The sequence below is a fragment of the Eulemur rufifrons genome, chromosome 9, assembly GCF_041146395.1.
Source record: "Eulemur rufifrons isolate Redbay chromosome 9, OSU_ERuf_1, whole genome shotgun sequence".
Classification (NCBI taxonomy): Eukaryota; Metazoa; Chordata; class Mammalia; order Primates; family Lemuridae; genus Eulemur; species Eulemur rufifrons.
Window position 1 is genome coordinate 16,362,504 of NC_090991.1, and position 60,948 is coordinate 16,423,451.

General features: G+C 37.3%; 1 protein-coding gene across 2 annotated transcripts; it reads right to left on the reverse strand.

Annotated features, from left to right (window-relative positions):
- Nucleotides 1-14,197: 14,197 nt before the first annotated feature.
- Nucleotides 14,198-60,733, reverse strand: GOSR1 (golgi SNAP receptor complex member 1). Of its 2 annotated transcripts, none has more exons than XM_069483518.1 (9): nucleotides 60,697-60,733; nucleotides 58,029-58,143; nucleotides 54,511-54,598; nucleotides 54,072-54,179; nucleotides 50,695-50,786; nucleotides 48,571-48,645; nucleotides 25,850-25,879; nucleotides 19,040-19,122; nucleotides 14,198-15,000 (listed from the first exon to the last, which is right to left on the reverse strand). In XM_069483518.1, exons 1-9 carry the CDS (start codon nucleotides 60,725-60,727, stop codon nucleotides 14,876-14,878), a joined length of 747 nt encoding a protein of 248 aa, XP_069339619.1. In that variant the 5' UTR covers nucleotides 60,728-60,733; the 3' UTR covers nucleotides 14,198-14,875. The 2 variants fall into 2 exon arrangements, with proteins under 2 accessions (XP_069339619.1, XP_069339618.1); XM_069483517.1 differs by having other exon boundaries at nucleotides 58,023-58,143.
- Nucleotides 60,734-60,948: the final 215 nt, after the last annotated feature.

Sequence of the window (60,948 nt, forward strand, 5' to 3'; positions counted from 1 at the left end):
CAGTGACCGGAGGATGACACGCGTGGGTGGCGTGTGGGGGGTGTTACCGCGGCAGTGGATACTGGGCTGGTGGGGGAGGTCTGAGGAACAGGGCAGACGCTGCCTAAGAACCTGTCCCGTGGGGCTGGCTCAGGTGTTGGGGAAGCTCACTTGGACCTTGATGGTGTGGTGTCTTTCTGCAAAGTCACCTTGGGAGGTGGTTCCCCCCCTGCACATTTCCTCAGTTTGCCGAGATTGATGACATTTGCACAGCAAAAGGGTCACCCAGTTGTCAGTGGCAGCAATGTCGCCCAGGCAGCCACTTACCTCCCAGGACAAAATAAAGCTGATATAAGGAAAGCTGCCTTACAGTAACTGGAAAAGTAAGAAACAAAATGAAGATGGGAAAGAAGGTCCTCGCTGGGGGAACAAAGGGGTTTCTGCCCCTGTCCTGCCCCTGTCCTGCTCCCCGCTTCCCAGTCTGACCCAGGCACCGCTTCCTTGAGGCTGATTAGGGCGCTGCACAGCTTACTGATGCCATTTGGCAGAAGTGTACACGGGGCGTTGTTTGGGTACTAAAGCAACATCTGCAGAGCTGTTCTTAGGCACAGCAGCTGCCTCCTTAGGGAAGGTGACCTCAGTGCCTTCCTTCCATCTAGCTTGGTGACGACTTGCAAGATCTTGCCCTTAGTGTGCACAGTTCACCCATCAGGATGGAGGGGCCACCTTTGATCTTCCTGGGCTTGGGGCAGCCACGGTAGCTATCGCCCAGGACACCTGCAGCTCGTGATCCACAGGTGAGCCCTGGACTGTGCACCAGGGTTACAGGTGTTTGGGGGCTCACCAGGGACATTTACAGAATGCTGTTTTTGGCCAAGACTGGGCACCCGTAAAATAGAGGTCTGGAGAGAAGGCAGCTCCAGCAGTACAGACAGGGGCTGGACTCAAAAATGGGGTGAGTTTCCTGCAGGACACTTGAGATAGCTTTTCCAGAAAAAACATTTGTGAATGCTGCTTGTCAAAACACAAACAAACAGCAGGTGTCCACTACAGCCGCTGCTCTGCGTCTGCATCTTGTCCAGAGCTGTGACATTGACCCTGCAGTGCCTGAAGCTCAGGGCTGCTGAAAGGATGCAGAGTCTCGGGAGGCCCTGGGAAGGACGAAAGGTCGGACGGGTCCACAGGGAGGAATCGGAGAGGTGCAGACTCAGTGGAGGACCCCAACATCCACGTGGATAGATCAGCCAATAACCTGCCCTCTCAGTTCCTCCACCTTCCCACCTCAGGGTCCTTTACCTCCGTTCCAGCTCAGTCACTGCCACTCCCGAAGCTGACCATCAGGAGCCCGACTGGCACGTGTGGTAGCGCAGCTCGACACTCCACCCTTGACCTCAGCCCTCCATTCTCCCAGCGTCTGGCCTCAATTTCTCATTGTTTCCCTTCCTGAAATGTCTCCTGAGAGAGATCACATGTAGTCTTGACGGACATGCCCACCCCTGCCAGCTCTCCTTGTTGCCCCACCCCCTCCTCAGGAGGCACTCCACATCTTTTATTTTTGAAAGCTTTTTACTACAAACATATTTAAATAGACACAAGAGCAGAGAGAACAACCTAACTCCCCACGTACCCACCACTCAGTCTTCACAATCACCACGCATGATGAACCCCATCCTTTACACCATGATTACAGCGTAAAAGTCCATCAGACTCCTCCCATCTATCTCTTCGAGGAACTGCTACGTGCCCTATGTCAACGCTCCCATATTCCTTGGGTATTTACGACACTTACCCACAACACGTGGACGCAGCCTCAGTGACTGAAACACACGGAGCTTTGCTGGCTTTGGGGTCAGCTCTGCTCTGCCTTGTAGTCAGCCCCGAGGACCCCTCTGCTTCCCTCCCTCCCGCTCCCTGCAGGCCGCGACCTGCACAGCACAGACTCAGGCACGTGGTGCAGCCCGTCACTCACAAGGTAGCATAACGGGAAAGTGATACACAAGTAGAAAACTGTCCATGGTGATAAATACTTAAGATTGCTACATAGTGTTTTCAGACATTTAGAGGAAAACAATTCTTTCCCTCACACATTTAACATGAGTTACTGTGTTTGCAGTTAAAAGTGATAGATCCCATATACTCGTTTATCTCCTCTCCTCCCTGCATGCCATTAAAACTAAAGAATGATGAAAAGATGCTCAGCATCAGTGACCGTCAGGGAAATATTAGCACACGTCAAAACCACTACAAGACACCATGTCACACCCACTAGGATGGCAGAATGAGAAAGTCAGATGAGAGTTCGAGAGAGTGTGGAGAGGCTGGACACCTCACGCACTGCTGGCGGGAATGTAAAATGGCTGTTTTGCAAAACAGTCTGGCGGGTCCTCAAATCATTCAGTGGGCTTGGCCTATGACCCAGCAATTCCCCTCCTGGGTATATTCCCGAGAGAAATGAACACGTGTCCACACAGAAACTCGCACGCAGAGGTTCATGGCAGCATTATTCACAATAGCCAAACTCTGGAAACGACCCACAGGCCCACCCGCTGATGATGGATGAACAACCTGCGCTATGTCCACACAAGGTAACACTGCTCAGCCATAAGAAGCGGTAACCTGTTAGCACATGCCACACAGGGATGAGCCCGAAAACATTACGCTAAGTGAAGAAGGAGGAAGCAAAGGACCACGTGTGGATCCTTCTGATGAAATGTTCACAACAGGGAATCGACAGTGACAGACAGTGGATCAGAGACTGCTCGGGGCTGGGGAATGGGGGGCGGAAGGAGAGACAGGTATAGGGTACGGGGTTTCTTTTACAAGTCAAAAAAATGCTGTAAAACTGACTTTGGTGACAGATGTACAACTCTGTTATATAGTAAACATCATTGAACTATACACTCTAAATGGGTGAATTGTATGGTATGTCAACTATGTTTCCATACACATGTAAAAAAAACCTAAAGGGTTTAAAGAGAATGAGTGCTTGCGGATGACAAGAACAGGAGTGGATAGAACAGAAGATGGAACACGTTTTTGCAACATGGAAATCCAGGGAACTGACTCAGCATAACAGATAAAGCACCTGCAACCCAGTCCACACCGCAAAACCCCACAACACAAAGGACACGTTGGCACTGAAGAAGAGCTGAGGGTTACATGCTGTAAACATGGATCTTTGACATTTTTGTCTCTTTTTGTTTTACACTGTGTAAGTTTTTTAAAAAAAAATTGTGGGGGGTTGCTCCCTTTCAGTACTTTGTGAAACCCCGCTGAAATGTCAGCACGCTTCATACGGGCAAAGAGGCTCGCAGGGCAAAGCTTCTCAGCCTCCTCTCTTACCTTCCTCCTCCCGAGCGCTGCCATGGCCACCTGGGCTCAGTGATGCTCCTGCGAAGGATGTTGGAGCCCGGGAGCTCCCACTGCCCTCAATTCCAGGTTCCAAGCAGGGTCCTGGTCCCTGGAGGCAAAGGACACACTACATCCCAGAGGACAACACCAGCGTCCTGGACGTCGACGGCCTGGACTGCCAGGGAGCTGGGGGCACAGAGATCAGGAGGAGAAGGTGGAGAGGGAGCAGGAAGGAAGAGGAGCAGGAGGAAGAGGAGGAGGGAGAGAAAGGGTAAGAGAAGCAGAAGAGCAGGAAGACTATAGCCTGCCACCGGGAACCTGCAGGAACACTGCCACCCTCTCTGGGAGGCACAGGGTTGTCCCAAGGGCTCCTGCTTCCTTCTGGATCTTGTCACCTACTTCCTGTACCCCGAGAGGCCGAGGCAGAGAACCACCGCCCCTGCCAGTCCTCGCACCTCAAATATGATTTTGGAGCTGAAATGAAACCACACATGTTAAATGACTAACACCATGCCTGGGCAGAGGAGGTGCCAGTAAATGGGGACTGTTGCTGTGGTTTTTTTACTTTTTAATTTTTAAAAAAAATTGTAATTATTATGGGAACATAATATTTGTATATCTTTATAGGGTATATTTGATGTTTTGATATAGGCATACAGTGGGAATTAATCAAATCAGGGTAACTGGGGTTGTCCATCACCTCAGGCACTTACCATTTCTTTGTGTTAGGAACATTCAGATTCCACTCAGTTATTTTAAAGTATACCCTAATTCACTGGGTTTTTTTTTTTTTTTTTTTTTGAGGAAGAGTCCTACTCTGTCACCCGGGCTAGAGTGCCGTGGCGTCAGCCTAGCTCACAGCAACCTCAAACTCCTGGGCTCAAGTGATCCTTCTGCCTCAGCCTCCCAAGTAGCTGGGACTACAGGCATGCACCACCATGCCTGGATAATTTTTTCTATACATTTTTAGTTGTCCAGATAATTTCTTTCTATTTTTTAGTAGAGACGGGGTCTTGCTCTTGCTCAGGCTGGTCTCGAACTCCTGAGCTCAAATGATCCTCCCGCCGCGGCCTCCCAGAGTGCTAGGATTACAGGTGTGAGCCACCACGCCCGGCCCCTAATTCACTGTTGATTATAGTCACTCTGTTGTACTGTCAAATACTGTTGATTCTAACTATCTAACTATATTTTTGCACCCACTAACCATCTCCACTCTAGGGGACTGTTATCAGTAAGTATTCTCGAGGCAATGAGCGGAGAGCTGCAGTCGATGTGGCAGTTGCTTGATAAACATTTCCTAAAAAGACAATCAGAGGTCTTAGAGCAAATCTCTTAGAAGTTGCATGATTCAGGCAAGTCACCTCTTCTCTCCAAGCCTCAGTTGTAAAATGTAGATGATTCCCACTGCAAAGGGAACAAATGTGCCAGAAGAACTTATAGACTATAAAATGCCATAAAACATTATAGTTACAGTTAAAGGTGGGAGGCACGAACACAAAACACACGCCATAAAAACACAACACAAATCGCTATATCCAATTCCACGTATGAGCACAGCAAGTAGAAACCATTCAGTTTTTCCCCACCCAACTTTGTTGATGTATAATTGACAAAAATAAGGAAGTTGAAGGGGCCCATTCAGTCTTTTTTTTTTTTTTTTTTTTAAGTTTTTTTTTGAGACAGAGTCTTGCTCTATCAGCGAGGCTGGAGTGCAGTGGTGTCATCACAGCTCACTGCAGCCTCAGACTCCTGGGCTCAAGCGATCCTCCTGTCTCAGCCTCCTGGGTAGCTGGGACTACAGGCACGGGCCACCATGCCTGGCTAATTTTTCTATTTTTAGTTGTTTGGCTAATTTCTTTCTATTTTTAGTAGAGATGGGGTCTGGCTCTTGCTCAGGCTGGTCTTGAATTCCGGAGCTCAAGCAATCCTCCTGCCTCAGCCTCCCAAAGTGGTAGGATTACAGGCGTGAGCCACTGTGCGCGGCCCCTTCTTGGGATTGATATGGGCACTGGACAGGGACACGGGAGTGACTCTCTTTTCTTCACAAAACTAGACTCAGGGGGCTGAGGTGGGAGGATCACTTGAGGCCAGGAGCTCCAGACCATCCTGGGTAACATAGCAAGGCCCCATCTCTTAAGAAAACTTTGAAAATTAGCTGGGCGTGGTGGCACATGCCTGTAGTCCCAGCTACTTGGGAGGCTGAGAAGAGAGGATCGCTTGAGCCCAGGAGTTTGAGGCTGCAGTGATTGCACCATTGCACTTCAGCCTGGGTGACAGAGCCAGAGTTCATCTCTAAAAAAAGAAACAAAAAACAAAATTATAAGGATGTCAGTGGCCATCTTTTCATATTGTGACAAGAACATGCCTGAATATGAAGCTAATACAGAGGGGGCAGAGGTGAAATATGGAGAGAGATAAATTTTAATGACACAGTGTGAGCTCCTGGATCCAGCCATACCTGAAGCCACAGCCAACCCTAGACTGTTGGCTTTATAAGTCAACCACTCCCCTTTGTCTTTAAGCCAGTCTTGATTGTGTTTTCTGTTTATTGGCATAAAGGAGTCCTCACTGATACAGCCTAGGTGTGAGAAAGACACTTAAAACTTCTAACCCAAGATGGTTTGAGATGGTATCACTTCTGTGCTCATGGGAACACTAATCCCCATCCGCTTCCTATGTTTATATCTTAAGCACAGACTCCCACTTGGTTCAAGGCTACAAGTCGGCCCTTTCCTATCTGGTCCAGGCCCCTGTAATTTGTTTTGTTGTTTGTTTGAATTTTATCTATTGGTCAATCACTGAAGCCACATTTCTTCTGGGAAGCTCACCCTTCAATAAGGTGAGGTCTATGCCACCACCCAGGACAGCATCTTCATGAAACTCTTGCAGCAGATTGAGCACTTCTAGGTGCCAGGTGCTACGCTAAATGCTTCATGGAATTATTGCATTTGAGTCTCACAACACTAAGGTAGGTATTTTCATTCCTATTTTCAGATGAGGCAACTAAGGCTCAGAGAGGTTAAGCAATTTGCCTGAGGTCACATAGCTAGCATGCAGTGGGAAAGAAGGAAATCCGGCTCTGCTGTCCAAGCTCATAATCTTAACCACTATCCCAGAATGACACCTCATAGCAGCAAGATGACCACAGACCAACACCCCCGCCCCTCATCACCCATGGAAGACGTTGCTAAGTGACCAAGGCGCTCTGGGTCCAGCGAGCCTTCAGACGGCTCCACACCACACCCCCAGCCACCGTGGTTGATCCAGAGGGCACAAGAGATGCCAGCCCAGCAGCTGCCCCCTGCTGTCTTCACCTTTGCGTTGATACCCCAGGGCACCAGCAAGGTCCTGTGGCTGAGCACTAGCATACTTCCTGTCCCCTCCTCTTCAAAGTTCAGAGAAAGATGCCCACTTGCACTTAGCTTTCAACTTTCCAATAAGCATTCTGTGTGATGTTTGTATTGGCAAAGGCAGGGACCTCATCTTAGACTTCCACTCTGTCCCTCTGAGACCCCACGCTGGCAGTGGAGGCTACCCGAGACCACCCTTGTCCTTTGGACCTGTCAGTCTGCATCTTTGTGCCTGAGGGTGCATTTCCCCTACCCCTGAGCTAGCCTTCTAGGCCCACACAGGGCAGCAGCTAGAAACGCCAGGAAACTAACACACACCCAGGACCAGCGTCAGCCAGTGCCTTTGGGGAGTGTGGATACCCCAGCTCCGCACCCTCAGGTGGGATAATCCTAGCAGTGGGATTCCCAGTGCTTCCCTGCGGGATTCAGCTCCAGGTGCCCAGTATGAAAGCTGGCTTAATAGTGTTCCCTGATTGGCTGTCTTCCCTCCCTTCTATCGCCCCCCACTGACCTTTCACTCACCTCCCTAACAATCTATCTGCACAGGAACCCTTCTCAGGGCCTGCTTCTGGGAGAATGCAAAGGTAGATAACACACAGCCCTCACTCAGTAAATATGTGTGGGAGGAAGGAGCATAAACTTAGGGTAAGCGGTACGCGAAGTGTACTGAGACCAGTGCACTGAGACCCCCCCAGCTGAGACCATTGGCAGGACCCTGGCCCAGGACTCTGTGGTTCTGAGGAGGAGGGTAAATCCCAGGCACTCCTCCGAGCTCTGTGGAGATGAGACAACAGGATGGCTTTGGGTCCTAAGCTTACGAACACAAGCAAATCGGTGTTAAAACTTTGTGGCATGCGCCTGCATTCCTTCCTCTGTTCATTCAACATCCGCCTAAAATCTACTGTGTGCCCCGTGCTGAGGATACCACCGCTGGGCTGAGTTCTGACGGAGTTAACATCTCATGCTTTTACTGTCCCATCCCACAAAGGAGACGCCAACCTTCTGTTTCTAAGAGTAGCGGCTCCTCCTGGGAGCTGTAGGGGAGCTTCCCGGGAGACTGGGGATGGGGGAAGGAGGGGCCCCTGGTGCCAGCTCATCCCTTGCTCCCTGCCAGTGTCTGCTCCCTCATGGCGCAGCCCCTCGGGGGAACAGCTGTGGGATGGGGTGCCCAAGGGTGGCACAGAAGCAGAGGAACTGGTGGCTTCAAGGGACTATGTGGCTCAGATGGTGAGCACCTCAGTGGGGTCTAGTGTGGATTTGAGTGTTTGCCCCACATGTTCTGGAATGTGAAAGACTCTCAAGAGCTTTGCACAACCCAAGAGGCAAAGGGCAGGTTCAAGTATGACCAAGACTGGTTTTATTTTGGTAGCCCAGTAGGGATAGGGGCTCTGAGACAGGCCTGACTGTATTTAGAAGAGGAGTCACGTGACACTTTCTGCATAAAGTTCATACACATGATTTGAAGCTGAACAGAATGCTGCCCCGGCTCTCCAGGGACTTGCCGTCTGACGGAAAACTTCCCCTGCCCTACATTATTTCTTGAGAATATTCTGAAGAATTTTGATTGCTTCCCGGCCTTTTGGCTAAGCTTGAGTGAGGAATTCTGTACCATTGTGACCCTTTATTCGATGTGATCTCTGTAACTTCATAAAGCAGCCAGAGTCCATTTGGCAGATGGGAAAACAACTCAGAGTGGCCTAGTGACTTGTTCATGGCCTAAGAGTATCAGATCCAGCTGGAATATGAGACTTCTGACCCAAGCCTCGTTCTTTCCTCTGCACCAGGCAGCCCTGCTTATAGTTCACGACGGATGAGGACACTTTGGTTAGGCAAAGGGAGCTGACTGCCGTTCTACCAGGAGGACGCTGTGATTTGGAGCAAAGTGCTTCATCTCTTGGGCTTGTTTCCTTAGCTGTAAAAGGAGAGCACTACCTCAGTAAGGGAACAGAGTTTCGTTCGCGCGTGTGTGTAGGTGTGTAGCAAGCAGAGTGCTGGGCATACGTCTCGCGGGTTAACTCCCTACAACACATCGCCACGGACATCAGAGACCTTCAGGGAAGTTCCTGAAGTGGTGACAGGTTGCAAGCTGTTTAGGGAAGATACACGAGGCAGCTCTGTGCAGGATGGGTCAACAGGGACTAGACAGAAGGCGGGCACAAGCGCAGAGGTGGCTGCTACACAGGTCACGAACCACCAGCCACAGCGTGTAGGACATGCAATGCAGGATGGGAGGGGAAATACAGAGGACTGAGGGCTCCAGAGAGAGACACTCAAAGTGCCATATTCATTTAGTAATAACTTGTCACTGTCAGGGAGATGATTGGGTTTAAGGCAAACCTTTTTGGCACTGAGTTACAATTAGCTACCAACCATATGTGCCTGCTGCCCCCCAAACTGTAAAGCAGTATCAGTGAAAGACTAGATGTTTGAAAATATCTAAAAGAAATATACTAGGTAAGAGAAAGTGGCTCCTTCTGAAAAGGTTTCTCTCTCAAAGGAGGGAAATGAATACCCATCAGGATAACAGATAGAAAAACAATTTTAGGAGGTTGAGAAGAGCATCACCACGTGATCTCTGGTATTCCTCTAAGCAGAAAGTTAGACTTTCCAGCACCCAATCATCTTAGCTTTTAAGTGTCTTCAGACGTTTAATAATAAAAAAAGAGCTTTGCAAGCTGAGCAGCTCTGCCGAGGTGGGAAATCTTAGCCAAGCTGAGCAGAAATCATCAGGCTAAAGTGCATTCTTTTCTGTTCCAATCCAGCCATGCAAATCTCGGTCTTCAGAAGGAGGAAGATGCTTGTTTTTCTGCTGGCTTTTGCTTTAGAGAAATAGGAGACAATGTCCTGGAAGCAAACATCTTCAGTGAGATTCTCCAGCCACCTGTTTGTTTATTTCTAGGCATGACTGTTACCAGAGGATGGTGTGTCTGGGCAGAGCCTCAGGTCCTCTGCGGTAAAAGGGCAGATCAAACAGGAGTGGCAGCTGTCAAAGCCATTCCACTTGGAAAGGAGAGGTACCGGTGCCTTAGCTGGGGTGGCACTAACTGAGGATCTGCGGTGAGGTGCTCTGTCAGACTTGGCCCTGGCACTCTCTAGGAAGAACTCTGAAGTTCTAAACCAGAGGGTGTGAAGACTTGGGCAGGAAGTTTGGTCCAAATTAAAGCCACTTAACATGTTCTACAATTTCAATGCATTAGTCCATTAGTCCTCAGAAAGGAATAGAACTTACAAACCAGAGTCCTCTTTATCAAGCACTTGGCTAATAGCATTCCTTGAAAATAATCAAGCCACAAAGCTTTAAATGATTCCAAATGTATCATCTTTTAAATTGGGTGAAATCAGTGATTTTCATCTTATAGCTTCTCTCCTAATCATGCAACATGAGTTAAAATATATTTTGTGGAACTAGCACAATATTTGGCATCAAAGAGCCCTCAGGATTCAAGTGCTTACTTTACCATTCACTCTACAATTTTAAGCAAGTTTCTTAATCCCTCTGGTCTTATTTCCTTATTCGTGAAATGGGAAGGCTACCTCACCGAGTGGTGTTGGGTTTCACGTATGTCTACGTGAGGATGTGCACACATGCGTGGCTGGGCACACGGCAAGTAGCCAGAAAAAGGTCAGGATCCTCAAGGAAGAGGTGGCACCTTAGAAGCCATGTTGGTGGCAGGGATGGAAAAGCTGGGGTGCTAAGATAAGGAGAACAGCATGGTCAGATAAAAAAAGATGAAGAGCGAGTGACTGCTTCTGGGCACAGGGTTTCTTTGTGGGTGATGAAAATGTTCTGAAGTTAGACAGTACGAAAGCCCATATTTTAAAAGGGTGAATTTTATGGTACTTGAATTATATTTCAACTACACTGTTATTTTTTAAAAGGATGCAGAAAACATGAATAAGAATATCTGAGAGGTAATGGGAAATGAGGTATTTCCATTCTCTGGTGGGGTGGAGAATCAAGTTCTGATTTATAGTATAAAAAAATCATTATTTAGGCAGGATGATAATCTGTTTTTCTGGCTAAATTCTACAATTTTAGATTTCCATCATACCTCCTGAAGTTTCATGTTGGTAAGAGATTCTCCTTCACCTATTGGGGTAAAATATTAGTGGCTTGTTCACAAGATGTTTTTTGAACTACATGGAACAGCTTTTCTGCACCTGTATTGTTTCATCCTAGGTTTTAGGACATCATAAAAAAATACTCGTCAACACCAAAGATTTCTAATCACTAGTCCCAAACTACCCTGATGGTTATTGTTTCAATACAAACCATGGCACAACCATTTAGATTTCTAATTTATTATTAAATTACATAACAAAGCTTCTTCTATACAGTCAGAAAATGCACATTTGGATGAGAACAAAAATTAAGTACAAAGACAACAAAATTGGTTCCAAGAAGCTATTTTAAAAGCAAAAAATTAGAAAGTGCATTTCGAAAAGAATCGTTTTTTTAAAAATCTGTATTGGCATTTTTCATGAGGAAACATCTTCCATCATAATAAAGTGTGACTGAAATTGATTTCCCTTCCTCTGTAAGAGCCAACAGGGCAGGAATGGATGCAAATATTGTGACACTAAAGCGAGATCTTAGGTACAGAGAAAATGAGAAAGACCCTTCAAGACCATGGCTCAGCTTCGTTTCAGTTTCTTATCCAATAAACATCTTTAAAATTCACTTGTTCCTCCCTCATTTTCTTTTTGCCTATAAAACTTAAGGGTATGTAGGTTTATAAAGGAATAAACAAGATTAGTTTATTCAGGCCATGGTGAAAAGTTCAGCATTTTTTTTTTTTTGGAGACCAGGCTAAACAACCCCTAACCTAATAAGAGAATGGAACATAATCATTATAATTTTCTGAGTAGAATCCATTTGTTCTTTATATTGGCCACAAAATTCAGTGTAATACTAGACATGGTCATTTATCCCCAACAGCTTAATATTGCAAGTTAGAAAATTCAGTCAACCAATTTCCAAAAATCATATCTCGCTAATGATCAAACACGAGGTATTAAAAACTAAAAGGCTAGTCCAGTTCTTTAAAGTCATTGTCATCAGGTTGAGATCATTAACATTCAAACAGAAAATTAATGGTGGGAATGCAACTCCAAGGTGCCTCAATTCCAACAGAGGCCAAGAGTCACTGCATCAAGAGGCTCAATAAGTATGCTTCTCCTCAGATGTATTCACAACCAGTATGAAAGAACTCAAGTAAACATTATTTGGCTCCAGGTATAAAAAGTGCCCCCATGATGTCTCTTCTCATCACCTGTCTCCATTCTCAGGCGTTTACTCCCATGCCCAGTCTGAATACCAGGCAGCATGGAAAAAAGCAGAGGAATAATGGAGAAGGAAAGCCCCTTTTTAACACAAGAAAAATAAAAGTGAGCAATGCATGTTACAGAGAGTCCTTCAGCATCATCAATGATAATGAAAAGAACGTAGAGATTGCCAGGGTGGATACACTAGAGCACCTGGACATGTGAGCTTGAACTTGAGTAATAGATTTGTTAAATATTTTTACTAAAGTCATCAGTACACATTAAAACAAAATCTCAGAAATACACTTTTTGGAATTTTCTGCCCTTTTTGTTGCCATGGTTTTTCACATTTTTTAGTGGAGTTTTGAGCAGTTACTAAAAAGATCCAAAAAGAAAAGATTCACTACTTAAGACAATGACTGAGGGAGCATAACTTCCCCTACAAGGCAACATTTATTTGGAACCAGTAGAAAATTCCTTCTGACGTCCCGGCGCTGACGGGAATAAGTAACTAAGTGTTAGCTCCTGAGCCTGGCAACTATCTGTAAAGAGGACAGCAACAAAGAGAGAAAACCAAGATGGCTAAACAAAAAGTTAAATGGCATGAAACTGAAAGAGTCCAAATCAGCTATCACGGCATCCAAACTGAGCCCCTTCCTGTAAACAGCACCCCTCTACCTCCTTGCTCAAGCTTGCTTTCTGCCAGCGAAGGAACCACAGAGGAAAGGAAGAGCACTGTCCTCGCTGGCTCCATTTGGCCCAGGGTCACCTCACTATGGGCTACAGCACTGGGAGGTTAGTCAGACCTATCTGACACCAACATCTACTCCATGCTTTTTCAACTTCCTCGGAAGAACTGGTTTCTTTATTTTCATAAGGAAAATAACCGACATAATTCTACTACTTCATCTAAGCATAACCCTAATGGAAAGGCTCACCAGCCATCAGAGTGGTCTGCTTGCTTAGCTGTGGCAAGCTAGATTAGCTTTGTGTCCTAGTCTTATTCTCACACAATTAGTTTTAATGAATGCACCAAATAATCAGACCAGTAAAAAAGACTGGTAGAATAATTAAATAAATAACTTTATTTATGATACTTCAGATTTTATAAATGCCAACTATATAACTTCCAAAGTCCCATATATTCTAGCCGAGACACAACCACCAATCAAGGCCCTTTGAAAAATCAAAGATAATAAAGTATCAGGGGAGAGTTTTGTTCTCCCAACAGAGAATTTAATAAATGAACTTACTTCCCTGATCCTTTAAGATTCATACTGGGAAAACTTGACTTTCTTTTAAGGGCATCCCCAGTCAATGAACTGATCAATCAACCCATACTTAGAAAAATAAACCCCACAGTTAAGAAAAATATATCAAATGCCCTTCATACCTAGAATGTAATGAAACTTTGACACCAGAATGAAAAACTTCTCAGTCTCTGTACCAGACTGGGTGTTATTCTACCCCGTTAGCCTGTATGTCAAGTTCACCTGAACAACTGCATCTATACACCATGATGTAGTCAAGAACTACATGCTAATATTCTTATTCCTTGTGGCACAGTTTAAAGCCAATACTATATATATAGTAGTAAATTCCAATGGTGAAGAGCAGTCTTCTTTTTCGCTGAGAAGTGTAGATGTTGGAAGTCTTCAAACTATGTGGTAGTTCAGTAAAACAAGTAATGAATTTACAGAAACTGAGAAATGGTTAAACTTGAAAAGAATTCTGGTGGGTGGTTTAAAATTTTGTCACTGTCCAGGGATGGTAACAGAAGACAGGTGCAGACAGAGACAGATTCTGCTACCTGCACCTTCAGCAGTGAAACCACTCTCCGGATGTTTGGAAAAGCTTAACAGATTTGGAATGAACATATTTTCACAGAACACAGAATTCCTGGTACATCAGGCAATAGTTCTTAAACTTTTTTAGAAGTTATGGAGCACTTACGAATGGAATTGTCTGGATAGTGACCCCTCAATGCCTTTTTACATCTGGCTTGTTTCAACGAAATCTTTCATTGAAAACTGAGCAGTCCCCTCACTCAGTCACCAGTGTTAATCTTGACATGATGCTGAACGGCTGAGGGCATTGGCAGACATTGGCTATTAGTTTCCTTTGTCATGGTAGAACTGAGATTTCATTTCCTTGTAGTAGTGAGTATTAATCCAATGGGAGAAATAAACAAAAAAATCAAAACAATGACTGGCTCCTTAAAAAACAGCCTATCATTCTTGATGTTTTTCCAGCAATATAGTTAACCATAATGTGCTCACAATTAAAAAAAAAAAAAAAAAGACAAAAGCTACTTTGCAGTGTTCTCCATTTCAGACAACCTCAAACATGCTGAAGTTGGCCTATCAGCATCTCAAAGAATCTATGAAAAAACGGAATCTTCCTTGAACACCAAAGGAGTTGAGGACACAAAGTAGAAATCTATAGCACAGATTATCAAGAAAGGACTTGTGATTTCTCATCATGAATGTAAAATAAGAACACAAGAATTATTTTTGCTCATAACCCAATATGGTGGCCAGAAGTAAAGCAGTCTTTGGATATAGAGAAACCTGGTTTTCAGGAGTCCATAAGACCCGGCTTATCATCAGGCTTCCACACTACCACTGAAACACAGAAACTCTGTTTTTGATTGGTTTACTTACCTCCTAGGGAGACAAAAGCAACTGAAAACCTTTTTTTTTTTTTTTTTTTAAACTAAAATCAGAAAAATGTGTGTTAGAAAAGATAGCACAGGAAAACTGTGGCTTCAGCTCAACCCGACCATGTCACAGAGTCCATCACTATCAGTCTGGAATTCATCCTGCTGGTCGGGCTAATTATCAGGACAGTCAACTTCTCCCTCCTACGTTTCCTTATTTCAGATCAGGGTGTGAACATGGTGGCTGTCAAGAGTCCCCGGAGACGTCCCATCAATGGAAAGCGTACAGCAGCAGCAGGATGGTACAGATGCCAATAACACCGCCAAGGATGAGCGAGTCTCGCCGTTTCCTCAGGTTGATCCTCTGGATCAGGCTGTTCACAGCAGGAAAACGATCTTTGGGAAATCTTTATTAAGGTCATATTTGGAAGAAGCCTCTTTAGTGAAAAATCACAGGAATCACAAAAATAGCGATCAGTGGTGTCCAGAAACAGTGAGTGAGGAGAAGACAGAGAGGGGAAGAAAATCGCCCTGAGGGAGTATTTAGCAGACACACGTGCCAAAACTGGGAATACCTGCTGCTCAAGGTCCCAGTCTTGTGTGTAGTACAAAAATGAGAATGAAAAGAAAAAAAATTAATAGAGAGAGAAGGAGAAGAAAATAATAACGATAGCTCCCACATATAGAGGGATTACTGCCAGGCTTCAGGTCAGGATGGGAGCCAGTGTGGTCAGCTTGGTCAGGAACAGAACTCTGCAGGCAGGGCGGCACAGGCACAGCCACCACCGACCCCGTTCCACTGCCCTCCCTCCCTTTCCTTTTTCTCCTTTTTTCTGTCTCTCCCCTCCTTCCCTCAGGAGAATGGGGAGTTTTGCCTGAGGGTTTTGAAGAGATACTTGATCCTCTCCCCACAGGGTAATACTTGCCCTACCTCCCAGCCTCCCATTCAGGCAATTGGTGGGAATCAACCCTAGGCTCTGTATAATCAGACGCTAGGAAATTGTGCAACTTTCAAAATTGACTTTTTGCAGCAGTAGGCAGGATATATTAGGAAAGTAGACTCAACTGCTCTAACTGTCCTACTTGGGGACTATAAAAAGGAAAGACAGGAAATTTTTTTTTTGAGACAGAGTCTCACTCTGTTGCCCGGGCTAGAGTGCTGTGGCATCAGCCTAGCTCACAGCAACCTCAAACTCCTGGGCTCAAGTGATCTTCTTGCCTCAGCCTCCCGAGTAGCTGGGACTACAGGCATGTGCCACCATGCCCGGCTAATTTTTTCTATATATTTTTAGTTGTCCAGCCAATTTCTTTCTATTTTTAGTAGAGACGGGGGTCTCGTTCTTGCTTAGGCTGGTCTTGAACTCCTGGCCTCAAACAATCCTCCCACCTTGGCCTCCCAGAGTGCTAGGATTACAGGCGTGAGCCACCTCGCCCGGCAAGACAGGAAATTTTTGATTTTAGGGGTCACAACTGTATTTTACTTAGTATTTCAAAATATCTTCATACTCTTGGTTTGTATGCTGCAGACCAAAGTACCTATGCTGTTTTATATTTCTGGCAATGGTTTCTGACATGTGCATCCTCTTTGTTAATAGAGGTATTAGATCAAGTTCAGGAAAACCAAAGACAAAAACCACCTGGGATCCTAGAGAGCTGGAATAATCCCCACGCCTCGTGAATTCTCATTGCATTTTCCCATAACAAAATTACTCTCACTAGGGACTATATTCATTTGTGTATTCCTGTATAATCTACGTATTATATTAGAAACATGTTGTCTTCTAATCTTGCATTTCTCTCTCTGACTAGAATAGAGCTTTACACATTGTGTTAATGTGTTTTTTGAATGTTTGAATTAATCAATGAAAAAGAGGACAATTTGCAGAAACAGTTTTAAAAATACAGACTAGGACACATGTATTGAAGTAATGGACAAAAATTTTTAACGTAAAAATCTCATGTAGAGAAAATGCTTAATCTTTTCTTGCTTAGTAAATGGATAAACAAATCTGAGAGTATGCAAATTTTGGGCATAGGCTATGGTGGACATATTTTTGTCCAGTTTCCCTTTAGGGAATCACCCTTCTCCCCTTCTATAATAATTTATTAATTCCATGTAATAGGGTAAGGCTGACCTCGGCCTCTGCCATCAGGTATACACACAAACTCAGGATTTGTCAGTAAGCATGTTCCCTCCCCTTAGCCAGTGACTGGGTTAGGAATGGGTAGTGACTCAAGCCGGGGCCACTACAATCCTCTTTGGGACCCTTGAGACAGCTGTTAGAAAAGACATCCTTTTTCCACAGGGATTTCTGAGCTGGTGGTTAGCCATCTCTATCACCATGAGGAGAAAGTGGGCCTGGGAATGAGGTGAACACAGAGGAAAGCTAAGAGAAGAGATGGGAAAGGAAGGGGGAAAAGAGAGAGAAAAGGCAGATTCTTGATGACAAAATCTGAGCCCCTGAATCCAGCCATGCGGTAAGCCAAATTCTATCCCTGGATTTTACAGTTACAGTAACAAATTAATTCCTTCCTTTTCTCCCTTAGGTCAGTCTGATTTAGCTTTCTGTTACTACCTCTCTATGGAGTCCTGGCTAATTCACTCATTTTGTTTGACTTTTTGTGAACACACTTTCTTCTGGAGTAATTGTAAAATTCCTGAGTAGCTAATTTGTACCAGGCACTGTGCTGGGTTCTGGGATGCTGCTATGCCTTAAGAGAAGGAAGGGGCTAGTATGGGAGAAATATGTACACAGCAGGGAGGAGGGCACAAAAAAGAATGGTGACAAATTCTAATGGATAATTGACAAAGGCCTCAGTCAGTATTTTCCACTTCCGTTTCAAGGTTTCAAAGGTTTTGCTAAATACACTCTTTTATATTCACTAAGTAGCCTTTGCTCTTGCTGGTAAGCAAGTTCATATTAATAGATTAAGAAAGAATGAAAAAAAAAACTTTTTTTAAAATAAATCACACAAAAAAACCTGTTTTTAATAAGTCACACACACACACAAAAAAAGGCAGAACGATTCCAAGGAAAAAGCAATGGGAACTTAAAATTTAAATCTCTAATTTGCTATTGACTAGTTGTGGACTTGGGCCAAGCCACTTCTCTGGGCCCAATTCTCCATCTGCAAAATGATAATGATGTTTACATTCTGGTTTTTTTGTGGTAATGATGAGATAATATATATAATGTAGTCTGTAAACTTTATAGCCCTATCTAAAATATAAGTAATTTTGGATGTGTGTGGTTTTATACTTAGGGTGACAGGCAAAAATAAAATTCACAACAGACTGGAAAGTATCAATAAATGTCAGGATATTCTTTTCCTTAGGCAAATAGATATCAAACTAAAAGTTACCTTAAATTATCCAGGACCACAAGACACTCAACTTTTGAAGAAAAAAAAAAAAATTTTTTTTTTTTTTTTTTTTGAGACAGTCTCACTCTGTTGCCCGGACTAGAGTGCCGTGGCATCAGCCTAGCTCACAGCACCTCAAACTGTTGGGCTCAAGCGATCCTCCTGCCTCAGCCTTCCGAGTAGCTGGGACTACAGGCATGCGCCACCATGCCCGGCTAATTTTTTCTATATATATTTTTAGTTGTCCAGATAATTTCTTTCTATTTTTAATAGAGATGGGGGTCTCGCTTTTGCTCAGGCTGGTCTCAAACTCCTGAGCTCAAATGATCCACCCGCCTCGGCCTCCCAGAGTGCTAGGATTACAGGTGTGAGGCACTGTGCCCCGCCAACTTTTGAAAATTATAGGACCTTCCTCCCTTAGTTGGAGAAGAAAGTTTTTTTCCCTAAAAGGCTTGTCTTCTCAGAGAATAAATAAAATGCTTCAGAATGACAGGCATATCAATTTCCCTGGTAGGTTTCTTGGAAGCATTAGTAATCCTAATTTAAATTGGGAAAATAAAAAATTAAAAAGTAGAGGCCACAACAAACAAATAGAGAATTTATCCTAGAATTCAGCCTGTGCATAGTCACAATACTCTATCAGCAACTGCAACTCATCCACATACATGGCTGTCTCCTTCCTTCCCCCTTCCAAGCATCTGCCACTGATTTACTCTCCAAACTGAAAAAATAAAAGAGCATGTAACTTGTGATATTTAGGTAAAAACAATGTATACTGTGGAGTTCTAACATGAATTCAAGAACTTTTAAAAATGTAAAATAATTTTGTGAAATAGTTTTGTGAATTCACATTTATAATTTTTTTTATAAATCTACTAGTATTAAACCTCTGATGTGCAATCTTTAAGAAATGGAACTAAACAGCATGAGCTTTCACAAAGTAGGAATGCATGGTATATTCATACTATGTAATTACTGATGGGCTCCAGTGATGATGGCAAATCGCCAAAAAAAAAAAAAAAAAGCCGTCTCCCTTCCTAAAACACAGATTTCAAACATTCAAAAAGGATACTGGCCAAAGTATTCATTTTGCTATGAATTGACTTCAACATTCCTCTCTGTGAAGTCATATTTTCTTTTGTTGCCATAGCAATGCTGCAAGGAGGAAAGAGACATGACAATTAAATTGGCATTTAAGATTATCTGCATAGATCTATCATACCTTTAAAAATGAACAGAAAACTACAATGAGCAACATCATCTTAAAAAGCACTGGGCAGGAAAATAAGAGGAAAAAATCCCTTCCCAAGCCACTTTCCCAATATCCTTTTTCTGAATGACCCCACTACTATTCTCTGCTGTCTTTTTGAAGAAGGCAGTGAGCTATGTCCTATGTTTTCTTCAAAATAACAAATGAAATAAGACATTGAAAAATCACATATTATAAAAGCTTCTAAAAATGATTTTAAAAGGGACTAACTACTATAATAAAGTATTCTTAATCAGGAAAAAACGGTTGAGAGGGAAGAAGGGAATTACAATAATAAAAATAGAAGTGTAAAATATCATAAAATATTCATATACAACCAGCCCTCAATTTAGGAAAAGATTATGTCCTCAAATCTACTTGAGAACCATCTAGGCAGATTTGGGGACATAGATGCAAAGATTTAAACAAAGGTCACGGATTCATTAAACACGACGGACAGAAGGGAAAAAGCCATTCTTTGTAGAATATAACCTCTTCCACGTGACTACTTCGATGTCTTGTTTTTAAAAATCTGAGTAAATATCTTTTTGCTATCAATTCCAGGATTATTCGTTTTCCATAGTCTTATCTCTCTGGACATTAGCATCCTGGAGGGCAGGGTCAGCATCCACTTTGATATGCAATATACAGAGGAGTGCTTTAAATATTGACATTAGAAAAAGCAATAGGAAATGGAATGCTGTTGAGTAATTCTGAAAATAACGAAAACATTTTTTTAAAAAAAAGCAATAGAGATTGAGATTCTGGGAAGATGGTATGGTGGTCAGAGTACAAATTCCTGACCTCATCTTTGGCCCATTATTTTCTTCCATGGAATAATATAAGAACAAAAGCAGACATGCTGCAGAGAGTCCATGTCAGGCCCCAAGTTGCCTTGAGATCTCCAGGAAAGAAAGCCAGGTAGAGGGGCTATACTCTCTCAAGTGAGGAGAGAACCAGGAAACTGATGGCAGGCAGGGAAGCCTAGATTTTTCTTCAAGCTTAGAGCAAAGACCTAGGGTTTCAATGATTCCTGAGGGGCCCAGATAGTGGAAGACTATGGATCTGCATGTACAGGGTCTGCATGATGGACTGAACTGCTCCCAGTCCCTGCAGCTGGGAAAAGACTGCTACACATACCCAGGGAGACTTATAAGCACAGAGCTTATAGTCTAGCAGCTGGTGTGATCCCAGCCCCTAAAGGGAAAAGCCACTGCGTAGGAGTTTCTGATAGCCTGACCTATCTGGGACCCGAGTGAACACATTTCTGGATGGGAAAGGCCTCAAGAGTAAACTACCATGTACCTTACTGAGGGGAAATTCTAGAGTGCTAGAGGAAGTATTCTAAGCAAATGACAAATGAATCAAAACTTGAATTTCAAGATTTGAAAGTCAAAACAGAAACAAAAGTATGTAAGGAGATATATACAGAAATATACAAGTACTGAGTATCCCTAATCCAAAAATTAGAAATCCAAAACACTTCTGTCTCAAACATTTCAGATATGAGATATTTAATCTGTAAAAGGATATTTACTGAAGCATTTTTTGGAATGGTAAAAAAACCAATAAAGAACTCCCCTCCCCCCCCAAAAAAAACCCCTGGAAACTATATTTGAATGGTATAATAGATTATGGTATAACCATATTATAAAATAGCATTTGGTTATTAAGAAGAATGAGTTAATACTATTTCTAATATCCTGAAGGGATGTTTATGATATATTGAGTGATTAAAGTAAGCCATGGAATGTGTAGAATATGAATTCCCTTATATTTTCAGAAACAAACATCTTTGTGTATGTTTGCATGACAGTGAGAAAGGTATCAGAGACACAACTGTCAGTTAACATAAATTAGGGGATAAATGATGGAAGGCACCCACCAGGAGATTAACTTTTTCTTTATATATTTTAGTATTAAGTTGTTATAATAAGAACACTATACTTTTATAATATATCAATGTTTAATAAAGTAAATTGAAAAAAATTAGAAAAATTCTACTTGAGTGATTAAGAAATGTTAATAACATTAGCTGCTCCACACACAAAAGAATTAATACGGACATGCTAGAATTTGGATCACTTTCAATTGAAGTTACAAGCAGTTATCTCTGCAAATTTAGAAAATGACAAGTCCTAGAGATTATTACATTGGGAAACTGAACCCTCTTCTTGGAGTCCTGACATTCCCATGTGTTCCAATGCTGATAACCCAATCTTCCTAATACTTTTAGGACTAGTCTAGAAAAATATCTGTTCTTGCAGAAATTTTAAGGTCTGCCATTTTTGATGCCCATCCCAATTCCACCTTTTATTAAGCTGGCATGAAATTTAGGTAAAATCTGAAAGTGACATTTCAGAATAAAGAAATTTAATTGCGTAAAACCAAAAGCAATGAACCAACAATAATAAACAACAACAAAAAACACATTAGCACCTCCAAATCTACTACTGTTATTCACCTCAATACCACTATGAGTCAAGTAATGGTTTATAAAAGTTTTCCGCAGATCTTGGAAATGCTCAAGAATTGAAGGGATCAGGTATCTTTGAAAGCAGAACTGTGGAACAGGGTTAAAAATGGGAGATTTGTGGAAATTTATATAAGGAGTTGCCAGAACTCTAAATTGCCTTCCCTAACCCATGCAACCAAGTGATTGCCCCCAGTCTAACAAAAGACCTAGTCCACAAGAAGAGACCTGGAGATACTGACAATTTGAAGGCCCCAATGAAGCAGCCAGGTCTCTGCCCGAGCATGCATTCTGAGGACGACTACTCAACAAGTCCCACCACCCATGCACACAGAATGTGCTTCCACTCACTGGATTTTGGAGCCGCACCAATAAATATGAACAAACAGCCAGAAATCACCAGACGTGTGAGGAGCACCTCTAACATAAAAGGCAGAGAGCCAAACACAACCAACCAGCAAACAGAAAAGCAAGTCTGAGGAAATAGAGGCAATAACGGAAGCCCAAGAAACTCTAAAATTATATTTAATGTCTTCAGAGAGATAAAAGAAGATTATCAGATCCAAGAAATATACACATATAAACATGTATGTGTGCCTGTCCCTCAGGAAAGAGCTCATGTAAATTCAGAAATAAAAATGTAATGGAAAGTTGGAAGGAGAAATTGAGTAAATCTCCCAGAAAATTAAACAAAAAGATAAATAGAAACAGAGAAAAAGTAAGAAAGGATCAATTCAGAAGGCCCAACATACAACCTTTTTAAATTTTTAAAAAGAAACAACAGAAGAAAAGGAGGGAAGAAAATGATAAATAACATAAAAAAATTTCCCCAGAACTGAAGATGAGTTTCCACATCCTTAGAATTCACTCAATGCCTAGTGCAATGGATTGAAAAAGATGCATGCTGATCTCATCATGGTGAAATAAAAATTTAAAAAAAGGGGGGGGGGGGATGATCCTAGAAGCTTCCAGAGAAAAAAAGCGTATCATATACAAAGGATCAGAAATTTAAATTGGCATTGGACTTTGATAGCAATTCTGAAAACAATGCTTTCAAATATTTCAAAATTATTTCCAACCTAGAATTCTATGTCATAGCTAAACAATGAAGAATATGGGTAGAATAAAGACTTTTTAGATATGAACAGTCCAAAAAATTTATCCTCCTATTCATTCTAAGGAAGCTACTAAAGAACATGGTTCAGCATAATGAGGGAATAATCTAAGAAAGTAGAAGACATTAAACCCAAGAAATAGGTGATCCAATAAAGGAGATTATTTTAGGATAATGGAGAAAGAACATTCCAGGACCATAACGATGTGGCAGGCTGATAGAACAACCAGTCAAGATTAGAGCAGAAGGAGGGGGCAATGTCAACTCTACAATACACTGAATTTTAGATCCCCAAACCAAAAAGGGCATAAGAAGAGTCAAATTTAAAAACACCCTTTGCATCATTTAGTTCTTATAATTTTTCAGTTTAAGTATTCACTATGACAGAATATGATACACTTAAAATGTGATTGTTTTTTAAAAATTTTATGTTACAAGCTATTTAAAAGTAGGTATTATGGTCTTGTATAAAGCAAAAGAATTCAAACCTAGACTGAGCAAGCTGAGGCCAATCTTTGAATCACATATGCCTCTTTTTAAAACTGGGACTATCACCATCTCCTATATACTTTGACTCACAAGTGGATAGAGATTGAAAAATAATTTCTGCAAAGCACTTTGTATTCCCTGGAGAATGGATATTATCATCATACATTATGTTATTATCTTGTTGAATATGCATGATTTCCAGTACCGCATAAAATATATCTAGACATACTTTCCCATCTCATTCCATCATTTAGAGTCAAGCTGAGTGAAATCTAGGCTGTTGTTATTTCAGAGGTCAAATACTCAGAGGCAAAATATAAGCTCCAAATTATATATAATGCTTTTAAAATGATAAATCATTGATGTACTTACTGGAACTTCAACTTTCTTACCTGTTCTATAAACTAAACTCAGGCACATTTTTTCCAACAACAGATAATACTATTATAATTATACATTTAAAGCTTAGGAATAAATTTATAAATACTAAAAATATTAGCTCTTTTCAATAAATTGATGTCAAAGTCTATATTCAATTGTTCACAAATTTTAAAAATTTACCTCCAAAAAGATAAATTTTTACATATGAAATATGTAAAAATTATTATTTGACACTTAAATTTTATATTATCCATAAGAGATAATTAGCTTTATATGTAGTGAAATTTCGCTTAGATACTTATATTTTGAAACAAAGAATAATACTGAAATAAAAGCCCTTCTAATAACATGTTTTTTAACTAGCAAAACAATAGTAGCAGTGATTCAATGGTTCGGAAATGTTCCTATCCTATGAGGTACCCCAAAGTTTTATACTCATATTACCAGTTTTTAAATAGGCCAGCTTTGAACTGAAAAGCTTAATTAAAGCAGCCTGGCCCTAGAAGACCAGGCAGAAAGAGCGGGAAATACAAGGAAGAAAAAAAGAAAAAGGACTGTAGAGAAACTTTAAGTAAAGAATTCTTGCAAAATGTGATCACCCCTCATGTGCTAATGAAAGGGAAGGATTTATAAGGGAGATATTTCAGTCAGCAATTAGGCAATGATGTGAAAACTTTCTTCAGATGGATGATGTAGTACACGCAAGTTAAATAAAAGTTCAAGACATGATAACGGCAAATTATTATAAAAGATTATAAAGTATTAAGATTATTATTAAATAATGATGGGGACATATTATAACCCCTTGAATAAAGTAAGAATCTATGAATCCATATTGATATAAATAAATATTTAGGAAATGAACATTGAAATATTTAGGAATAAAGAGGCATCAGGTCTGCAACTTATTTTCAAGTAGTTCAGAAAATAAATTGTAAAAAAGCAAATGTGGCAAAATGTTAACATTTGGGGAAGTTAGGTAAAGGGTATATGGGATTTCTTCGTACTATGGGAACTTTCCTGAAATCTAAAATGACACCAAAATAAAAAGTTTTTTAAAAAAAACGATTGGTGTTTAATAATACAGCTACCATTTACAGATTACCTAGTATCAGCCAGGTATTATGGTAGGCATTTTTCTCACATTATCTTTAATCTTCACAAAAATCTTGCAGGGTAGGTATTATCATCAATCACGTTTTTAAATAGATAAGAAAATGAAGTTAAAGTAACTTATCTTGAAACAGAGAACTAATAAGGAACACAGCCAGGTTTCAAACCAAATCACACTCTAAAGCTTGTATTTTTTCTGCAATGTAGTAAATACAGTAGTGGTTTAGACAGAGCTCTGTTTCTAGGGTTAGACTCAGATTAGAGGACTGAATCCTCAATGCTATTTATTAGTCATGTGATGACAGGCAAATCACTTACCTTAATTTCTTTTTTGTTTTGGAGATAGTACCTAATGATTAGTATCTATCTCATGAGTTACTGAGGTTAAATAAAATAATGCATGCCAAGCACTTTAGCATAGGACCAAGGTCCATAGTAAGAATACAAATGATTGTTTCCATGTACTTCATTATGCCTTTCCTGAAAAACAATGCTTTATATACACTGCTGAATTCTAAAGTAGAGATCATACCTAGTTAATTTATCTTTTTACTGTCACAAAAAAGATATTTAAAAATTCATCAAATCTAGAAAATTAAGCAGTTCAAAACAACAAATAAATGTCCCTTAACTTAAGCAAGAAACTAGTTCTGTAGTATCTTTTATTACAGATAATATCAAATATTACTGCAGTAGATTTTCTACAGCTGCTGTAACAAAAGCCAAGTCTACATAAATGGCATAAAAATGACACATCAAATCATGCTTAAGATTGTTTTTCATTAAAAAGTGAGAATAAAAAGACTAAGGCTGAAAATACTAAGTATGAATTAATTGGAAAAATTAACGTAAGTAAAACAGCCTAATTCCAGTAACTCTGAAATGTTTTGTGTTTCACATGTCCCTTATATGGAAAGGACACAATAAAAATACATTACCATCCAGTGAAAATCTCGTATTTAAGGAGGATGAATTAACTTTAACTATAGTTACAGGGTTAACCTGATCTGTACATTAAATTTACAAGCAAACAAGCAAAAACCAATAAAAAAATCATTCCTACCTTATTGTCTCTTCTATCAGACGATCCGAGCTGTAAATAAAAAGAAAATTCAAATTCTGGAATTATTAAATGCATATTTAAACTTGTACTTAATTTTTCCACATTTGTAAACTTTTCAGCCATTTATGAATATGAAATGTCTAGAGTTTTGAAAGCATCTGGAGAAAATTCTGTACTCTGAAATAAATTTATCTACATACAGTATAACTTTCATCTTACTTTTACTGGTTAGCTTAAATCTATTTTTTTCCATAGAGATACCTGATAATTCAAGTCAAAACAGTTTTAATGACAGCATAACGAAATTAAACAACTTCTTTAATCTAGATAGCTCAGAGTTGTCACTAACATCTATTCAAAACTCAAGAATTACAACCAACTTGTTGAGACAGGATAGGCAAATACAGTCTTGATGGTAATAAGTAGTTATTTACACCTTAAATTTCATTCCTTTTTTTGGGAAACAGTTTTTTTGGAAACTAAACCAAATCTCAGCTTACTAAACTTTAGAATTCAAGAACCTGAATAAAGATACAAATGCACCTTAGATCTGTAAACTGTTTGCCTTTATGCATCCCACAATGCAAAGAAAGAAAGAAAGAAAGGAAGAAAGCTTTTTAGGGAGAAATTTACAGGTAAAGTTTGATAAAGGGGCAGTTTTTGCAGCAGAAGTAGGAAAACAAACTTCCAGACATATGTATCCATTTGGCACAGTGGAAGGTACACAGTAGGCCTTCAAATACTTGCATTCTTTTTCGCAACTACTTCTTTCCAAAAGAATTTCTAAGTTCATTCTATAAAGTAGTAAGTTCAGGTTTCATTGTAAAGTAGTGGACTAGGTAATCTAAGTTATTGCATGAATTAGGGAACAAAGATGAGCTTTTTAAAAAAGTCATAATACCTTATATAAATCCTGTGATTAAGGATTTCAAAAATTACAAAGATGGTGGTGAAAGCCAGACTATGTAGCTGTTTAAATGCTGGATCTACTATTTATTAGCTATCTGACATTAGGCAAGTTTCTTTGTGCCTCAGTTTTCTCACCTGTATATTGACAATGATAATAAAACCTACTTGTTCAGAGAATTAAAGGGGTTTATATAGATAGAGACTAGATCAGTATCTGGTACATAGTAAGCAATAAGTATTTTTTGCTATCATGGTATTTTCTCAATAACTACATACTTATTCTAAATCTAAGCATAAAATTGATATAAACTTCCAGATAAACCCACTATTGTGGTGAAATCTATTGATTATTAAGTATGCATTTATTCTTTTAATAAATGTGTACAGAACTGCTCCTAGAAAGTACTGCGGCAGACAGGGGCTACAAAGACAGGGAACTAACCTCTGCAGATTTTACAATGCATATAGACAAGACACATGCCAATAGGCATCTTGGTAAAATAGTCACAAAGTCGAAAGAGAGAGTGGTTAACCTGGGCTAATACCTCCTCATTCAACACAATGGTTTGGTTGACTGCCCTCATCAGGGCCACTTAGCACATTAAAGGACATAAAAATAAGATATTCCCAAATCCAGGCAGTATAATATGAAAATGAAGAATTCTATTGCCAAGCTCAAAAAACTAGTTTTGTGCTATCAGCCTTAATGAACAACAACAACAAAAAAATCAATGAAATAAACTACTGAATTATGTGCAAAAGAGGAACCAATCTATTAATTTGCTAATTTTGTGCATAATAATGCTAGCTAACACTTATGGAGGTCTTATTATGAGCCATATCCTATTACCAAGAGCCACCTCCTCTCCTAAATGCCTTATTTGTTTTAACTTCATCCTAACAACTCTATGAGATTGATTCCACCATTCTCTTCATTTACAGACAAGGAGATTGAGGTCTATAGAGATTTCTCTGTAGCATGAGATGCTGTTTGATAACACTTTACCCACAGTAGATGTTCTTTCAAAATTGGAGTCAATCCTCTCAAACCTTTGTCACTGCTCAGCTTTTGACTTCCTTATTAAGCTTAATCATTTCTAGCTTTTGATTTAAAGTGAGAGACTTGTGAGTCTTCCTTTACCTTGAACACTTTGAGGCCACTATAAAGTTTTTAATTGACCTAATTTCAATATTGTTGTGTCTCAGGGAATAGAGAGACACAATTTCAATATTGTTGTGTCTGAGGAAAGGGAAAGAGAAGGGGGAACCGCTGGTAGAGGGAGCAGTCAGAACACACACGACATTTATCCATTAAGTTGGCTGTCATATATGGGTGCGGTTTGTGGTGCCCCCAGACAATTACAATAGTAACATCAGAGATCACTGACCACAATAACAGATATAATAATAATAATGAAAAGGTTTGAAATATTGCAAGAATTACCAAAACATGACACAGAGACACAAAGTAAGCATATACTGCTGGGAAAATGGTGCTGATAGATTTGCTTGACTCAGTGTTAACAAATCTTCAATTCGTAAAAAACACAGCATCAATGAAAACCAATAAAATGATGTGTGCCTGTACACGGGATTTCTATTATTTCTTACAACTGCATGCAAATCTATAATTAACTAAAAATAAGAAGTTAAAAATTTAAAAACCAAAGCGCTGACCAATGCACCCAAAGACAATAACAAAAACTCAATTCCAAGTTAGACTGAATATAAAGCTATATACCTTTTACTTTTTTCACAGTACACAACTGTGAAGCAGCATTTCAAAAAAACAGAAAACCATTCTGTGGAAATACATTTCTATCTAAATGAACTCAATGAATCTGCCTAGAAAGAAATGTAAAAATACAAAGCCAAGCAGTTCACACAGGTCATCAGAAAGTTAGCCAGATATACTTCATCATTACCATTATCTGCCTTCTATAAGATCCGAAGGTGTAATAACATTTCTCTTGTATCTGTTCTCAACCACAGAGGTCAGAACTCAAGTTCACTAACTAGCTAATAAACTAGCTTAACTACTAGACTTTAGTTAGAAAACAGACTCATTATAATTTGTATTCAAAGACAATGTTTATGAAGAAGTGGGGTTGAAATGGTCACTAAGAAACAACTTCCTATGTCATTACATATAAAGAAAATTGTTTTAGGCACACAGATAGACCCTTGTTTTATGTAATGAGTACTTTCCTTAAAAGGTATGCTTTCTGAAAATGACATTTTGGCCAATTTAAATCATATTTTAAATGTAATAAAACCATTTGCTATTTACATGAATCAATAAGTCTTCCAAAGCAAACACTTATGCCTCCATTTATTTCCCATTTTTTGTATAAAATCAGATTTTCATGTAATAGATTTTTTAAAAGGATAAATTTTCATCAAAATTGGTCATTTCATATATTTGAGGTTGACAACTTATCCTCACATCACGGTAATTTTACAGCACTATCAGAACTGTAGTCAAAGAAAACAGTGTTTGCTGGATTCACCTGAAAAGGAAACTAACCTAAAGAAAAATAAAATTATTAATGCAATTGTGAATATCCTACTCTGCAGAGGAAGGAGGGTTTTCTTCCTTTAAGCCCCCTTAAACGGTAGTTATCTTTCTTTTATTAAAAGTACGCTAAGGCATATTTCAAAATACAACATATATGAATACTCAGGGGTCAGGCTCACAGAAGTGGATCTTCATTTTACAGGAAGATGATGCTGGCACTAGCTTACTCATGTATTTGGCATGCCAGAAAGTTATAGCAAGTCACACACAGGTATTCTATACCCACTCTCTGCTTCCCCAACCCCACTGTCACCCTCAGTTTATATAGTGGCATAAACAGAGGAAAGCCAGTGATTTTTAAATTTCTTCTCAAATTGCCCAAAGTCTCCAAGTCTTTACTCATTTGGCTAAGACCAAATAAAATGAATAAACAGCATTCATTAAAAAGCATCCTGGACAGTGTGGATACAACTTGACAACAGAGCGGCTCCACAAAGATGGCATAATCTAGTAAAAACTGAATTTAAAATTACTTTCCTTTAGGGTATAAAATATACAATCAAGTGGAATTATCCTTCTTAAACAAGTACTTCATAACAGCCCAGAGATATTCCATAAAACCACCGAGAGCCTGTAATTAAGCAACAAGTTTCTGTTTCTCTCAAGACCAATTTAAACTAGCTGAAAACAACGAGCCAAATTTCATCAACAATTATTGTACCAAGAAATCACTAAAGCCATATTTAAATAATACTCCTTTTATGGCACAAATTTTACAAGTAAAAATGTGATTTCAAGCATAAAGCAAGTTAAACCGACAAGATATAAGAACTTGGCAAAATCACTTATAATACCTAATTATAATAGAATCCTATTTTAAAAGAGGTGGGAAAATAAATGAGTAAGGCAAGTAAATAAGAAAACAAACAAGTACATAATAAATAAATAAAATTTAAAAATCAATCCCTTCATAAACCATAATAATTGATGAGGTTGTCACCAACCAATCAGATCATTTACATCAAGCATTGTAGTGATGCAGTCTTTTACTTCCAATTAGCCAGCCAGAACCTTAAGGTCTATGTCTTATTTATTTCTACATAAATATTCATAAAATATGTTAACTGAATACAATTAAGCTGCAGTAGGATACATATATTCTGTTTTAGTGCTAACAGATTTTAATTTTACAGACACGTTTGGAAATACAGAAAAAGATGAAAGTAGAAACCATCTGTAACCTTTCTTTTATTAACATTAATGTTGTGGTATATTTCCTTTCAATATGGATAGACAAAGGAATATCTTTACTTGCTTTTTTCATCATTTATTTAGCATAGAAAGTTTGTTTCATAATCATAAAAAGTTACCTAGAGACAAAAGTTAAGCACCTGACAGATTCAGATTTCTATCCAGTTCAAGGAGAGAAAAAAGAGAAAAATAAAAGCTAAATTATCAGCAGTGAGATCTTGGAAAGTCACTTTTTCCTTTTTTTTTTTTTAATTGACTTATATTTTAGGACAGTTTTAGATGTACAGAAACATTCAGTAGAACGTACAGAGTTCCTGTATACTCATTCTCCTCCACCTACTATTACCTCTTGCTTTAGTGTGGCACATTTGCTATAACTGATGAATCAATATGGATACATTATTAACTAAAGTCCATACTTTACACTAGGGTTTACTCTTTGCATTGTACAGTTCTATGGGTTTTGACAAATGCATAATGTCGTGAATTCATCATTATAGTATCATATAGAATAGTTTCACTGCCCTAATTATCCTGTGCTTCAACTATTCATTTTTCCTTTCCTTCCCATTCCGGACAATGGCTGATTTTTCTACTGTCTCCATAGTTTTGCCTTTTCTAGAATGTTATATAGTTAAAATTATACAGTTGTAGCCCTTGAAGACTGGCTTCTTTTATGCATTTAAAGTTCCTCCATGTATTTGGGGGGCTTGATAGCTTATTTCTTTATTTTACTGAATAATATTCCATAGTAAGGATGTACCATAGATTATCCATTCACTTATTGAAAGACACCTTGATTGCTTCCAAATTTTGGCAATTATGAACAAAGCTGCTATAAACATTTTATGTACAGGTTTTTGTGCAGACAGAAGTTTTCAACTCATTTAGGTAAATATTTTAATAACTAGGAGTATTACTGCTGGAAGGTCTGATAAGACTATATTTAGCTTTTTAAGAAAACTGCCAAACTGTCTTCCAAAGTGGCTGTACCATTTTCATTCCCACCAGAAATGAATGAGTGAGAGTTCCTATTGTTCCACAGCCTTGCCAGTATTTGGTGGTGTCAGTGTTTTGGATTTTAACTATTCTAATAGGTGTGTAGTGGTATCTTACTATTGTTTAATTTGCAATTCCCTAATGACATAAGATGTTAAGCATCTTTTCATATGTTTAATTTGTTATCTGCATATCTTCTTTGGTTAAGGTGTGTGTTCAGATCTTTTGCCCACTTTTTAATTTTTGAGTTTTAAAAGTTCTTTGTATATTTTGGATATAAGATCTTTATCACATACGTGTTTGAACATATTTTCTCTAGTCTGTGGCTTGCCATTTCATTCTCTTAATAATGTCTCTGGCACAGCAGACGTTTTAATTTTAATGAAGTCTATTATGTCAATTTTTTTCTTTCATGGTGTTTTTGGTATTGCATCTAAAAATTCATTGCCAAATCCAAGGTCACCTATGTTTTCTCCTGACTTCTATAAGTTTTCTAGTTTTGTATTTTACATTTAGGTGTATGATCTGTTTTGAGTTAATTTGGAAGAAAGGTGTAAGGTCAGTGTCTATATTTATTATTACACATGTAGATGTCTAGTTGTTCCAACACTATTTGTTTAAAAGACTATCTTTTCTCCATTGGAATGCCTTTGTTCCTATCAAAGATCAGTTGACCATCTTTGTGAAGATCTATTTCTGGGGTCTCTATTCTGTCCCATTGATCTATTTATCTATTCTTTCACTAATACCACACTGTCTTGATTACATACAACATATATACAACAGGAAGTCAACTACAAATCAGGAAACAATTTTTGTTTCTTTTTTCTCCTCAAGATATTTTAAATATACATTCTGGTGCAAAAAATACAAAATAAAAATGTCAAAAAGCTTGTTCAACTATAATAGGAACAGAAAGCTTATGAGAGAATGAGGGGATCATAGTTTCTATTTATGGTTTATTACATAAATGGTTTAGAAAGGACTGAAAATCCTGAAAAATTACCTGAATCATAAAGAATCTATGAAACATTAAGGAAACATTTTCTAATTTGTTTCTAAAGCCTCTAAAAAAAAATCCCTAATGTATCGATGTAAGCTAATCTGCTCTACATAACTAAAAATTAAACTATAGATTTCATTATATATATTGATATTTCTCTTTCATATCTAATGCTTTCACAAATATAATAATAGAAATTCAATATTAGCAATCATGACATTCAAGAAACTACAAAGAATGAACTGGCCAGATACTCTCTCTTACACCCTAGAAGCCAGGTTCTGGCCAAGGCTCAAGCACTTGGCTGTATGAACTCATCTCATGGAATTGTCACAGGCTCAAAAGGGATATTGTAAGCAAAAGCATCTTGTAAACAATATAAGCCTCAGATATATAGTTGATCTAGATCAAGGCACTTTAATGACTGATAGCCCCTCGCTCTCTGTCTCTGGAATCTCCTCTCTTGATTCTTAACATAAGTGACTTGTATTTCAAAGTCCAGCTCAAAAGTCATGTTCTTGTGAAGCCTCCCTTAACACACTTGTACATCCAGGCAGAACTAATCCAGCCACACTATAATATTATGCTCTCCTAACTCTCTGCTCTTCATCAATTCACTCAAGAGTATAATAAGCATTTAAGATATGCCAGGCATCACACTATGCACTGGAGAAAAAATATCTTAAGTTTGTAAGGCTTATAAAGTTTTTTCATACGCAATCTCATTTTGTACTTTCAAAAATACATCATAGGATATCATAATTATTTGTTTACAATTTCTCTAACCAGAATGAGTTCCCAGGGGGCAGAGACTGAGTTTGATTCATCTTTGATTCCCCAAAGTCTACTACAGTATCTAGCACATTAGACACTCATTAAATGATTGATAAATGAATAAATAAATGAGTAACAGACACTTGTTGGATTAATAAAATATCAATCAGGGTTAACACTGAAATAATCCTTTTAGGTTTCCATGGTTGGGGGAAAGAGGATAGATGTATGTGTGTGTGTATGTATATTAATATATGTATGTATATATGTTAATATATATGTCTATACATATTATATTTTACAAATACATTTGGGGAGAGAAAATTCCTCACTATGCAGAGCATCTCCAACTCAAGTTTTACTGCTTAACAAAGCCATGGTATCAACAGAAGATTAATTTGATTTCATTACTTAACTAACAAGCTCCAAGTGAAGAAAAATGAGTTCTGTATAAAAGCTCCTAAGTAGATCATTCTGCTTTGTAAAATCAAACATTATTACATGAATAGTAAAATAAGCAAAGTATTCAGGGTAATATTAATTTGCTTTGCCATCTATTTCAATATGGCAGACAACTGAACCATGTGAGACAAATGGAGCTTTGATATGTAATCTTAAAATACTCCATGAATGGAATGATAGACACATAGTGAAATAATCAAATGCTACCAGTTCTCATAAGCTAAAAATTCAATTCTGCATTATACAAACAATCCCCGGTACTGGTGAGGGATATATTGCAAGATCTTTGCATATTCCAAAGTTTATGGGTATTACTATTACATATAGTTTCTTCCATAAACTTCTCATTTTTCCACTTAGAAGTGATGATATCTGAGGATTACTTCACTAGCATTACCTTTATAATATTTTTCTCCTTGGTGTGAAATTTCACAAACAAATAATATACATATGTGTGTATAAGTCATTTCATGGTAGTTATCTAGTAAATAACAATAAAACAGCAAACATAAAGTTAGAAGTGAGGTTGAAGTGTAAATGCTACTGTCCAGATGGATGAAGCTCACTCATGAGCCAAGCGACTACCTCCTCAACACTAGCCCCACAGCACATAACATTCAAGTTTGTAGAGTTTGTAGCCCAACAAAATTGACACATCATGAACTTTTAGGGTTCATATACAGTTGAGAAAGCTAATGGCAAATCCTTGAAGTCCATTCCATTGTTCCAGTCACAGGTGTTATAATCTGATCATTATTTAATTAGGATAAAACCACTTCTTACAAAGGTCACTAAATTATGATGATCATATCTCTCATATTTTTCAAATATGGTCATGGTCTGTTAACACAATCAGAATTTCATTTCACTAAGACTATTCTGGCATCAAAAGTATTTCAAATTCTATTTAAGAAATATGAATTGGCAGAATATATAAAAGGGTTTATAATCTCTTTCTCCTTTAGTATTTACTTTTCTTAATCTTACAACCCTCATTATGGTCTACTTTATATAGAAAAGCCTTACAGTTTACAAAGCCCTTTCACATATATTATCTTAGCAACCCTGTGAAGTAGATGCCATAAAAACCATCTTGGAGAGCTAGTACAGTATTGCACAAGCAACACAATGAGAAGACCTTGGCCTGAATCCTAGCTTTTACTTGCTGTGTGACCTCAGGGAAATTTGGCTAAAATTATGAAACAAATAAAAAGTAAAAACATTTTTAATGTTTTTAAAATGCTGACCTGAAATATTTCTGCAACCACAACTTTGGATCACACAAATGACAAGGCTAGTGAAGTTAAAAAATTCAAAATACCAAGTCTAAACATAGCTAGGAAATGTCATAAAAACTGTCAGCAGATAAAAGGTAAACCTCCAACTTAGAATATAATAATTATTTACTCATTCATGGACATATTTACACCTAAGTATACAATTACAATATAAATACAGTACATTTGTGCCTTCTCACATAACTCAATCATATCTGATAAACATTCAATGAAATGAAAACAAAATAATTCTCAACTAAATAGTAAATGAACCTGTTTATCTGAATGTAATTTGCTTTATATAATAAGTCTATATTTGAAAAGTTATGTGAAACAAATTCTTTATGTTTTTGGAGCGCTTTAAATTTTGTAAAATGCCTTATCCCTAAGCCATTCACCTTCAAAATCATGTAACATAGAGGGACGGCTCTTATCCCATTGTAAAGATGAAAAAAACCAGACACAGAGAGGTCAGGTCACTTGCTCTTCAGAGAGGTAAAAAGCAACTGGTCTTTCTATTCTAAATAACATTATGCCATGCTGGTTCCCAAATACAATGAAAATAAATTTTACAGAAGCAAATCACAGGGAAGGCAGTGTGATGTGGGACAGGAAATGTGCATTTAGTAAGAGCTATACTATTAAATAGTTATGAGACCTTGGCCCATATCCTCTCTGACTCTGTTTCTTCATCTGTAAATAAGAGATGCTTGTGAAAGATTTTAATTATATACAACATAAGCATTTGATTTTTTAAAAGGAATTTCATGGGAAATTCATTTTGCAAAGCAAAAAAAAAATTGGTTACATTAATAATATTCCCTTTAGTCCCACCTGTATACAATATGCATTCAATAAATATTTGGGGAATAAATAAATGAATAAAACAGATTTTCAACACATTGGGGCACACATTCATATTCATATATATATGAAACCCAAATTAAAATCTTCTGTTTATCTCCATTTATTCATACAACAAATAAATATTAAGTATCTATGATATAACAAGGACTGGGGACCCAGCACTGTCCATAATTAGACTAACTACTACCTGCTCTCATGAAGCTTACATTCAAGGAGGGTCAGATAATTAAAAAAATAAAAAGAACAAAGTATTTCAGATTGTCATAAATGCTATAAAGGAAACAAAAAAGGTATTTTGTTAAACAAAAACGAGGGACTACTTCAGATAAGATAGTTAGAAAAGGCCTCTTGGAGGAGGAGTAAGTGAGCTTGGACCATAAAGATGTCAATGGATAATCTATATGAAAAACTAAGAGAAGAGCAGCCCAAACAGATATAACAAAGTATGAGTACAAAGATGCCAAGAACGGAAAGGGCTTGATATCTTTGCAAAAGGAAATGCATGGAGGCCAGTGCTGGTACCTAATAGGTAAAGGGAGAGAGTGATACGAATGAAGGAATGGAAAGAAAGCAATGAAATTGGAGATTTAAATCAATCAAGTAGTAGGTTGTACTGGATCCCACAGGCCCATAAAAAGTTCATAATAAATTGGCAGTGTAACAGAGGGAGGAATGGAAAGTAAAAATTCCCTTTAATAAATATTAGGAAAAAAGATTTTGCTTAGCCATACTATTTCTATGTCTCTGGCTTGGTGTATAGAAGAGAGTGCAGTAAACCCAAATTGAAGTGATTAGTTGGCTGATAACTTCCCTAGAGCTCTGAATATCCCACATTGTCTTATGATAACAGACTTTCCAAGTTCCCTGGTCACAAGGATGAACTTGTGCCTTACGTTGGGCCAACCACAGTAACCCACCCACAGTCTGGGGATAAATCCAAGCAGAGCCATAGTCCTTAATCTACAAAAGAAACTGAAGTTGTATTTTAAAAATCTTGCCACAGAGAAAACTCTGAGCTGAAACAGATTTACTGGTAAATTCTATCAAACATTTAAGGAAGAAGTAGTTGGTCCAAGGGTTGTGGGTTATTATTAAGCTGACTTAATTTTTAAGGAAGAAGTAACACCAAGCCTATACAAACTCTTTCAGAAAGTAGAAAAGGGGACACTTCCCAACTCATCTGATGGGGCCAATTATTACCTTTGTCTTAAAACCAGACAAAAATATCTCAAGAATAGAAAACTATAGACGATCCTCACAAAAATAATGCAGAAATCCTTAACAAAATAAATCCAGCAACATATATCACATTAAAGTGGAAGTTTACTTCAGGAATTTAAGATTGATTTAATGTTTGAAAATTATCAATGTAATTTACCATGTTACAGCAATACAGGAGAAAAACAATTGATCACCTCAACAGATGCAAAAAAAAAATATGAAAAATTTAATCCCCATTCATGATAAAAACTTTGAGCAAGGGGCAGCCTAGAAGCAACAGCACCTCAATAACCATAAACACCCCTGGCACCCAGATCTTAGTTTCTAAGTACCATTCTCCAATATAAGAAACCGAGGCTGATTGGAAAAGTGGTTGATTCCAGAGCTGAGGCAGGGAAAATACAAGATGAGCCATGAACATTTTGTCCTGCCAGAAAGTACAGGAAGTGCTCAAAAAAGAACAGGACATGTCAAATGAAAAAAGCTAACCTAAAGGAACTCTCAATGGCCAAATATGGAACGATTTGAACAACAAAATAATTAAAGTGCTGGATTATAGCCCACAGTATAAAATAAGTATCTGTGAGTCTATACTGATATAAATAAATTAAATACATGGTGGCGAGGAGACAAATGTAAAAGGACTGATAGAAATAGAAAAATTACCAGCAGGCAAACACCACAGTAATACTTGGGGAGGCAAGATTCACTAATGCATGCTAAAATTAGTGGGAAAAATTTGAGGAGAAACAGAGTATTTGCATAGCCTCCAAGTATCTTCCCTTATATTTATTAACTACAATTGGAAATACAATAAGTTTACTGTGGAGCAACTTGGCAGACACCACCTTAACCAAATAATCTAGGTTAACATTATCAGTAAGACATATTGACAAGATATACACCCTGATATGATAGTCCAAGAAGGGCAACATCACTTGTGTGGTATCCTTACCAAAACTAGATAAGGTCATGACCATAACACTTCAGAGTAATAGTATTTTTTGTAAAATGTCCCTCAATTTGGGTTTGTCTGAGGTTTTCTCATGAAAAATTAAAGTTAGGCAATTTTGTCACAGGTTAGAGGAGACTGAGGAGGCATGACAACCAAATGCAAATGTGGGATCCTGAATTGCACATTGGAACATAAAATGGGACATTAGCGGAAAAACTGGTGAATAAAATCCATAATTCAGTTAATATTACTGTACCAATGTTAATTTGATAATTCATAATTGTACCAAGGTTGCGTAGGACATTAACATTAGGAAAGCTGGATGAAGAGTATATGAGAATTCTCTGTACTATTTTTGCAATTTTGTGTCTAAAATTTCAAAATAAAAAGATAAAACAACCAAAAAAAAAAAAAAAAAAAAAACCCAAACAAACCTCTCAGCAAATAGGAAAGAGTCTTCCTCAGTCCAATTAAGGCCATGTACAAAAACCTTGCAGTTAATATCAAACTTAATGATAAACTATTAAAGGCAAGAATGTTTTGCACTCACCACTCCTATTCAGTATTGCACTGGGGTCATAGCCAGCGCAATAAGGGAGGAGGGAGAGAGGGGATAAAAGGAATACGAATAGAAACGAAGAAATAAAACTTTATTCTCAGATAACATGACTGTATACATAGAAAATCCTAAGGGATTTGCCAAGAAGCTATTAGAACTAATAAATAAATTTAGCAAGGTCACATGATAAAAAGTTACATACAACAATCAACTATATTTCTATCCAATAAAAACAATCAGAAAATTAAAAATTTAACATTCTATTTATAATCACATCCCAAACAAGAAATACTTAAAGATAAATGTAATGTAGTTTACACAAAACTTCTATGCTGAAAACTATAAAATGCTACTGAGAGAAATTAAAGGAGACCTAAATAAATAAAAAAACCTACCACATTCCTGGATTGGAAGATTTGCTATTGTTAAGATGGTAATTCTCCCCACCCGGATCTACAGATTCAATATAATCTTCTTGAAAATTCCAGTAGGCTTTTTTTACAATCTAGTATTAAAATTTATATGAAAGTGCAAAGGACCTAAGAAGAACTAAAACAATTCTGAAGATTCAGAACAAAGTTGGAGGACTTACACTACCTCATTTCAAGACTTACTATAAATCTATAGTAATCAAAACAGTATACAATTAGCATAAAGAGGGACCTATAGTATAGGTCAATGGAACAGAACAGAGTTCAGAAATAAACTAACATATGTTCAACTGATTCTCAACAAAGATGTCAACATAATTCAATGGAGGAAAGGAGAGTCTTTTCAACAAATGGTACTGAAACAACAGAATATTCATGTGGTAAAAATGAACCTCGATCCTTAACTTACACCACACACAAAGTGAAGTCAACATGGATTATAATCCTAGGTGTAAAAGCTAAAACTGTAAAACTTCTGGAAGAAAACATAGGACAAAATATTTGCAACCTTAGGATAGCCAAAATTTTTAAAATAGGCTGAAAATAAATCATAGAACAAAAAAATTTATCAACTAGGTATCATCAAAATTAAAAACCTCTGTTCTGGCCGGGCGTGGTGGCTCACGCCTGTAATCCTAGCACTCTGGGAGGCCGAGGCGGGTGGATTGCTCAAGGTCGGGAGTTCGAGACCAGCCTGAGCGAGACCCCGTCTCTACTAAAAATAGAACGACATTATATGGACAACTAAAAATCTATATAGAAAAAATTAGCCGGGCATAGTGGCGCATGTCTGTAGTCCCAGCTACTCGGGAGGCTGAGGCAGTAGGATCGCTTAAGCCGAGGAGTCTGAGGTTGCTGTGAGCTAAGCTGACGCCACGGCACTCACTCTAGCCTGGGCAACAAAGTGAGACTCTGTCTCAACAAAAAAAAAAAAAAAAAAAAAAAAAAAAACCAAAAAACCTCTGTTCTTTTGAAAGTCACCATATGAAAACAAATAGGCAAGTCATAGGCTTAAAGAAAATATTTGCAAAACCTCTATCTTTTAAGATACAGGTTTTGACAAAGGATTTGTGTCCAAATTACATAAAGAACTCTTACAATTCAATTAAAGAAAGGCAAATAGCTCCATAAAAAATGGTTAAAGATTTGAACAGACACTTCATTAAAGAAGATATACAGATGGCTAATAAGCACTTGAAAGAATGCTTAATATCATTAGTTATCAGAGAAATGTAAATTACAACCACAATAAGATACTATCACACTTCTACTAAAATGGTTACAATAGAGAGATTGACAATATCAAGTGTTGGCAAGGACTTAAAGCAATCCGAACTCTCATAATTTACTGACAGGAATGCGAAAATGGTATAACCACTTTGGAAAACAGTTTGACATTTTCTTATAAAGTGAAACATATACTTATCATATAACCCAACAATATAACTACTAGTATTTACTCAAGAGAAATGAAAACATATGACCACACAAAGTTTTGGCCATGAATGCCCATAACAGTTACAACAGCCAAAAACTGAAAACAACCCAAATGTCCATCAATGGTTGAATGAATAAACAAATTGTAGTATATCATATAATGGAAATTATTCAGCTGTAGAAAGGAACCAACTATTGATATAAAAAACAAATGGATGAATCTTAGAAACACTATGCTAAATGAAGTAAGTATATACTATATGAATTCATTTATATAAAATTCTGGAAAAGGTAAAACTAATCTATAGTGATAGAAAGCAGTTGCCTGGGACTGGGGGACAGGGATTGACTACAAAGTGGCATAAGGAACTTTTTGGGGGTGATAGAAACGTTCTGTATCTTGACTATGGTGGCAGTTAAAAGAGTATATACAATTGTTAAAACTTACTGAACTGTAAACTTAAAATGGGTATGCTTTTATTATAAGTAAACTATACTTTAGTAAATTTGATTTATGGGGGGAAAGAAAAGCAGCCTCAGACTAACTCCACATGACCTTTCAGATCACCCCCTCCACTGCTAACTAATTTTCTTTTGCTCTATATGGGGCTGCCATTTTCAGGAACATAAGTGAGGCCTATAATCTGGGAGAGGCTTTGGAGCTGGGAGTAAAGGAATTTTTTAAATATCCATATTGATATTTATCAGGAGTGATAGAGATTTTTTTTAAAAAAAAAAGAAAAGAAAGAAAGGCATAGTGATAAGGTTCAAGTTTTTCCTAAATCTTTTCTTATCTCTACTTGGTAAATACCTACTCATTCTTCAAGACCCAAATCAAATGTTTTACTACTATAAAGTCCTTTCAGAAGCTTTAGCGGAGTTAATTACACCCTTTTATATGATTCTCTAGTGCAGCGGTCCCCAACCTTTTTGGCACCAGGGACTGGTTTCATGGAAGACAATTTTTCCATAGGGGTAGGGAGGCACAGAGCTGAGGTGGTGATGCGAGCAATCAGGAGTGGCTGTAAATACAGATGAAGCTTTACTCACTTGCCAGCCGCCTAACCTCCTGCTATGCAGCCACCCCCAGCATGCCCCTTTCCATGGATAGGAAGGGGGTGGGAGGTTCTGCGGCCCAGTCCCTAACAGGCCAGGTCCCCAGAGGTTGGGGACCACAGCTCTAGTGGTATGCACCACCCTTTCCATATATTAAAGCATTTATTACTTTGCACTGTTTTTCAACTACCTATTAACATTTCTGTTCTGCTCCTCACACCCACCCTAACTGAGCTCACTGAAGACAGGGTGGAATGTTACTATGCTTTATTCTCTTCTCTATCTCCAACACCTAGTATACATCATAGATGCTCAACAAATGCTTGTTGAAAAAACCAAAACTGGTACAAAAAATCACACGTGCATCCAGATATGCACATGAAGAAACAGGTGGAATGCAACTGGAATTTGATTATCCTCATCTAGGAAAAAAAATGAAGGCTTTGAATAAATAAATCATTCATTATACTAATATGTAAAAAACCTAATGAGTAATAAAATAAGAAAATGAGTTAAAAACACTCTGAGTTTTAATGCATAATCAGGGTTAGGAGACATACATCTATTCTTACATGCCATTTTGGCATTGAAGGATCCCACAGGGCTTTAGTCTCTGTCACTTAGTTCTAGGTGCACAATTCTAATGTACCTTATACTTTTCTGCTCTACTGCCACTATGGGCAAGAATGCCTTGACGTAATTTGGTAATTGGTCTACTACATGTCAGGTAATATACTAAACATTTTATATACATCATCTCTACTCTTTGTAACATTCTGCAAAGTAAGGAGTATTTTCCCCAGTTAAAAGTGACAAGTCTAGGGCCTTTGCCCCAAAATATAAAGTCCATATCAGGATTTAAACCCAGGTCTGTCTGGCTTCAAAGCTCATGCCCTATCCATTTTACTATACTACCAATTCAAAGACTATATCCACTTACAGTACCTTAGTTTGAGAAAAGTGGCAAATTAATGAGAGAAAAATGAAAAAAAAAATTTAAAAACTCTATAAACCAACAAGTCTATTTATATGTCCTTATGAGCAGAGGTGATTAAATGAAATTATACTTTAGGAAACCAACAAATTATAGTAATACTTTAAATATCTTGACTACTCTGAAATGCTGCCAAAGGTCTTTTTAAAATGTCAAGAATTTTGAAGCTGATGTGCTTAATATACCCAGTCTGCAATTCTAGTGGTAATTATGACATGTCTACACATCAGAGTTACTTTTATGAAAATGAACATATCCTTCAAGTATAGATGAAATTCCTCAGCTTAAGCTCTTAGCTGGTTCTACATAATTTCAGAATTCATGCCTCTTTCTTCAATTCTCATTAATTTTATTATTCTTGGCAATAAAAAAAACTTATCCATTGCTTTCCCTATAAACTTGTGAATGAAAATTCCTATTTCTCTTTGCTAGGTCTTATTTTTAGCTGCCATCTCTGGGAAGGAGTAAGTGTTGTTATGGACAAGTGTGTTAAGGACAAATAAGAGAGCTAAAATCCAAGGGTGGATGGCAAATAAACTGCTCCTGTGGACTAACTCCAACTCATTTCTGCCTAAGGCACTGTGTTTAAAAGGATTCTGAGGCTGCATCTGGAGGCACTCAGGAAGGAAACAGAGTAGTAAGGAAAGGTAGTGGAGAACCAGTAAACTGTAGTTAGTAGCCTAGGGTTTCAAGGAGAGACGAGATTACAGTATCAAATGAGGCAGAGCAGCAAACACAAAGAATGAAAAATGTCCACTAGATTTGGTATTCAGATCACTGACGTGCTTATTGACAACATGTGTAGTAGCTTATGAGGAACAAAGTCAATAGGCTAAAGAGGAAATGAGTTCTGACACAAAGACAGCCAGTATAAACCAGAGAGACAGAGCCAGTATACAGGATGACTGAAGAGTAAAATAGTTATATAGCAGATGAAGACAGACACAAGTGTTAGATGGATACAGTAGCCTTCTCAGAAGACCTACCCCAGCCTCTAAAAACTATAGGAAAGGGGTATAGAAGGGTACTTCTATAGATAAATTCGTAGAAAAGAGCAAAAAGTTAAAAATCTCAATGAAGTAGGATGTAAGGATCTCTGTTTTGGGTAAAGAGACAGCAAGGTCAAGACAGGGAGTGAGAAGATTTGGTAAAGTTTTGAAGAGAATGAGAGTGATAACTAAACAGGCAAGCAAAAGGTATCAGGCAAGACTGAATACTCAGATGAGACTAAATAATTAATTTAAAATAGTGCTAATCTGTATGACTAGGTACTTTTTCGCTATTCCTCAGAAATAGGAGTAAAACAGTAGACTGGGGACTGGGTTGGCATTTTGTAGGGGTACAGCAGAAAGACCAGGGCAAATATTGGAAGTATGTCAGTTACTCTGCTATGAGATCCAAGCTGGCTAGAGTAGGAAGATAGGTTATAAGAAGAAAAATAGAAACAAGCTAGTTGTACTGCAGAGACTTGGAAGGATAAACTGTGTTTGTCACAGTGAGATGTCGGAGTTGAAGATTTCTGAGGGGGTATACGTGCAGACGAGAAGATGGGCACTGCAGCCCTGGTAAGGGGTGGCTAATCTTCACCTGGAGGTGACGACCACTGGCACTAAAGAAGTCCAGGAAGAGACTAGGCCTTTTCTATTTGTGTACAATTATCTCTCAATCTAAGTTTCTCATTACCACTGAAAATCTCTGAAAGTTGTCAACTTCCTTAAGGTAAATGTAGAAGACATATTTTATTCAAAATGACAAAAGTCTAGAGAAAAAGCACAAATGCCTAATTAGATAGCAAATGCTTGGCTCTGGACAAATTACGGTATTTCAAGATTTGAGGTAATCCAGTCTGTCTATCCTCTTTATTCCTTAACTTCCCATTTGTAAAAATGGCAACAATATAATCAGCCATGTATCCTTTACAAGCTAAATATGAAGAGACACAAGATCATAAAGGCAAAAGTTCTTTGGGGGAAAAAAAGAACTTTAAAATACAAAACTAACTCAGATACTTCTTTCAAAAAGAAAAATATCAGGGAGTAATAAAAGAGAATAATTACATAAAGAAAGAGAAATTAACCTAAATAGCAACCCAAATCCCTTAAGAATATATCTACAATTCAGTGAAAAACAAATAGCTACAAGCTTGCCATTAATTCAAAGTCAGTATTTTCTTCTGACTGACTCAGGGAAAGACAAGACTAAATGAAAGTTACCTTATTTACCATACAGGAAAAGAAACTACTGTCTTCTGTAACATAAACTGTTAAAACCTAACAGCATTTATTTTTAAACAAAAACAATATTAAGGAGAGCTGGTAGAAACAATTCACACAAAGTTGGGTTTTTTTTTTTAAGTCTGGCATTCATTTATAAAAATTGCTTTATAATTATAATTGCTTCCTTTTTTCAAGGCAAAAATATGTACTAACACTTCTAAAATAACATTGTAAAAATTTACATTAACATGAAAAAACATTATTTTACAAAAAAATCAAAAACTTAAATACACTTATAGCCATAAAATATCTGACCCTACTACACAAAATCAAACTAGTTACCTGAATTGCTGGGAATTAAAATGCTTTATTCATGAAAGATCAAAATAAAAAGTACCCTAGCAGCAACTCTGGCCTACTAATTACAAATGGGCTTGATGAAATACACTCTCTCTTGTTCTCCTCACTTTTAGGTTAATTTAACTATCATTTCCTTAGGCTTCTTTTGGTTGGTCGTTTAATCTACGTTTTCTATGATGAAAATATATTCCTTATATTTTAAAAAACTGTTGCCTGAAAAATTTTACCTCTCTTCTTGGCATGAATTAAAAAACAAAAAATCGGCTCGGCGCGGTGGCTCACGCCTGTAATCCTAGCACTCTGGGAGGCCGAGGTGGGTGGATCGCTCGAGGTCAGGAGTTCAAGACCAGCCTGAGCAAGAGTGAGACTCCATCTCTACTAAAAATAGAAAGAAATTATCTGGACAACTAAAAATATACATAGAAGAAATTAGCCGGGCATGGTGGCACATGCCTGTAGTCCCAGCTACTGGGGAGGCTGAGGCAGGAGGATAGCTTGAGCCCAGGAGTTGAGGTTGCTGTGAGCTAAGCTTACGCCACGGCACTCGCTCTAGCCTGGGCAACAGAGTGAGACTCTGTCTCAAAAAAAAAAAAAATAAAAAAATAAAATAAAATAAAAAAAATCAAAACACCAGTGTTATTGAGGGCATTGCGGAATATTTATATATATAAACTAGCAAGATTTCAGAGGGAAATTTGACAATATTATATGGAAAGCTTTCAAAATTAATATATTCTTTAATCTTGCAATTCTAATTTAGGAATTTATCATAAGGAAATAATTATGGATACATGCAAAGAGTTCACTATGTATTAATATACTAGTAAGAACTGAAAATAATCCAAAAGGCCAACATTAGGGAAATGATTACATGAATTATGATTCATCTATATTATGGAATATATGCTGTACATTTTAAAAAACAAAAAAACTTATCAAATAACATGCGGAAAGGCTCACAATCTACTGAAAAGTAAAAAATAATACAGAATCTATACTAATGAGTGATTTAAATCTTATCTTTTAAAAAAGGTTATTCCAAAAAAAAAAAAATCTAGCCAATTCTTCCTCAAAGCACTTAGCAAATGAAATACAGACAACACTGAAAAACCAGAGTTTTTCATATTATTTTGTAAACATATTTTACACAATAATTTTATGCTATTTTATCACCCAGGAAGTATTTGTAATTTACAAAAAAAGATCAATTTTTTAAAAGGGTATTTAAAAGTTCTGTGTTCTAATGTTGACAGCAATGACTAAGTCCTTGTTTTTAGTTTCAGTAGTTCCTCCAATTCATCAGAGGCTCATATTCTATTCAACTTCATCCTGCCTCAGTTGGTCTCTGTATAGAATGAGCACATGCAAACTTTTTCACAAGAATGTTGAAAGGAATATATAAAGTATATTACATATAAAATAATCTGAGACTTTGTACTTTGATCAAGCAAAAAATGGAAAAATACCTTTGGATTTCCATCCTCTCATCATTTTTACAGTCTTAAACTCCTGAGGGCTTACTGTGAATAATTAAAGTAAATGCAAAATTTTCTGCAAAATTCACATAAAAGTTTATAATATACAATGTGTTCTTAATGAAATTAATGTATGAAATAACTCTGGTATACTCTTCAGTATCAAATCATTCTTTTTAAAGTAAACTGCTACATTTCTGTTTAATTTCTTTTTAAGGCAATATAGATACATTGACGCAATCTAATCTTTATTTTGTGCTATCCCTTAAATTACTGTGTACTCCAAGAATATATTAACATAGTTTTGATGCAATGCAAAATACTTTTTATGGTGGTCTTTATCAAATATAAAAAGAACTGCCAAAGCTATGAATACTATAAACTAAACATACTTTAGAAGAGACTGCCCCCTTGTGCCAACCAATAATATTCAACAATTTAAGAAAGAACACTAACAACTAGCTCCAACACTAGAAGCATCCAGGCTTCTAAAAAGGTCTTGACCTTTCTGTGCTTTGATTTCAACAGCTTACGTATATGTGTGTGTGTGTGTGTGTGTGTGTGTGTGTATAGAGAGAGAGATTTTTTTTTTTTTTTTTTGAGACAGAGTCTCTGTCACCCGGGCTAGAGTGCAGTGGCATCATCACAGCTCACCACAACCTCAAACTCCTGAGCTCAAGTGATTCTCCTGCTCAGCCTCCCAAGTAGCTGGGACTATAGGCACGTGCCACTACACCTGGCTAATTTTTCTATTTTTTGTAGAAATGGGGTCTCGCTCTTGCTCAGGATAGTCTCAAACTCCTCGCCTCAAGTAATCCTCTCACCTTGGCCTCCCAGAGTGCTAGGATTACAGGTGTGAGCCACCGTACCCAGCCTCAACAGCTTATATTTAAAGTGGTAATCTTTAAGAAAAATAAACAGTACATTAAGCTCATATGATATGATGAATTTATGACATTCAGTAGCAAATATCAACATAATTCCTAACACTTAACTATCATGGATTAAAGCTGCTCAGGTGCTCATAGGCCAAGTTCCCAGATCTAAGTACTTTTCTGATCCTTAAATTCTACAACAAAATACAGAGCAAAGAGCAAAGAAAGCAGTATATTTCAGAGAAAAATAGATGAAGCAGAAATAGAATATGATGACTTATTTTAGAATATATATAGAGTTCATCCAGGTTTTTAGGTTATTTTCTTCTGAAATATTGAAAACTAAAATTTTTGGGGGGGAAGAATTTGATAAATGGTCTACTATTACTCTTTTGTTTTTTTCTTTTAGATGCAGGGTCTTGCTCTGTTGCCCAGGCTCGAGTGCAGCAGCCTGATCACAACTCACTGTAACCTTGAATTTCTGGGCTCAAGTGATCCTCCTACCTCAGTCTCCCGAGTAGCTGGGACTACAAGCACATGCCACCACACACGGCTAATTTTTAAAAAAATTTCTGTAGAAGAAGTGTCTCGCTATGTTGCCCAGGCTGGTCTCAAACCCCTTGCCTCAACTGATCCTTCTGCCTCGGCCTTCCACAGTGCTGGGATTACAGGTGTGAGCCACCATGTCCAGCCCCTAATTATTCTTTATAAAGCTTCATCATATATACATGGTAACAAGACATTCAAACATAAGTCATTCTCAGAATTATTACTATTATCACTAATAACCTGTAGTAGTGAACAAAACCATTAGAGCAATAGATTTGCTAAAGAAAAGAACACATTAAGACAATAAAAAACATAGGTAACAATTAAGTGATGTGAAATATTCAACAGCACAGTATCTTTCTTAATTATGGTTGCAATTCCATTTGTACTGAAAAGGGTTGTTAGGAGAATTAAATGAATTATCATTTATAAAGCACTTATTATAATAAACACCATGAAATGTCTGTTATATAATTAAATGAATTAAAAAACATGGAAAACTACGTAGGATGTATACATTCAATGACACCTACTTTCGAAGGTGGTCATGTTCTTTTAAAAATAGTTCAGTTCTTCTGTTGTTTACTCCAGACCCACTTTTATATGACCTAGGATAAAAAAGATAAAATTTAATAACATTTTTGGCAGATAACACAAACAGATTAAATGACTGACCATAAAGACATTGAAAGTAGATAAATTGAGCCTCTCCATAATTTTGAATGAACAATTAAAATATATAATCCTTTTCATTTCCCTCTAAAACATGTTATCTATTATAAATGGATAAATATAAATGCCTCTCTAGATCTCATAGTTTTACCAACAGTTTAGGCCTAACAGTTTGCTGTGGGAAAGCTGTTGAAATGGAATGTTTCCCTTCACAATAGTACATTTAGTCCATCAAGTGGAGCCTAAGGAACACTTAAATGAACCTAAGGATCTGCCAATTTTGGCACACTTAAGGATTTCTCTCTTGGTCTTTAGCACATTACAATATACAAAAAATGATTTTTATCACTACTATCAACACTTTAATTTTTCTGTTTTCCAAGAAAAAATTTTAAGAATTCAAGTAACTACAAATACTGCAGTAAGACCAAAGAGGGTCATGCTGCTAAAACTGAAATACTGGCTAAGAGGTGGGGCCACTGTGCACAGCACAGGAGAAAACACCACAAAGAAAAGCAGAATATAATCAAGAACACATTGGACTTGGAAGACTGATGACTGGGATTTAAATCTATACTGCATCATTTAATAGCCACTTAACTGTAGACAAGTTATGATACTAATAATTTTTATCTTATCCAGAAGATTATTAGGAAGCCAAAAGATAACACATGAAAAAATACTGTGTAAATTGCAAAAAAAAAAAAAAAAAAAAACCCTATAAAAATGTTAGGTATTATTAATATACCTCATCTCACTAATCTGCCTTGTATGATACTAATTTGAGTATGTGCCTTACTCCTCTCTGGCACCCAGATTATAAGCTCCTACTGGGCCGAGTTGGTCTTTTCATTTCTACCTTCCACTGGGACTCGTAGGTGGTCAGGAAATAGTTTAATGAATAGATGAACATTTTTTATGATCATTTTTCAAAAACCAAGTTATGACAGTAGGTTGTGTTCTAGTGATTCCCCACAAACTGTGGGGGAGTTAAACATCTATACATTAAAGGCCATCCCCTATACTGGGTTCTCAATGCATTGCTCAAAATGTATATGTAAGTCAACTGTACAGAAATGAAACAAAAGACTTACTTGTCCCGAAGGACTAAAACTATTACAACTGCCTTATTGCCAAAATTGTCTTACTGTTCCAACAAAATAAAGGATCTCTTTATTTTTCTTGGAGTATACATAATACGTATCAGTTTATGATAAATATATATCATAGTTTATGAAACTTATCATATAACTTATCACAAGTGAGACAATGACAGGTATCATTAGATGGTTCAAAATCAGAAAGTCTTCAGCTTCAATTAGATGCCCATGGGACTTAATTTTATCAGTCATGTTCAGCTGTGAAAAATTTTTCAAAAATGTATATGAAATGCTAGAATATATCACTGAAGGTGAGATGAAGGGATGGAAGAAAAGAACAAATCTTTAAAATTATAGACTGGGGTCAGCATTAAAGTGTTGCGAGTCAAATAATTTGATGAATGCTATGAGTTTGTATTAAATCTGGAAAAAAACACATATTTCAGAATTTCAGGGAAGTAAAGGTTGTATTAATAGGTACCTGAATATATAATTGTTAGAACAAGGGAGAGGGGCAGGGATAGGTGGTAATCAGGAAGGGAAATATGGAGAGCTTCAGTTATTGGTAATGTTGTAATTCTTAGGGTGGGTGGTAAGAGATCAGAGAAGAACTCATGAAGATATCATCTAAGCTGAATTTTGAATTAAGACAGGAAAGTCAAGGTTGGCAGGAGCCAACAGTAAAACTAGCAGAAGCAGGAGATCAGATTGGCGAAGTAGATTAGGATGACACTGTAGCAGAAACATTCAAAGAACAGTGAAATGGGAATTAGTAACCCCGAAATCTAAGTCATGGTTTTGCTACTCTATTTGCAATTAACCACAGACATATTCTAAAACTAAATCTGAATAAATATTCTACAAAATAATACAAAAGTAACTTACTCAATATCTTTTCGTACTGATCCCATGAGATTCTCCCTTTCCCGTATTGCCATAAAATTTGCTTTGGTTTTATGGAATTCATGTGTATAATCCTGCAATAAATCAACATCCAGTCTCAACATAAGCTAATAATATATTTTCATCTCACTGAAGCAGTTATGTATTGTCATCACATTGTAAATTTCTGTCAAGAAAACTGCTATTTAAGAAATCAAATTGCCAAAAGGTAAAAATAACTTTGTAATTACTTTCCTGAAAAGGGACCAACTTTTTTTAAATGAAAACAATTCAGTGCCAGGGTAACAGTGCCATTAAATCACTATCCTTTGTGTCTCCTAGTACCTTATGAAGCAGAATTATAAAGAAAAAATTCTAAGATAAAATGACTTCAAATAACCTAGGATAAAACTTGGAAGGCTCTTTCTACTCAAGAGCGTACCTAATGGGGCTTACTTTCAAATTTCATCCTTTTGGAGCTTGCACAAAAATTTAATTCCTAAACTAAGCAAAAACGAACAGAACCAAGAGAATTATAAAGAACAAAATAATCTTCTAAACATTTTCCTTTATTTTTGTACCACTGCATTTTTAAAAGATATTAAGTAATATTCATTACTTTTTTTAAAACTCAGAGAAGACAAAAATCAAAATCAAAATCCAATCTCCCAGGGAGCCCCCTATTGACCTTTTAAAAACAAAAACAACACATAAATATGGGGAGATTATTAAAAGAGCACCAAAAGAAATAAAGGTAAAACAAACATCTTTCTCCACAGCTCATAACTATTATCATCACTTTCTTGCGTCTTCTTTCACAAAATGTTTTTGCACATAAGCTTATCTATTATTTAATTTTTGCCACATAAATCATACTATACATTCTGATGGACACCTTGCTTTTTGTAGTTCAAAAAATATCAATCTTTCCAAAATAGCAAATAGAAATCTACATTATTCTTTTTAATAGCTGTATATAATATTACCTTATGACTATCCTAATTTAATAAATTCTCTACTGATAAACATTTTAGTAGCTTTCATATTTTTGCTATTAAAAAATGCTGCAGGCCAGATGCTCACGCCTATAATCCTAGCACTTTGAGAGGCTAACGTGAGGCCAGGAGTTCAAGACTAGCCTGAGCAACATAGTGAGACCCTATCAAAAAAATAGAAAAATTAGCTGGGCATGGTGGCACATGCCTTTAGTTCCAAATACTTGGGAGACTGAGCCAGGAGAATTGCTTGAGCCCAGGAATTTGAGATTGCAGTGAGGTATGATGACACCACTGTACTACAGCCCAGGCAACACAGTGAGACCCTGTCTCAAACAAAAAGAAAAAGAAAAGAAAAAAAATGCTGCAATAAACATTCTTATACATATATTACTGAATTCTTTTTATAAAAAGAATATTTAAAGAGTAAATGCCTAGCAATAGAACAACTGGATCAAAGACTCTTACATTTAAATTCTGAGAGTGCTAAACTACCTTCTATAAAGACTCTACCAATTTATGCTCCCACCAACAATATATGAGTGCCCATTTTTCTATACTCTTGCCAATTATGGATTATGTTTCAATATTTGCTAATTGGACAGATGAAAAATCATTTCTCATTTTGATGTGTATTTTTTATCTGTGAATATGGCTGAACACCTTTTTATGGTTTTAGTTACTCATTTTTTGGTAAGCGAGTTCATATCCTTTGTTGTCTTTTTCTTATTTCTATGTATATTTAGCAAATTAGCCATTTGTTACAGTTTCCGGTATCAAGTCTTCCTTCAAAAGTCCTTTACCACTCACAAATTTATAAATTTCATTCATGCTTTACTCTAAACTTTATGGTTTCTTTTTTTACAAATAAATTTTTGATCCATTTGGAATTTATTCTGGATGTGAGGCTTGAGATTGAGGTGTTTTTTTTTTCCACCCTGAATGATTAGCCAGCTGTTACAGTTATATTTATTTTATGATTTCTCTTTGCCCCACTAAACACCACCTTTATCAGAAACTAAATTTCCATGCACATTTGGGTCTACTCTGTTCTATTGACATATTTTTTTCTCTACCATCAAAATGTCTTAACTATTCTAGCTTATTAACACATTCAAGATCTGGTAGGACTAGGCCCCCTTTACGACTTATCTTCATTTTCAGATTGTTTTTCTTGGTTGTTCTTGTATGCCTATGATTCCAAAGGAACTCTGGTGTTACTCTGCCATTTTTTTTAAAGAATAAAACATACAACAAAAAGCCCACGCTATTTCCATTGGGATAGCATTCAATTTATAGGTTGATTTAGAGGGAAACCTTCTCATCCTAAAGCAGAGCGATTCTTTCCTTTACTTAAGTCTTCTATGTCCCTCAGTAGAATTTTACACACATAAGTTCTACACATTTCTTATTAAATTTGGACACAAGGATTTTATAGTTTCTTCCATTTTATTTTCTAACCAGTTATTGTTTGTATGTAGGAAAACTACTTGCTTTTATATATTAATTTTATAATGCACCATCCTACTGAATTTGTTTCTAACTTTTTTTCAGTTAATTCTCTAAGGCGTACTAGACATAATCTTAGCCTGCCACATAATAGAAATTTTGCCTCTTTTTTGCTCATATTTATATCTCATTTCTTTTTACCGTCTAATTGCACCACAAAGAACTTCCAAAACAATGTTAGACATTTGTGGTGATCGTGGGCATACTGGTATTGTTTTTCTCCTCAATGAGAATGCTTTTAGTGCTTTACCATTAAACATCATGCTAGCTTTTAACCCAATATACACATTTTTGCATTAGATAAAAGTATCTTTCTATTCCTATTTTTAAAAGTTTTAAAAATTAGAAATGGTTGCTGAATTTTCTCAATATTAATTTGCCTTCCTACTTGTATTACTATATTTTTAACAGCCCCCCCATATAAAGATTATATTTAAGAATTTAGTTTTATTGGTACATACACTTTTAATATTTTCTCAAATATACTAAATACAGTAAATTATTCTTCTTCCATGTTATCTTCAAAGCCTGATGAAAATATACTCCAAACCATCATATTATTGCCTATGCATGACCATTGGTTATTTCACTTTTACAATTAGCCTAGCTAGGTTTCTCAGAGTAGAATTATATTCACCTAATGATGAATATTACTCAACTTCATCAGAAAAAAGCAAGAGCTGTTAGATATTTTTAGAATTTTATAATACTGACAATAAAATAAAATAAAATGACAAATTTCTAAAGCATGGAATTTATTTTCACAGAAAATTTTTCTTTTGCTCTTTTAAATACATGTGTACATATCTTATCCAGGAATTAAAAAACAAAGAAACCTCCTGTGACAACATAAAAGTCTCAAGCCCAGTATATTACCTGCAGTATGTCTCTATGTCGCTGTAATGTATGCATTAATGCTGCATTCAAGGAGGGGACACCTGCACTGTTGGTATATTCTGCCATTTTATCATTTACCCCTGTAAGCTAGAAAGAAAAAAGATAATAGTAAAATATTATAGAAAGCATTGTGAACAGCTAAAAGCGAATTATTTACCTAAATGCCCTTTTGGCTAGCAGCAAAAACATCAATATAGCAGGCAAAGATTTAGCATTTCCCCCAAATAATCCATAAAGGCTAAAATAATACCTATATAACCTGGGAATGGCTGTCATGATAATTCAAGTAGCCTGGAAGGCATATTCTTTTGAATGAATGGGTGATTTCAATAAACATGTCTGTCTTAGTATAACCCAGTACCATATCTAATAAGTGCACAGTTACCAGCAAAATAGCTATTTAACAGAAAGCACTTACCCTTGCCAATAGCTGTTCAATCTCAATTGCCATAGTCTCAAACATTCTGTCTTGGCTTGATCCATTTAAAAGCGGTGTTGTGTCAGAACTAAAGAGAAGTTCAATTAAAGGGAATCCATTACTCAAATATAGTCCTTTAAAATATTCTTAAAGTAATAAGGTAATTATTCTTGAAGAGATCAAGTAAAACCCCTGAGACATTCTATTTCTTAAGAAATTAGGATTTTATAGAAGTTTTTCTATAAAGATCACACATGTCCTGCAATATTAAATTCAGTATAAAATATAATTGAATATAAGATTTTCTCAAGCTTTAACACATCAAACCTTAAAAACATAAAAAAATTCCAAATGCTTGTTTACTGTTTCCTAAATGGCAGAAAGTAACTAATGCTATGGCAGTGTCCAATTAAACTGAGTCTAAAATAACAAATTATGTGAAATAAAACTACAGAACTATAAAGCACAGCATATAAGAGAAGCCATAAAATGAATTATGGATCATGTTATGGGATCAGTGAGGAATAATCTTTTAAATTTTTACCCCAAAGGAAATATGGTCCCTTAGACTTTAAATTCTCTCTTCTTTCCTTGACTCTTACTAAGAAATAAAATTGAAATTTAAAAGATCCACAGACTGGATAACAAGTTATTGAATAATTAGGAACTTGCTTTAAGTTCTCTCTCTCTCTCTAGCCATGTCCAGCATATTTTAGTATTTAATACTGAGCCTCTACATTTCTACTTATAATATACAATCATCTTTTTTTCTCAAAACAATGTGAATTGTCTTCTTCAATCTGAATAGCCAGTCAAAAATCTAACTTTTTACAAGTGAAATTTATGTTTGACAGATTCTAATCCTAATACTACATGTCCTGAAAGTTTCTTTTGCTTCTTTTGAAAAACTACTAACCTACATCAGGTCCCCAGGTGGTATGTATTATCATATGAACAGCTCAATACAAATCTGAGTTGTACTGGACACAGACAAATGCCCAGGCAATGACTATGCTCTCCAATCTTACTGAAGACTTTGTCTTGCCCTGTGACAGTGTTTCGGTGGGGCAAATGAAACACATTAAACCATGAGTTCAATGTCAAAAAGTACCTTGGCTACCACCATTTCCTCTCTATATAATTCCACAGTAATAACAACTAGTGGTAAAATAGCCAAAAAGTAGCTAATAAGGAGAATTTTTATTTTAAGATGTTTATTAGGTCTGAACCCTTATTTCTTCTTGAAATATTTTAATTTATTTGCCCTAAAATATGATATCAAAATACCTAGTTCTTTATTGTGTCAGAGCCAACCCAAGGTGCTGTGGTTATCTCCTAGAACCAAGGCAAAAGCCAAGGCAAAAATGCTCCATATACTACTAATACAGATCCTCCCCTACCAGTTACATGAAACAGAACAATGGGCCAACAGAATGAAAGCTCCATGAAGGGAGAAATTGCCTGTCTTATTCGTAGATATATGACTAGCACCCAGTATACAGTGCCTGGGATGTGGCTGATGCTTATTAAATATTTGTTGAATGAATCAATGAATGAATGAGGGAGCAATCTCTACTACTGGTTATTCCATATTCACCATTATCAGGACAGTATATGAGTCAAGGGAAATGGCCAAAAACTCATTCTGCATAATACTATGATTCAGTTAAATTTAATTCATTTTATAGATGTGTGCTGATTCATAGGCCTTGAAGTTCTCAGAATACAGAATGGGGGAGGGGGGGAAAGATTCCTGGGAGAAAAAGTCTGGTCATCGCTTTGTTTATCTACTGTGACATGCCTTCAGCCTTCAACCTGGGAATCAAACAAAACACTTTAGAATACATGTTGGATCTTGATCCTCATGGCTTTCGGTGTTTTATATAAAGGGACAGTTAGGCTGAAGTATTTCTACAAAGTCAGTCCCCATTTGTAGAATTTCTTAGGAAATGTTTTCAAGATCATGTTTCTTTTAAGGGAGTAACAAAAGTATTAAGTTCATGAAGCACAGAGAACATAGAAAATGCTTTCCAATCATAAAATAAATTTACTCATAGAAAAGAACATTCCTTATTCTCTTTATTTGCTAAATAAAGGTGAGCCCAAAGCAATACACTGCAATAACATCTATGTGACATGCTTATAACTTATTTTTAGATCCTGGAGTCAATATGTTGGCCCTGCTATTAATATCTTTACAACCAATAAGCCCTAATAAAGAGAAACAATACTTTGGCTATAGTGTTGAAATGAGCCTTTTGTGAGAATGTGCATAATATAATAGGGGTTAGAGTGTGGGCTCTGGAGACAGAAACACCTAGGTTAAAATCCAAGCTGTTTTTGTTGTTTTTATTATTAGCTGAAAAATATTCCATGCATCACTAATCTTGGAAAAAGTATGTAAAATAAGTGTGGATTGACAACTAACAACTCTGCTATCCGCAATTTCACTACTAGGTATATGGAACCATTCTGTACAAAAATGTTTCCAGCAGTATTTATATAAAGCTCTTACAATAGTATATGACATATGGTAAACACTCTGTGTCAACTATTAAAATCCATTATTAATTAGCAAAAATTAGAAACAATGTGCATCCATCAAATGGTTTAACTGTGATACAGTCATACAATATAATACTATATAGCAAATGAATATATCAGAGTTAAATGTATCCACAGCTGCATCTCAAAAACAATGTACATAAACGAAAAAGTTGCAGAACAACTATGGTAGGATACTACTAGTTGCTTAGTAATACAAACATATGTAGTAAAAACATATGGTGGTTATGGGGAGGGAGAAAGTGGGATGCCATAAGGGGCTTCAAGAGAATTGGTTATGATCATTTCTTAAAATGGGAGATAGGCACATGGGGGTCCACTATATTACTCTTTATACCTTTCTAAGTGTCTTAAATATCTCCTAATATTTTTTTTAAAAAAGCAGATGACTTAAAGAGAACATAAAATTCAAAGATAAGAATTTTTTTCTATATAGTAATATACTAGTTTCTCAAAATATTACCAAAAATTAAAAATAGCTTTGATGATTAATAGCAAGGATACACACTGTCCTGGAATGCATTAGATCTATTCTAACAGAATAAACACCAGAATAGCAGTATGCATACTTTGCATTTGGGTAGTTCTCAAATCCATTTAGCAATACGAAAACACAAGAAATACAATGTGGGCAAATCACCCACATTTCCTTACGATGGCCAAACTAGAAACTCATATTTTTGATACAAACTCATTCTTAAGTCCTAGCAGTTTCTTCCTGACACTGTCACAGTCTTTGTCTGAGGAATCCAAATAAATACTAGACTAAAGAATTAGGAGGAATTTTAAAAAGTCACTAAAAAAATAAAACAATGACAAAGAAAATAAAACAGCAAAAATTCATCAACAGACCAAGTTACAGAGGTTATATATTTTAGTGTTTTTTTTTTTTAGTGCTTTAAAAACATTATATAGTTTAAGGCATAAGAGACAGAATCTGGTAGTACCTATACCTGTCGCGTCTTCCATCTCTGGCATTGCTGTGACTGTAACTTGTACATAGTTTACTGAAGGAAACTAGTTTCAGGTCAAGTTCATTTTCCAGCTGTCGAGCCTGTTTCCTGAGATCTTTAACAAAATTATAAAAGCAAATAATTAGACACAAAAGTCCATCAGCAGACATGGAAACCGTAAGACTATTCTGAAGAAAACAAACTATGAAAATGATCACATATTGATCTAGTCCCTCCCATAAAGAAAAGTGAAACCAAGGACTTGCCCAGGAAAGTAAATTAGTCACTTATTTAAACTTCAAATGGGGCAAGAAGTAAAGCAGCAGTGGGAGATACAAATTTTCAGCTTTATTCCAAAGACAGCTAGACAACAAATATTGTTGTAACATCCCTGAAATTATTTCTATAGCAATAACTAAAATTCCATAATTCAGAGGAAAACAAGAAGAGAATACAAATCACAAAGGAACTGAATATGGTTTATGACCACCATCATATAAACTTATCAGCTAACATTATGAGAAACGATTACTGTTTTTCAGATTGATTTTGCTTTTTTTTTTTTTTTTTTCCTGAGACAGAGTCTTGCTCTACTGCCCAGGCCAGATGGCAGTAGCGTCATCATAGCTCACTGCAACCTCCAACTCCTGAGCTCAAGCAATCCTCTTGCATCAGCCTCCTAAGTAGTTGGGACTACAAGAGTAGGCCACCACACCTGGCTGATATTTTTTTATTTATCATAGAGATCAGCTCTCGAACTCCTGGCCTCAAGCAATCCTCCTGCCTTAACCTCCCAAAGTGCTCAGATTATAGGCATGAGCCACTGTGCTCTGCCTTTGCTGTCTTTATGTTCCAAAGCTTTATTAGGCTTATGAACCTCTTTTCATAATATTAAGATGACTTAACGATTGAGCATAAAGAAAAAGTAAATTACCATTAACAAAAATAAAAAAGTTGCCTTTTAGTAAACTCACCGAAAGAAATTTAGAGAGCTGAAACTAACAATAAACAATGTGCTACTAACACGGTCGAATATGACAGAAATAAGAGTGTAAGCTTTAAAAGCAGAAGCAAACAAGGAAGCAGAGAAATTGGTATAGTAGTTTGCCATCTAAGGGGTTGCATGAATGAAGCCAATGTCTGGAAACTCATATAGATTCTCATTCATTCATGCTGAAGTAAAGGTTAAAATAAAAGGGGCTGAAATACAAGAATTTCTCAGGGATATGGAATACAAAACACTATTTCAATATACTCTGCAACCAGAGGTAGGAAGCAGAGTTACCATAGTGGAGCGTATTGGCTCCAAATCCCAGTTCGAATCTCAGCTTGGCCACTTATGGACTCTGAGATCTATCAACAATCTACTTAACCCATAAACCTCAGTTTTTGGTTTTTTAAACCCCTACCTTCAGGGTTTTTCTATGCATTAGTACTCATATGCTTAAAGCACCTGGCGCAGAGTAGGCTGTCAATAATGAGCTGCAGTAACTATTTCAGCATGGTGCTTCAAAAAAAAAAAAAAACATAGCATAATGACTAGCGTTAAAGACACCAGCAGATATCTGATAAATTCTGAATAATTTAAAATGTTTTCTAGCTAGTACACACATTTCTAATGATCGTTTTAATACATGTTTTAAAACTATAAGCACACTTCTCTGTAATTTTAGTAACTGTTTTCTCTAAAAGAAAACATAAGTAAAAGCATTTTGAAAGTACAACAGGCAAGTATGAACTTAGAATTAAGGGTCTAAGACCAAGTGGCTGATAGAGACAATACTGTGGTTTCCAGAGGCGTCAGTGGGTAGCAATACGTACTAAGTCGAAGGGCCCAGAAGGGATTTGGAAAGTAGTTTCTACGTTGCCGTAGAGCAAAGAGACAGTTGAAAGAAAAAGGTGAGCCTTTTCTGATCTTGTTGATCACCACGGTTAGGAATAAGTTTTACATGAGCACACTTTATCGGACCACATTTGCAGGAATTAAATAAATGCACTTGTCAAATCACAATAAGGTATTTTTGGTGGAAGAGGTATAGCAAATGTAATTATTACAATTCACACAGGTTCTCTCAACTTTCCCTTTTTAACAAAACCGATCCTAGACCCCAGAACAGAAGGTAAAGTTATTTTCTTTGCCTTCAAACACTCAACCCTCGAAGTCCCCCAGACTGAAGTTATTATGGGGACCCAGAAAGAGACATTCCGCTCATACTTCCCCCGATGGATCATACTGACAAGTTCCTCCTTTCTTTTCCCACTCAGTTTTGCAACAGTGACCTCAACTCCAAAGCGCTGACTCCTCCAGTCTCCCGGGCTCAGAATCTTCTCGCTCAACACTCGTTTCCTCTCAGAGTTCGTACCCCAAGCCAGGTTCCACTCCCCTCAACCCAACTCAGCTCCCTCTTCCTTTCTAGCCCCGCTCTGTCCACTCTGCCCGACCCCTCTCCCAGGTCCCGCTCACGGAGCCCCGTCAGGCCAGCCTCCTGCCCCAGACCGTTCGTTCTCCGCAGTCCCCAGGCCTCAGGGCTTCCACTAGGCAAGCCCCCTCCTCAGCTCGACCCCTCTGGAGGCCTGGCTCTTTCCTCTGCTGCCTCCCCCCAAGATCCGTCCTCATTCAGCTCCTCTGACTCTCACGGGACCCACCCGGAGGCCTCCTCGCCCTCACCTTCCCAGTAATTGCTGGTTCCTGCCGCCATTTTTGTTGTCCAACGTCAGTCGGGATAGGAGAGTAGAGGCGATGCGGGCCAGAGAATCACCTCCGCGCCTTCTTCCGCCCTGAACTCCGGGGCCGATGGGATCCGAGCCTCCACGGACACCGCCACCTGGTGGTCAATTCGTTATTTTGCAGCTTTTGAGTAGCGAGACTGAAAACTTTGGCTTTTGCGCCTGACATTCCCTAAAGGTTGGTCTTCCTGTG

Coding starts and splice junctions, on each gene's coding strand:
- GOSR1 (XM_069483517.1), bottom strand. CDS start 60,727: ATGGCGGCAGGAACCAGCAATTACTGGGAAG. Junction 50,787..54,071: donor GACATAGAGACATACTGCAG/GTAATATACTGG, acceptor GATTTATTGCAG/GATTATACACATGAATTCCA. Junction 48,646..50,694: donor TCAGTACGAAAAGATATTGA/GTAAGTTACTTT, acceptor TTTTTATCCTAG/GTCATATAAAAGTGGGTCTG.